This window comes from Lactuca serriola, chromosome 6, assembly GCF_051521515.1.
Source record: "Lactuca serriola cultivar US96UC23 chromosome 6, Lser_US96UC23_V15, whole genome shotgun sequence".
NCBI classification, from domain to species: Eukaryota; Viridiplantae; Streptophyta; class Magnoliopsida; order Asterales; family Asteraceae; genus Lactuca; species Lactuca serriola.
Genome location: NC_136413.1, coordinates 30184638 through 30256726, shown reverse-complemented (window position 1 = coordinate 30256726; position 72089 = coordinate 30184638). Strand labels below are relative to the sequence as shown.

Below are 72089 nucleotides of genomic sequence, written 5' to 3'. Positions count from 1 at the left end.
ACATCATAACATCATAACAGTTGTATATTATGAGAGTTTTAGTAAATCAACATCTAGAAAGAGGACCACTTCGCTTTGAATTATTAAATAATGGCCCTTTTTGTATGCAAGTTGTCATAATAGTTCGATTACAAAATCTAGCACTTTAATGCACTTTTGCTACACAAAATCCAAGTACTTGGTGGCATTGATGCATGAGGTCTTGTGGATGCAAAATTGGCACCTCATCCATGTGTTTCTCATTAAATGATGTCCCATTTCCATAACATCACATATTATTATCTAAACTATATATATATATATATATATATATATATATATATATATATATATATATATATATATATATATATATATATATATATATATATATACTATAAGGTGATAACAACTTCTTAAATGAATGTACATTTTGCTTATACGAGTCAATTTGATGCAGATAATATATTGAAAAACGGAGGATTCGAAGAAGGCCCCTATATATTCCCAAACACTACATGGGGTGTGTTAGTACCACCAAACATAGAAGATGACCACTCTCCGCTTCCGGCTTGGATGGTTGAGTCACTAAAAGCGGTCAAGTACATTGATGCTAACCATTTTTCAGTGCCACAAGGTCGACGGGCAGTCGAACTTGTAGCAGGTAAAGAGAGTGCAATAGCCCAAGTGGCTAGAACAATTGTTGGGAAGACGTATCAACTTTTCTTTACAGTGGGAGATGCTAACAATGCGTGTGAAGGGTCTATGGTTGTGGAGGCGTTTGCCAATAGAGAAACCCTGAAAGTACCCTATGAGTCAAAAGGTAAAGGAGGATTTAAACGTGCGGTGCTTAAGTTTGTGGCAACTAGCACAAGAACTAGAATCATGTTTTATAGTACTTTTTATACTATGAGAAGTGATGATTTTTCATCGCTTTGTGGACCGGTCATTGATGATGTTAAGCTTTTGAGTGTTCGGAACCCTCGTAGACTTGCTTGAATGGGTTTGAAACATATGGTTGATTTGGTTCCAAATTGAAGTGTTTGGAATACTTGGAAAATAATTAAGAGTGTTTTTTTATTTAGTAAAGAATAAACAAGTTCTTTTTTGGGTTTTTATGACTAGTATAATGCACTTAAAAGGTAAGAGTTGTAGTATATGAATGGTATATAAAGAGAATTGAAAAGTGGTGTGGTTTTTATTTATATGTAACTTTACTTTCATAAATGAAAAAGAGTATACGAGTTGTGTATTTATCCTTTTTGTATTTTGCCCCTTTTATTTAGTTTTCATGAGAACTCGGCTCCTAACATGCTCAAGAAATCGTACACACTTACAATGGTCGTGAGTTCAACTTTCATCTTATGAAGAAAAACATAAAAGATGCAAATAAGGATATCATAAATTTTGGAAACTAATAATAGCCTTGATTTCAGTTTTCATCTCTTAAAATCTTGGATACATTGCATGACTAGAAACACCACAACCACCAACAGAGCATAGGTCATTATCAAAGTCATCATTAGGGTGTGATATTCTTGAAAGATCATTTTTTAAACAATTGTCAAATGATGTTTTGATGCATTTGATACCCTTTTTGAACTTCATTGTAGAATTTGACCTTGTGAATAAATGACTTAAAACCTGCAACAACAAAGAAAAGAAGATGAATCTCCCATCAGAAACAAAAACAAAATGTGTCTAGAGCTTTGAATTGATCATAATGAACAAGATAATACTTGTGCATCAGTGAGAACATCCGGTGTTGCAATAAATATTAGATGTTTCATCAATCTAGATTAGCAAACAGTATAGAGATACACCGATTTGAAAATGATGACACTATCAACAAGTGGTTGAAAGCAAGCAACAAATAATCTTATAATCGTCATACAGACAAGAATTAGCAATATAATGATTTTACATCATCAGAACACAACTAAAAAAAGCATGATCAAATCATAATTGCAAGTAATTATGAGTGCTTGTTATTGATAGAATTTCCCCGTAACCATCTCTCATTCAATAAAACAATATATATACAAAGATTACATAAGTATAGAAAACGGGCCACAGCACACATGAGCCGGCCATAAGAATGAAGCATAAATAAACAAATAAGGCTATGTTAACAGCCCCCGCAGTTTGAACGGGGAGAAAAATCACGAACGTTCAAACTGGACCGAAAATTAAGAAACAATGGTGAGGAAGACTCTTCGTAAAAATATCCGCATACTAAGAGGAAGATGGAACATGAAGAACACGAACATGTCTGGTGGCAACTTTGTCTCGAACAAAATGCAAATCAATTTCAATATGCTTCGTATATTGATATTGAACCGAGTTGGATGACATATAAACAACGCTAACATTATCACATTAGACAATGGTAGCCTTGTCCGACACATAGTGAAGTTTAATAAGACGATTACGAAGCCAATAAGTTTCCCCCACAACATTAGCAACACCCCGATATTCAGTTTCGACACTGGACCTCAAAGTCGTGTTCTGACATTCGGATGACCAGGATAGAAGATTGTGCCCTAAAAAGACACAATAACCTGATGTAGATCGACGTGTGATAGGACACCCACCCCAATCAGCATCAGAATAGGCAGTGAGCGTATGACTGGGAGAGGTAAATAACTAAAGACCATGAGTTGTGGTACGTCTAATATAGTGCATAATGCTCTTGAGAGTAGTAAAATGATGTTCCCTCGATTCATGCATGTATAAGGTAGGATTAGCAACAGGAATACCAGTGCCATCGAGCTTAGCTGATAAGTCAGCCAGAGTAGATGCAGATTTACAGTCCGTCATGGAAGCCCTGTCAAGAATCTTAATAACATATTTTTGTTGAGATAAAAACAACCCATCCGCCGAGCGAGAAGCTGAAATGCACAAAAAATAGTGAAGATTCCCAAGGTCCGTCATAGAAAACTCAGTGCTCAATAGAGAAGTGATGTGAGATAGCAGCTGAGTCGATGAGCCTATTAGGACAATATAATCCACATATAGTAACAGATATGCCACGTGAGTACCATGTCGATAAATAAATAAAGAGGAGTGAAATCTACTGTGAACAAAACCAGTGCAAGAAATAAAGGTGGCAAACCGTTGAAAACAAGCACGAGGTTCTTGCTTGAGACCATAAAAGGGCCGTTGAAGTAGACAAACATAGTCAGGACGAGAGGGATCACGAAAACCCAGAGGCTGATACATATAGACTGTTTCCTGTAGATGGCTATGTAGGAACGCATTTTTAACATCAAGCTGGCGAATAGGCCACTGATGAGTGACATCAATACTAAGAACTGTACGAATGGTAGCAGACTTGACCACCAGACAAAAAAAGTCTCATCACAATCGATACAGGGTTGCTAACTACGACCATTAGCGACAATACACGCTTTATAGCATGATATGGAGTTATTTGTATTGAGTTTCTTCTTAAACAACCAAGTACAATTAACAATGTTAGAATCAGGTGGTCTTGGAATAAGTACCCAAGTCTGATTAGAGATAAGTGCGGTATATTCATCATTTATGGCATTAAGCCAATTTGGATCCTTAAAATCCTGTAAATAATTTTTGGGAATAGGAGAGGAGGTATCGACAAGTAAATTTAATTTACGGATGGGTTTAAAAATACCCTGCTTGTTACGAGTGAGCATTGGGTGTGAAGGTGGGGCTATAGGAGAGGGACTGTTATTGGAGATGGTAGATAACTATGAAGTGGGTTCCAAACGAGTTGTGGTAGGTGGTGTATAAGGACCAGGTGTAGGGGTTGCATGAGTAAGGTTTGAGGGCGAGAGAGGAGTGTGAAGAGTGGGCGGAGGAGTCGGTATAGGACTGGGAGTAGGACTAAGGTTCTCAAACGATGTATTATGAGGATGAGAAAGGTATGGAGTTAAAGTAGTAGATAGAAGATGAGAAGATGTAGGATCCTCTAAAAAGGTGTAAGAAGGAGCTTGTTTTGGTGTCATCGATCCAAAGAAAGAATGGTTTCATCAAAGACAACATGACAAGAGATGATGATCTTATTTGTGTCAAGGTTGAGACAATGGTATCTTCTATGATTGATATGATAACCAAGGAAGATGCATGGAGTTGATCATGGATCAAGTTTATGAGAGACATTGATATGAGGATAACAAAGACACCCAAATACATGAAGATGATCAGATGAGGGGTGTTTATTATAGAGTTTATAGAACAGAGTGACACTGTGGAGAGTAGGAGAAAGAAGGATATTAAGGAGGTGAGCAGCCATATGAAGGGCTTCAGTCCAGAATGCAGGAGGAAGCCGAGCATGAAACAAAAGGGTACGAATGGTATTATTTAAGGTGCATAGCATGTGTTCGGCTTTTTCGTTCTGTTGAGAGGTGTAAGGACATGAAAATTGAAAAGAATGTTGTTTTGAGAAAAGAGAATGTGAAATTTATGATTGTCGTACTTACTGTCATTGGCACATTGAAAAGACTTTATGTCCATTTGAAATTGGTTATGAAAAAAAAATTTAAAGTGCACGAATTTTTAAAACATATCAGATTTGGAACGAATAGGATAAACCCAAACATAATGAGAAAAATCATCCAAGAAAATAACATAATATTTAATACCACTCAAACTTTCAATGGGAGATGTCCATACATCATAATGAATTAATTCAAATGGAAACTGAGAAACAGAACTAGGAGCGCTAAATGATAATTTGACATGTTTATGTTGGATTAGGTGTCTAAGCCCATAACTATATTCAGTATGTACTTGACCCGATAGTAGCATGGTCCTTTTGGGTTGCCTTCACCAAAGCAACTTGACTAGATGAATTATGGAGAAAGAGGTTTATTATGATTTATTAATATATTATATGAATAATATATTAGAAGAGAAATCATATTGTTTAATTAATATTGGTCAAGAATTAATTTAGAATTAATTTTGTAGTCAAGAGAGATTAATTGAATCAAGGGGACTGATATTGTAATTATGTGATAATTGTTAAATGGGTTGTGGATCCCTAAGTTAAGGGATAGACGAAATTCTTGTGGAAGCCTACATAGAATTCGTCCATAAGGTATTCTAGAAGGATCTTATAGGCTGCTTAGAGCCTAAGCAACCAGATAAGGTCTTTGACTGAAACCCTAAATCTATAGCTATATAAGGGACCCCTTGGCATCATATTTTCAGCAACATGAAACCCTAAAAGGATCTTAGAGCTGAATTTTGAGCCTCCTCCTCCTCTCTCATATTATCCAACTTGTTTCTTAGGGTTTATGATCGATTAGAGGTATTACACTTCTGATACTAAAGGTCTCAAAGGTTAAAGATCAAGATACAACTTAAAGGTAACATCCTAAATTTGTTTTTAGTTATGATTTTCGATTTAATGTATGCTAGATTAGGGATTACAAGCTTTGGATGATTATTGTATGTACAATTAGAAAAACCTAGATCCAAAGCTTCAGGGTTTGCATGTGCACCATAGGATTGTTGTTATGCTTAAAACCCATCAGTGGTATCAGAGTCTAGACTGTTTTTCTATTGTATTTGATGCTATGCTTAATTATTCAAAGCAAAAGTTTTTCGATTTTTTTTGCATCTGCATAGTGACCACGATGTGGCAGCGGGTCAGGATGCAATTTTCGAGTTTTTTGCCCTAATTTGATTTGGATAACTACCATATGTTATTTTTGCCAATAAAAATTTGATTTTTTACTATGGTAATTGATATCCAAATCAAATTAGAAGATATTGTCAATTAATAAGATAATTACAAGTTTATATGACAAAATTAATTATTTGTATTTTTTATTTGAATTATATTGCCTTAAAGAAAGATTAGGTCAAATTATGTGATAAATATTAATTATATGATTATTTAATTATTTTTCAATTTTGATCTAAAAGACATTTTGAAAAGTTTCAAAATTTTCCCTCAAGTTTTTGAATTTAAATTTTAATTAAAAAGTTTTAATTTTGAAATATTTAAACTCTAAACCCTAGAGTTTTACAAGTTTAAAATTCATCCCTTATACTATTATAATGTTAAAAGATTAATAATTATATATATATATATATATATATATATATATATATATATATATATATATATAAGATGGGCCAGTCTTCACGTTAGTAGGCCTCATTCATGAAGCTGGTCTATAGGGGATGTTTAAGGAAGCGGCCTATAAAATGACCGCCATTAGGTATCCACTCTTACCCACCGCACTCTTGACTAGTGGAGGGTCGTTAGCCGAACGAGTAGGATAGGACAACTAATTTCTCATTAATAAGTATAATGATTATATAAAGTAACTAAATGTTTTATAAACTTCCCAATCTTAGTTACTTTAGGAAAAATGTGAAAATGTATGTTATTCCATGAAATTGCACTTTGCACTTTGCCAAGTTGTTAATGGAGCATGTGTGGTTAACTGACACTCTAATTTGGGACTAGAAAAGGTGGCAAAGGCTAGCTCGATGTTTATCATAGATCAATGGAGCGTGTGTGGTTAATCGACACATTGATTAGGTGATAAATGACATCAAGAGTAGCAAGCACATTTGCATGGTTATTCAAACCTTGTTTGTGATCCTTAGTATCCCCGTCACAAACTTGAAGGGCATAATCGAGATTTAAACATGCCATTGAAAAGTTCAATGAATCTCAAAAGAATCTAGGAATTTCAATTCATTTAAAACTTAAAATCCTTTTCGTTTTTCATGGTGGAAATTGCTAAATCGTCATTTACCTACCTTCAAATTATTTGCAATTAGATTACAACATCCCTCTTCTGAATTGTAAATAGTTGTGTTGGGTCCTAGCCCTAATTTTTCATTTGGGTATTAAATTGGGGATTCTTATCTAATCTAAACTTTGTCTCTTTTCTATTTCAGATGTCTGCTTTAAACAACAATGCTTCTGGCTCATTATCACTCATGAACTTGTGTGGGAGGGTGATATTTGACGGATTCAACTTTAATGATTGGATTCACAACATTTGCATGGCCACCCGTTACTAGGACAACGAGTATGTTCTCGACAAGGAGTTGAAGGAGATTGACCACAACACTACTACTCTCTAGGAAACTGATGCGTACGAAACTCATGAGAGAGATGCCACGAAGGTCCATTCGAGATGCACCATGATTTGATGGAAAGGTACCTACAAAGTGCTAGGAAAGAAAGGTACGAGATCATCTCTGTGATGATCACTACCAAATTGAAGGATGGAGAGTCTATGACGGCCCACTTGCAGAAAATACAAAGATCCGTGGACCACTTGCTGAAGTTGAATGTCAACTTCGATGAGGAGCTGGCCATATATATCATTCTACACTCGTTGCCTCCTTTTTACGACGAGTTTCGTCTGACCTATCGTATGAACAAGGAGGAGGTCACTTTGAGAAAGCTTCAAGGCCTGATAAGGACTGCTGAGATTAGTCTAAAAGGCAAATATGTTGCATCTACTCCTGCTGCCGCTGCCCCAGTCTTGGCTATAGGACAAGGAAAAGGGAAGAAGAGGAAGGCTCCTTCTAAGAATCACCAGGGAAAGTCCCACGATGTAACCTCTTCTAGTGGAACCAAAGGTGGTCCTGATGCTCCCTCTTCCAGTCTGAACGATGCAGAGTGCTTCTACTGCCACGAGAAAGGGCATTAGAAACGAAGCTGCCCGAAGTATCTGCAAGACATCAAGGATGGGAAGATAAAGCCCACCTTCGCAGGTATTTACACTATTCAATATAATAACTCATCGCATGCTATGTCTTGGGTCCACGATACAGGATGTGGATTTCATATTTGTTCTGATTTGCATGGTCTAAGAAGGAGTAGGGATGTAGAGCATGGGAAGATAAACTTGATCATGGGGAATAGGAAAGCGTCGCCTGTCACCAAAATTGGAGTTTACTCTTTAGTGCTTAGTAGTGGGTTAGGTTTAGATTTGAATAATTGTTGCTACTCGTCAGAAATGGCACGAAACATTATTTCTTTTCATGGTTTGTATAAACAAGGTTTTAGATTTTCGTTTAATAATGAAATTGGTTCTATTAATGCTTTCTTGAATGGTACTTTCTATTTTGAAGCACTGCCTTGTAATGGAATATATGAAACTGTGATAGTTGTAGACAACCTAGGAAATATTGTGTTACATATCGATTCGTCCAATGGTTTGGACAAAGCATGCATGTGACATTGTCGTCTTGGACATGTCAACAAGAAGCGCATAGCCCAACTTAAAAAGGATGGAGTCTTGGAGTCATTTGACCTTAGGTCCGATGACACATGCAAATCTTGTTTGCTTGGAAAGACGACCAAGTCACCCTTCACTGGTACTTGTGAAAGAGGTGAGGGTTTATTGGATCTCATACATACGGATGCATGTGGACCCTTTGGATCCACCACAAGGGATGCGAACCACTTCTATGTGACTTTTACCGATGATTATAGCAGATATGGGTATATCTACTTAATCAAGCACAAGTCAGAAAACCTTTCTCACCTGGTAGAAGTTTTCTTCAATCAATGATCCCCACCCATTTCTGCGATTTTGTTGTCCCCGACCATCGATTTTAGATTTGGGAGAAACCGTAGATGTTATCGTCGAGGTTCTGAAAGAGAGAATCCTCAATTTAACGTTTTTCGTCCTCTTACGTGATGAGGTCGACGCCTACTACAACGAAGGCTGGTCGGAGGGAATTATCGCCGTCGTCATACCCGGGAACTGATAGTCGATTTCGATGAAATCCCAGATGTTCAGATTTCCTCCGGAAATGCTTAGACTATCTCTACTCTTCACCAACTCAAAACTTCTTCATCTTACAACAAGTTTTCTCTAGATTCCCATTCTACTTTCACAATTTGTACACCAAATAAACTTTTTCTATTTCGTTTAAGGATGTTTACCCTTTTTCTTTATTTTTATCTTTGTTCCTGCAGGGAATTTGATCACTTGCCTCCATCATAACCCAAGAAAAAGATTCAGTTATACCCCAACCATTTCATATTGACATTTGAAATAGGGTCTTACTACGCACCCCAACTGCTCGATGAAATGCTTGAACTAGGATGCCTAGAAAAGATCAGTTTTTTTTCTTCTGGAAATATAGAAAAAAAGTAATTGCTTGCGTTTAGGACATGTATTCATTTTGTGTTAACATTTTTTTCTTGGTTTTAATTTTATCTGATTATAACATTTACTATTTAGTAATCAGTTTTCATCATCAACATTTGTATGTTGTTTTGTTTTGTTTTGTTTTTTTTTTTTTGTAAAATTGTTGGTTATACACTTATGTTTAACCATCTTTGCTCCTCCATGGGAAACAACTGATTTCTATTCAGAGAGATACAAGTTGTTCCCTCTTTACAAGGTTTTGCTTTAACTGCTTCAACTTATCATTGAAGGTTATTCCGTTATTATGTTTTTTTGTTTAATTTTAAGGATTAGATTGTGGATGCTTTAGGTCAATTTCACTTCATTACAAGTTTTAATTTTAATGCCATTTGGAAATTTATGTAGATGATGAAGCCAGGTCGACTCTTCATGGGTAGATCCAGGTATGTTTATCCATGATAAAGTTGGATGTTATTTTCTGGTATATTAGATACATTCATTCCATTGTAATGAAAGAGGAATTTGCAATTTGGTTTTATTTTTACTGTAATCAATTCATTTATAAATTGTTATCGCATCTCTTGCACTTCACAAACGGTTATATTTAAGTAGTTTTACGTATAAAATTTAATAAGTTATAACATAGGTATAAATTCAATTAGTATCCTCTCTAATGATGAATTCCAACAAAAGGTGCTGACATTTTTGGTTAGGTAGGTTCCAACCACAGGATGAAGCCCATGCTGATTTGTATTTGACTTATTAAGAGACATTGTGCTATTGTATTTTACCTTTTGATTCTTCTTAATTTTTATAATATTTTTAACAACAATAAGAATGAACCATTTAAACATTATGCAATATTCTTTTATATAATTAATGGCTTGTATACATATGTATCCTCCCCAACTTAGAACACACTTGTCATCCTACAACAGAAAGTGTTCCTTTTTCCCACAATCATCCCATAAACAAATGTTGTTCCATCATTCAAACTACCTTGAAATACATGTCTGTTCCATCATCATCTCGAAACACACAACATCCCTATTCATCATCAACATTTGGTAATCAATAGTTACCATTAATAACCTATCACCTCCCTGCCATAAAAGGATAAAAAAGATCCTCAAAAGCAATAAAGATAACATCAAATCCATTATGATCAACAAATAAATGTGTCACATAAAGTTTCTATTCCTCTTACTGAGACCGAGACTGGGTGACTGTTTGATACCACACTTAGAAGCCTCGGTCCTGGCTCCTTTGATCGTCAGATTCAAATTCACGGTTGTGTCTGTGACTCAGTCAGATCTTTGACTCAATCAGATCTGACTCACTCAGCAACTATTAAACAATCATTCTCTTTCAAAAAAAACAAAGATCTATGAAAAAAAAAAGAATCTTTAATACTTACAGTTCCTTTTGAGGATTCTTCTCACAATAAACCTGCATTGGAGTTAATATACATGCATATAACGTGGAATTGTTGATAGTTAATAAACAGGAAATGTTGACTTCTTTAAAGGGAAAGAAACACCAATAAAAATGGTAACAAGAGGACCAGAAAGGAAAGATTTTGGATAATCAAAGAGCAATCTGAAGACATTCTTGTTTTTAACAAGAACACTAAGATACAAAAACTATATCTTATCTGAAGTAGCAAATGCAAATGGATCCCGCAAAACTGTTTTCCAGCAGAATCAGAATCTTGTTTGGATCTTTGGAAGCAAAAGATGCATGCCTCCAATTTTGTAACTCTGGAAAACGTACACCATCATTATTAATTAAACATTATAAAAGAAAAAAAGAAAAAAAGAAAATAATAATATAACAAGATGGGATATTGATTTCAATTTTCATCTCATAAAATACATTGCATGACTAATTACAAAACCGAAACGGATTTGGCTAACATCTTTATATTACTTCTTACATCTTTATTGGAATTGTACAAGAAAACCCTAATCTTGATAATAAAAGAAAAAAGAAAAAGAAAATATGAGTCAATTGACTCCAGAAGAAATTAAATGCCTTAGTTCTATCAAATGTTCATCATTTGAAATATGGAGATTAATTCGAAGATTTGTCAATAATGCTTCTTTTTCCCAACTTAATGGGCCAGAAGCATATAAAGCCTCCAAAGTGGATCGATAAGCATGCAACTCTAACCTATGAATACTTACTGCCACGTCATCACTTGAAATATTCAAAGACTCCCCATCACTATTATCATCACTAGGATTAGGAACAACACTACAACTACCAACAGAGCATTGGTCACTATCAGTATCAGACTCATCATTAGGTTCTGATATTCTTTTTCTTTTTCTTTTCTCCATTTCATCATAATAACCATTTAAACTATTGTTGTTGTTATCTACCTTTTTATAAGAATCGCATGAAACATATCTTCTTTGACTCCCAGGTTTGACTTTCTTGACTTTTTGACTTGATTCATGAACAGATGAGCAAAAAGGGGAAGCTCTCTTTTGTTTCCTAGATGCATCTTCTTCTTCTTCCTCACAGATCTTTGAACCAATCTTCTTTCTTACAAACCTCCTAGATACCTTTTCCACACCACCTTCATAATCATAGTAATTCATAACCTCCATTTTGCTACCTTTTTTGAACCTCATTGTGTTTTTAATTACAATTCTTGTGAATGGAATGGATCACACAAAACCTGCAACAACAAAGAAAAGAAGAAGAATCTAACATCAGAAACAAGAACCCAAACATATATATATATATATATATATATATATATATATATATATATATATATATATATATATATGAGCAACATGTGAAAACACAGATCAATTGTTAGTTGTTAGGTATACAAGGGATAAAGATCTGGAACTTCTGTTTATCAATCAAGATTAGCAGATATTACATAAATTTACAAGTGACACACTTTATTTTAAATCAACGCAGATCTTTGTATAAACTAGATTACCGGAAAACAAAACAGAAAGATAGGAGATGAACGATTTGAAGATGATGAAACTATAAACAAGTGATTGAAAGCAAGCAACAGAGAATCTGTTAATCCTTATACAAAGAGGAATTAGCAATAAAAAGTTAAAATATGATCGGAATACATCGGAATTACCTCTACAGCAAAAAGAATGATCGAATCAAAGCGTCAACTATTTAAATTTAATAAATATGAATACTTGACTTTAATCCCCCAAAACCTAAACTCATTAAGCAAAACAATCAACAAGATATACAGCAATAACTTCAATCATCCAAAAAAAATAAAAAAAAATTAAGCAGTATAAACTACAGATAATCAAATTGAATAAATTACACAAACGATTGAAACAAAAACCACTAAATTGGGGAAAGAATCAAAACAAGAAAATTAACAAAATCACTAACCTTTTTCTTCAAATTCGGATATGAATTTGTATCGATGAGTTGTTATTAAGATGAATTGATGTTTGTTTAACTCTGGGATCACCGATTTGTGTTTTGTATCTTCTAGGGTTTGGTTGTTCTTAATTTTTATTTGAAAAAAAATATAAAGAAAATAAAATCAAATTGTGAAATATATATGAGGTGGAGGGTATTATTGTAAAATTAGCTTTGGCTTAAACCTAAAAAAGGGAAAAGGAGAGAGAGAAGGGTGCGTAATGCGCGCAGTCGTACAGAGAGGGCCTAATTCGTGTGGGAGAGAAGTTTTATCTCCATGGATACCTTCCTTCACGCGTTCTTAAGAGCGTGTAATACCATCCACTTCTTTCAAAATTTATCCACAACTAAACCTATCAAAATGTGATATGATACCTTAACCTAACATTACCGTAATATAAAATAAAATAAGGATAATAATTTAATTGGATAATATATTTTTATTGGCTGTTATATGTATTTAGTTATTAGATTTTTTTTTTTTTGCATATTTGATCATTTTACTTATTTTTTTTCTATATTCGGTGTTTATAACATATTAATTTAGATTATCCGGAAAAATTATTTAATTGGGTAGTATAACTTTCGGTTGATAAACATTTAGTTTTTAATGTGTTTGTACATATTTAGTATTTATTATTGGTTTCTTAAGATTTTATTCACGACATCATACGTGAGACAATCATTAATAAAGGGTTCACATGTATAATCTAAATCACGAATCGGTCAAATAAAGCTGATGTCTTACTTTTCTCTCAGAGTATGCATTCGGATTCAGTTTCATCTATCTCCTTGGCAAACAACACGATTGTAATGTCTAAACCTTTAAATATACATGTTCCTATGGCATGACATGAAAAATAAATAGATAATAATGTTAGTATCAAATTCTTTTAACCCATTAAATATCTTCATTAATGCGATAGGGCACGATTATAATGTCTCAACCTTAAACATTAACATGGAATATATGGATCCGAGTTAAAGTTTTGATCAACTCGTTTTAAGTAAATTTATTGTCACAACATAACAGGAAAGTTAAATGGGTAAAGTAAGGATCAACTTTTTCAAATCGAAATTGGTTTAATGTTTTAACTAAACACAAGCCTAACATGATGTGATATCTTTGTATAACCTCTTATCAGGTCCATCCAAAATTATTCAAATCTTTGTTATAAGACAAAATATTTAATTATGGATCTATTCATAAATGTAGTATATCTTGTCTTTGTATAGGAATGTTTAAAAACTAGCTAGACCTAAGAAATTACATAAAAAAGAATTATACATTGATTTTTAAGCAAGCCTATCGAATTTATGTTTTAAAATGACATCTACTCGAAATTCAATTAAAGAATCGATAACAACTTGTTAGGTTTTGGGATTTATGTTGTGTCAACTCTTGTAAGTGACTGCGTTTGCAAGTTGTTTTGTATAGATATAAAGTCTTCACTTCAGTATACGAAGTGTGTTGTTTCCATTTCCGATATTTTTTATGTTTAGGTTTGTAGCTTAGTTGTTGACTTAGACTTGTTCCTTTCTGACTATCTTTTGGGACTATACATATAGATGACTTAGTTAGAAAAGAGAGTACTTTTGACAGAATAGTTCCCTACTCTTGTATCAAACTGTTCTTTACTCTCTAATGAAAGTTTGATTTTAATTACATCATCGTGTTCATAATCTTTCTCTTGATCATGTTGTTCTCTTATTAGAATCATTTCGTTCCTAAAAATATATCAAGTGGTATCAGAGCGGGTGATTTGTGAGCTGTTTTTCAAATCAATTTGTTTGAAGATTTTTGTGTTCTTCAGATTTCTACTTTGAATTTTTGATCGTTTTTGAATTTTGCAAGTTCTTTTGCAAACTGATCTTAATTCTTTGTTCAGATCTCTTTCTTCAATTTAAATTTTGTTCTTTAACTCACATATATGATTCTAATTAAATTTATTGTAACGCCCTATATTCTGAATCGTTTCCCATTTTGGGGTGATGATCAAGGATCGGGTATTAGCAGACTTAGGACCTTTGAGGAATTGAGATATGGACTCGTTTTGAGGTGGATGATGTAATTTAGATGATTCGGGTGTTCGGTTTGTGTTTTGTAGCCAAAGGGTATTTTGGTAATTTGTCAGCTCGGGCTTTTATGGAAATTGGATTTTTGTTTGGGAAATTTTAAGGAAAGTATGAGTTGATTAAAGCGTAGAGAATCTCGTTACCTTTTCATGGATATAAGGATTGTCGAAATCGGATTTAAAATAAGGAAGTTATGGCCTTCGGAGTATATTAGGGTTTTAGGGAAACCCTAGTACGCGGGGGGTACCTAGGGAGTACGCAGGGCGTACTGGTGCGAGGTGTTGTACGCGAGGCGTACACTAGTGTACGCATAGCGTACTAGGAAGGGTTGATCGTGGATGCGAGACCTCATATGTTGGGCGAACAAGGAGTTAGTGGAAATCCTAATTTAGGGTGTTGTACCCTATATAAGCACTTTAAGTATTTAGGGTTGGCCTTTGTACCAGTCTCCAAGCCACTAAAACCCTAGAAATCTTCCCTTAGCCTCCATTGATGTGCATTTGAGCTCTTGAGGAGAATTTGGTGTTTTGCTCATTTTGTAGGAATTGAAGAAAAGTGAAGTTTCATTGCTTGGTGTGAAGTTTTAGATCCTGAATCCCCCCTCATTATGCAAGCCTCTTGAGGTATGAAGTTCATAAATTAGCTTTAGAATTCTTAGATCTCTTTATGTATTGAAGAGACTTGGAGTTTCAGATTGGGGATATGGTTCTCCTGAAGGTGTCACCTTGGAAAGGTGTCATTCGATTCAGGAAGCAGGGCAAGCTAGGCCCCAAGTATATCCGTCCTTTTAGGGTTATAGCCATGGTGGTCAGGGTAGCGTATCGATTGGACCTTCCGGAGGAGATCAGTCATATTCATGGTACTTTTCATGTCTCGCAGCTACATTTTCATGTCTCGCAGCTGCGGAAATATTTGGTTGGTGATTCCGCAGTGGTTCGATTGGAGGACATTTAGGTGGACAACCGCTTGAACTATATCGAGAGACCAGTAGCAATCCTCGACAGGAAGACAAAGACCTTGAGGAACAAGGCGTTTAAGTTGATTAAGGTGCATTGGCAGCACCGTAAGGGCTCATAATGGACGTGGGAGCTGGAGGAAGAGATGAGGGAGCATTAACCAGAGTTATTTCCGGCAGCAAACTTTGAGGACAAAGTCTAATTCAAATGGGGGAGCATTGTAGCACCCGAGTTTCCAAGTATGAGTTATTGATTCATTCTATTTAAATCTAAGTAAAAAGGTGGTAGAGGACTCATGAGTATGTTGGGCGTACATTTGGTACACACGATGTACTCCTTGCATGCGCTTCATCAGGTGATCCCCTACGTACGTTGGGCGTACCCATGCGTATGATGGGCGTAATCAAGCCAAGGGTAAACCCTAATTTTTAGGGTTTACACCTTATTTAAAGAACTTATGGCCCTCAAGTCCGTTACCATCTCAGCCTCCACTGCCCGTTTAGTGTCAATCCCGAACCCTAGCCTTCTTGAGTGCATCTTTGAGCTTAACTTGAGTATTTTGGTGTGATTTGGTGGTTTTGAAGAAAAAGGATGTTTGGGAAGAAACAAAGGAGAAGAAGAAGCTTGTAAATCCAAAGGTTGTGCACCATTTCTAGCCTATTGAAGGTATAAAGTTTGAAACTTGATCATTACAAGCCTAGATCTAGGTTTAGGGTAGAATATGGCATCTTTTGGTACCATAGCTTGGCTTCTTGGAGTATGAGTAACTCCAGGCCATTTGAGTTGTCCTTTTGGACCCATGGAACTGTTTTGAGTCATAAAAATTGGATCTTGGTGGTTAAGACTCAACCATGCAAGTGTTAGTGACCATCCAAGTGAGTTAACTGACTTAATTCATGGTTTAAGCCCCATCCATGCATGCAAAAGCATAAAGTTAGCAACTTTATGGCTTAAGACGTTATTTTGAGCTTGGATATAGGTTTTGGACGTAAAGGTTGAATGGATTAAGACATGGAAATGAGTTGGGCTGACTGGCCAGTACGCTGGGGGTACTCTAGAGTACGTTATGCGTACTAGGTGAGTGTCCGGACTCTATATGCGCATTAGCATACGCTGGGCGTACGAGCCGTGTACGCCGCACATATGCAGTCTGTGGGCTTAGATGTTTTTTGGGCTCAATTAGTGTTAGGCTTTTGGACTTCTTTAGGTTGGGCCTCAGGCCCACCTATTGTAACATGACATTTTTGGGCCTAAGACCATGTTCGGTGTTCTTGGGCCATATTGGGCCTTAAAGGCCTTGTAGTTGCGCTTGGATGCCTTTTTGGGCTTTTAATGGATTTGGGCCTTAGGGAGGAGGGAGGCCCATCAAGGCAAGGATAAAGGAGCGTTTTTTTACTTAAGTCAATAATTAGGGTTTGGACCTTTGAGTTGGAGTGTGGCCTAATTTCTAATTAGGTTTTTATGCTTGTGCGTTAGGAAGAGGTTTTCATGAGTCATCTGTCGAGTACGATTTCATATCTTCAATCTGAGGTGAGTCTTCCTTCGCAGTATCCGTGGGTCGAAGGCACCAATGCTGGCCCACTAGTTTATGATGTAGTGTGATGACTGTCTTTGTGACAATTTTCAGTTATGCTTGTATTTGCTTGATGACTCTGTGATTTTTGTTATTATATTATGTGGTAGTAGTAGGGGATGAATAGACCCGGTATCCGGTTGAAATAGACCGAAGGGGATTGCAAGCACCCATATATGCTTGATAGTATCTGGTTAAAATAGACCGAAGGGGTAGGAAAGCACCCAGATATGTTTGACAATATGTTTATTTAGTATGTAGTATTTTGGGGGAACTCACTAGGCTTTGTGCTTACAGTTTTAAGTTTTTGGGGAACCCACTTATAATATTTTGGAAGTTCTAAAATATCATAAGCTTTTAACAAAGAAAATTAGGTTCCATTTTTCTTCATGTCATCTCACAAAATCTTTTATACACCCGCACATACTTTCTGCTTAAAAAAGAAGTTATGCTTTTCATACATAAAAATATCGCATACGATCTGGAACGGAGAAAAACTACAACAACTTCGTTAGAAGAAACCATAAAAGGTTTTGATGAGCAGTTACATATACTAGAGACTATTCGTTCTTATCTATTCTCTTCAAGTACGTCAATGACAGAAGTCTTACTATACAAGTCAATCACACTTCATACCAAGCTTGTTCCGTACTTAATGGAGTTGGTCAACTTTCTTGGTGAAAGGATCAACAAGAAGATATATTTGCTTGATGAATGCATGAAAGACTTAAAGATTGACACTTGTGTTTTTTGCCTTTTTATAGCTTGTTCATATATGTTAGAGTTTAATTCGTGGTGTTTCAAAATTCTTAAGTATACATCAAAAATAACTACTTTGGTTTTTTTCAAATTAAAACATAAAATTATTTTACTTTTTTACATTATAGCGATTGATAGCAAGTAAGAAAAACTTTTGAGAACATGATTTGATTCTATCATACTGGAAATAGTCTAATAAACTAGACACCAAATATATTAAGCAACCAAATCAATTATAAGTTTGCACGCAACACCAAATATATGTCCCCAATGAACGACCTTCCCACCAGACATATTGGATTATTTTACCCTGAGACCGTCGTGCATCAAATACATTTGTATGCCTAACATGTTCTTGACATCTAAGTTGAACGTAATCAATCAACTTTTTCCATTCCAAAATGGTCATGAGGGTTTTTTTTTCTGTACATCTAGAAATAGTTTGTGTGTTATATGTACTGACTACTTTAAATCAACTACAAGTTTGCACACACCACCAAATATATGTCTCTAGTAAGCGACCTTCTCGCTGGACATACCATATTACGAATAAGTTTTATGCCTAAATATATTTATGCCTAAAGAACATACCATATTATGAATAAGTTGTATGCCTAAATATATGTTCTTGACATTTTAGTTGAACTTCATCAATCAACTTTTTCCATTTCCAGAATAATCATGAAAGTTTTTTTTCCGTACATCTAGGCTCTTTAAATAGTTTTTGTGTTATATATACTAACTACCTTAAGTTTCATTGATTTTAATGCTTACATAACTTCTAAGAAGGGCCACTAAACTTTTATTTGTATATTTGCATCTTGAAAATCAATTTTGCTTTACATTTCTTATGATTATTAAACATTTATTACCGACAGTATTATTAGATATGCAAGAGTGTTAACATTGAATTATATTCATATAAAAATTAGCTAGTTGGGTAGTTTTAGGAAGTTTTTCGTTTGTTTTTACATTAAGAATAATATTTCTTTTGCTATTTAAAAGTGGATAACAAATTCAAAATATAGCAAAAAAAATATGACAAAAGACTATTATATATATATATATATATATATATATATATATATATATATATATATATATATATATATATATATATATATATATATATATATATAACACGGGGAAAAATACATTGAGATTTCTTGACAATATCTAAACTTTATATTTGCCAGAACTTCTAAAGTAGTGATAACTTCACTATACCCTCAAGCACCATCAAAACCTTCCCCAATGATGTTTCTTGTTTATTGGCTCTCTTGATTACTTTAACAATATATAGTTGTATCATATCTCTACTTACAAAGTTAGGAGATGAGAAACAGTTGAAATTATTGCTACTTTTTGTTGGTGTACCATATTTATTATTCCCATATGTCTTGAAACATTTTCATACTTTCACCACCCATATGCACATCATATTGTATTTCTTTCTCAAGCTTGGTTCTTTTTACAAAAGGTTTAAGTTGCCATCGTTGGATATGTTAATGGGATTCTTAATAGTGTAATTTTAGAGGTAAGTGAATGCTTGTGTATGCTACTCGTAAGCTTATATAATAAAGAAATCATATATACACAATCATACATGGTTTCCAAAATATTCAGGATGGATGAGATATTTTGGTGTTTACACGCTTCAAGAGTGTAAACACATTGACGTCTATTTATGTGAATTATTTACTTAACATGACATTTGGTTTGCTTCTCTCCCCTTTTATATATATTTTTCCTACCCGTTAGAGTACTCTCTCTCTCTCTCTCTCTCGCGCGCGCGCGCGTCCATCTTTCAGCATGTCAACTAACATAAGAATAAGAAGTGAGAAAGAATACAAACATGAGACGATTTTATTTTCAGAAGCTTTTAATGAGAAATTAAAGGTCTACAACACGTTGATGATGGATAACAAATCTTTCCTTGAATCCAACAAACATGAAAAAAAATACTTGAGGCAACAGATAATGTTCTAATTGGGTCCCTAAAAGAGATTTTGGAATGCTTTGAAAAAGAGAACACTATCTAGAAGCTTTTGTTTCATTTTATAAGATAGTATAATGTTTTAATATGTATGTAAGTTTTTTGTTTGAATATAAATAAATCATATATGTTTGTTTACATATTGTTCATAATCAGTTTTAATAAGCAATGTCTACGAGACTTTCAAGTCCGTGTTCATACGGGCATATCTGCTAATTAGAGAATATGTTATCTATGAATGATATCTTCTCCTTAATCATGTACAAATACATAAATGCAAGGAAATAAGAGGATTGTATAAAATGGGCTTAAAATGACTCTAATAATACATTATCTATATACACTAACAATTTTGAGAGTACATATTACCCAGTTGTTGATTAAACATCGCATAGAGTTAGCACCTTAGTGATACGGATCATGTGAGTGTCCGCATGTGGATATTGTAGAGAGCATATTATTGTTATCCTTAGAATTCAAGTGGACAGAGTGTTTGTAAGGGAGGAGGGAGTCATTCCCTCCCAACCTACTGAACCCATTGTCACATCGATTTTTGTCTATTATTTTTCTTCATCTTTCCCAACCCACAACACACGGAAATCTTATCTTTCTCAACCTACTCAACCCACTCAATTAAAAAAATACAAAACAACTAATGTACAAGTTTTAAAACACATGGTACAAGAAAAAACGAGAGAGAGAGAGAGAGAGAGAGAGAGAGAGAGAGAGAGGATGAAGTGGGTTATTAAAACCAATTAAACAACCCGTTGAAGAAGGAGTAGTACCGACGGTAACTATATTGCTAATTGAGATTTTACCTTGATTGTTTTGTATTTTTTAATTGAATAGATTGAGTGAGTTGAAAAATATAGGATTTTCGTGTGTTGTAGGTTGGAAAAAATGAAGAAAAATGAAAAAGAAAAACTGATGTGGCAGTGGGTTCAGTGAGTTGAAAGGAAATACCTCCCTCCTTCCTAAGGTATAAAATTATAAACCCCTTATGAGGGAGCTTTTGTTTAATGTCTAGGATTTATTGTTTTATTCATTTCTTTATGTTACTTGTATGCGATTTAGTTACAACAAAAAATAAAATAAAAAATACATGTTTTCCGAATTCCTTAAAAGAGTAACTTCTAGAAAAGGAGATTTTTTTTTGAAATAACAAAATTTTATTAAAAACTAGTAAAACACTAGAAAAGACCCATTACAAAGAAATGAGATTTAAGACCGGATTTTGCAACCAAGAAACTCAAGTCTAATAAAATTATATATATAGTTTATCATGATTTGATAATGTGATATAATACGTGTTTTATTAAAAAAAATCAAATTTGTCAAAATAAAGATTATAGGCTATAGCCATCATATGTGTATTCTTTTTAATGTAAATAGATCAAGAAAAAATCTCACTCGAAAATTTTAAAAGTCGTTTTAGTTAAACAAAAAACTTCCAAGTTTATTTGAATCATATAATAAAACGTTTTACATCTATTTTATATATGAAAGAACAAAATTGTGGACCTCATGGATGTCTTGTGTGCGCCATCGATGGTGACCCAAATATGTGGTAGTGGTGCTTTCTTTAAGTTCTTATTAAATTTCTTAATTCAGTAAAGTTATTTATTTTTCATAAATAGTAAATTAAGATTTTTAATTCCAAATATTTTTTCCTTTTCTGGAAAATATTATAATAACTACGTGTGAAACCCGTGTATTACACGTGTTTATTAAAAGAAAGTTTTGGTAACCACAAAGACCATGTTCTTTGTGACCTTTTTATAAACTACATGGATTGTTTATGTAATTTGGTCTTAATTAATTTATACTAATAAAATTAATTAATATGAATTCACAAATGGAATGTACTTCTACATTAATTAATTTATTAATAGAAAGAGAAATTCAAAAATATAAAGTTATTATGTACATTAATTAATATATTTATAAAATTAATTAATATGAAGTGACATTTAATAGGTGAGATTTGAATAAAAAAACTATAAAAATAACAAGTGGATATTAAATAATTCAAAAAAATCTAGAAAATAACTAAGTGTCAAAATGAAGGAGAAGAGGACATGTGACAAAATCATTCTTATTTATTAGGGTAGATTAAACAAAATCACATAAATGTTCATTGGTGTGGTTTATCCAATGTTTTAAAAATCGGTTTGAACCGGCCGGTCGAACCGGTTGGACCGGGAACCGAAGAAGGGAATGGTTCAACTATCACCGGTTTTATGCAATGTTTTCAAAACCGGTTTTTTAGTTGAACCAGTATGATGACCGGTTTCCGGTTTAACCGGTTCGACCGTCAAATAAACCGGTTTTTATAATTTTCATATTTTTTTGTATTTTCCTACACATACATATATACATAAATTAATAATTTGATGTCTACAAGTTCAAACATTAAAAATAAACATGAAAACAAGTTGTAGATCAATCTAAATACATTAAAATAACATATAACCATAACTTTTATATCAATCCACATGCATTAAAAAGAAAATAAAGTCTTAAATGAATACAAACGCATCAAATAACTTCATAAAATTTATCAAGTGTTTTTATTCATAAAAATCTTAATAGATGTGAAAAAACCATCAAAGTTTATTATGCAAAATGTTTCAATTTCATGTGTTTTTATTCAATTTAATCGGTTCAACCGGTTTAATTTAACCAGTTCAACCGGATTTTTGTAAAAATCGGCCGGTTCGTTCCGGTTTAGAAATAGACATAAAATCGGTGATAGTTGAACCGTTCCCTTCTCTGGTTCCCGGTCCAACTGGTTCGATCGGCCGGTTCAAACCGGTTTTTAAAACATTGGTTTTATGTCTATTTCTGAACCGGAACGAACCGGCCGGTTTTCACAAAAATCCGATTGAACCGGTTAAATTAAACCGGTTGAACCGATTAAATTGAATAAAAACACATGAAATTGAAACATTTTGCATAATAAACATTGGTGGTTTTTTCACATCTATTAAGTTTTTATGAATAAAAATAAATTTTATGAAGTTCTTTGATGCGTTTGTATTCATTTAAGACTTTATTTTCTGTTTAATGCACGTGGATTGATATAAAACTTATGGTTATATGTTATTTTAATGTATTTAGATTGATCTACAACTTGTTTTCATGTTTATTTTTAATGTTTGCACTTGTAGACACCAAATTATTAATTTATGTATATATGTATGTGTTGGAAAATACAAAAAAATATGAAAATTATAAAAACCAATTTATTTGACGGTCGAAGCGGTTAAACCGGAAACCGGTCATCATATCGGTTCAACTAAAAAACTGGTTTTTAAAACATTAGGTTTATCAAATATCACAACTTTAGTCTCTATTAATTTGTGTTGATAAACATAGTCATTGTGGTTTTCTACAACTTACATAGTTGGTCCATGGGTCACATAAAATGAATTACTTGCCCTTTTTAATATCATTTATTTCTTTGAAACTAAGTTCAGTTAAAAATAAAATAAAGTAAATACACGCTGCCCGTCCTCTTATTTGAGAAAACAAGCACAAGGCTCAATTGTGATTCTCACAAGAACTCTCCAAAACGTAACTACCACAGGAGCACTCCAATTCTAGCGAAACTTCGGTAGCGCAAAACAACAATTTTCGCCGACTCTTGAACGGATACTATCTATTTACATCCCAACACACTGTGAAAAAAGGAGCCAAGACGGGTTAAAGAAGATTACCAGATGAGATCAATTCTCTCTTTAACACTTCAACATCAAACAAACACTTGTGTGATCAACTTTCAAGACATGAAGATTGCTAGATGAAATCACACAACAAATCAATTGCAATTCGAAATCAAACACAAATACAAGAAATCAATTACCAAAAATCGAATATCAAATGATTGTGTGCTGAAGACCATTTTTTTAAACCATTGTTGTAAAAATCACTCTAGGCGACTGATTAATTGTTTGACGGTCTTCATCTGCCTATGAATAATGCTAATCAGTATTATTAAGCGGGCTAGGTCAAAATCAATCAATTAAGTAGGCTAGGTGGCCATTAATCGGCCTAGACGACCGATTAATTGGTCTAGGCTGTCAACATTAGTTAAAATGTCAAATGGTCAAAATTATCAAACAAATGAAAAAGTCAAAAAAATCTATAAAAAAAATAAAAATTAAAGAATAAAATACACGAATAGTAAATTAAACGCCCTAACTACAACTTCACATCTCTTTTCCTCTCATCACACTGACGTCTATGTTTCTTCGTCTCTGATCGGTTGATACCGACATTCACAACGAACCTAGTTTCTATATATCTAAGCATAAAATAAATTAGACTTTTTATTCGGTGATATATATATATATATATATATATATATATATATATATATATATATATATATATATAGAGAGAGAGAGAGAGAGAGAGAGAGAGAAAGAGAGCTAGGTTCAAATGCTTAAAGTAATTATTGTGTTATTGTATGCATAAATATGGGTCAATCAAAATTTAAAATATAAATAAATAATTAAATAAATAAATAAGGGTAATTAGGTAATTTTATAAACAACTTCCCCAAATACTTTCCTATAATTATGCTAGTTGATTTCCAATGGATGTCGATCGATTGCAGGGTGCTTCTTTCTCGCCCCACCTTTTTTTGTCCAATGTAATTTTTCCACAAAATCACTTCCCACCAAACCGACGATCTTCCCCGTGCTTCCCTCCTTTAATCATTGATGTGTTTTCCCCTCTTCTACATCCTCTCAATCTCCTGCCTCACCGCCTGTTCGCCTCCGCCACAACTTCCGCCAACGACAACCACCTCTATAATCCATTATCACCACCTCTATGTACCACTCCTTAAGTCGTGCTCAGCCAAACCTAGGGTTCATGAGTCGACAGCCACCTTCACAATCAGCCCTAGCATCGGCGTGTCTTCAATCTCCCACCCCGATAAAGCCCTAGCATCGACGCTTTTAGCGTTTGGAAGATTCTCCTTGCACTTTCACTTCATGGGAGAGGGCACGACATATCAATCGTTCATCAATTCTCCTTACAACCGATCATCACCAATGGCAATAGTGACGAACACGATGGCAGACAAAGCCCAACACACGATTCCAACACCTCAAAATCACCAAAAAAGTTGATGAAAGCCATTGCAGGCCGATTCGAGAAGCTTTTCAGTAAACACGATGAATCCTCCATTAAATACGATTCATCTGATTTACCCACAACTTCATCCGACAACAGTGAGTCGACAGAAGAATCCGCCTTCACTACAACCTTCGAAGAATCAATAGAAACCATGGAATCAGCAGACGAAGGAAAGGAAACACCTGAAAGGTATGATTGAAGGTGGTGCTAAGCAAGGATTGAAGGAGAGTTTTGACCAATTTGCAGGATTGTTTGGTCAAAGAGTCAAACCCGTGAATCAGTTGATTGTATTAGACAAAGATCAAACGTTGGAGGCTTTGCTGAATGATCACCAATCCCATTGGGAATTGGGGGTGGGGTATTTTTGTAATTTCACTGTATTTTCTACTGTTTTCATGGTTGTTTATGCTTTTGTGCATATTTTTCTATGTGAGTCGAATCGGATTCAAGGTTTAGAGTTTAATGGGCTTGAATTGCCTGATATTTTTGGTGAATTTGTTACGTGTGGAGTTATTTTCTTCAACTTGGAGAGCGTTTATATCATGGTTTCCCGGCTTGTCCAAGCTAGACTGAGTAGAGGTAAACTTTTCCCTTTGTCACTCGTCAAAACTTTATTGATTATGCACATGTTTATGCTCTCATTGATTGTTGACAGGAAACGATCATGGTGTCAAAGCTCATGGTGAATGATGGGTGCTTACAGTAGCACTCATCGAGGGAAACAAGTTAGCTCCATTGGATTGCTCGGGTTTCTCATATCCTTTTGTAGTGTTGACATGTAATGGGAAGACAAGAACAAGTTCTGATTCATATTTCAATTTATGTTTTTTTTTCTGATTTAACACTTCATTTATATGGACAGTGCAAGATCTTGACAAGGTTGAATTCTGAAAATGTATCAAGTATGTTTATGTAGATGATTCAATGGATGATATTGGTGAGATTCCAATTCTATTGGAATGGAATCACGTATTTCAATTCTATTGGAATGGAATCACGAATTCCAATTCTGTTGGAATCACAGAAGTTGATGCTTGAAGAACGGACCACAAAATTGACACGGACGACATTATTCTTTTAGAATGTATTAGTCGTTGTTAGATTTTGATGTTTTCTTTCCTGTTTTGAAAGCTTTTTTAGTTTTATTCTTTAACAATAAATGTAATTCTTAACAATTGTTACCTGTATTCTATAAGAAATAATGTATTTTTTGTTTTTGTTCTTCAATTGATTGTTCAAGAATTTGTTATTCTATAAGAAGTTCTTAAAGTCATGAGCAAGAAATAGGTTCAAGAATATTTTAATTATTTATGGTTCAAGAATATTTTTATTTTTGAGCAAATAATTAAATAAATAAACATATTCTGTCAAAATGTCCGAATTAAAATAGTTATAATTCGTAAAATCGGATTTTTAAAACTAATAGAATCTATGATCCCTTAAAATATGCAATTTTCCTTTATTAAATCTATATTAATTGACTAGAATACCCTTGTAATTAAATTAGATGATATTTTTCAATTACATTTAATTCAATAATATATATTAATCACTTTCTTAAAATAAGTTATATTGATTGACTCACAGTTTTACATACAATAACACAACAATTACTTTGAATAGAATAACCTAGGCCTAGATATATATATATATATATATATATATATATATATATATACACACACACACACACACACACACACACAAAAACATTTTTACAATTTAAGGTCTTTGATTAATTTGCGCTTATCACAAATAATCATTTAACTCTAGTCGACCGACTAATTACCTCCTAACAATTTTTACAACCTTGGTTTAAACTAAAACACACTGAAATCGACCACTAGATGAAATCAAACCAAAAATAAGAAATCAGTTACCAAAAAATGATTATTAGATGATTGTGTGCTAAAGAACATATATTTAATCTAAAACACACCAAAAATCAATTACCAAAGATCAACATCAAGGAGTTGTTGGTGTGACGGTGTAACATCCCAAAAATTACAAATAGATTTTTTCAGTTTTAAATAGATTAAACAATCAATATTTGTTTCAAAAACCATTGAATAAAATTTGATTGATTGAAAACCATACATCATCATATTTAAGTTTACAAAACTGCGGAAACTAATATCATTAATGTGTGTGTACTGTCCCGCCGAACTATTCTCACAAACGACCTACAAAATGTTTAATCCACAACCGTAAGCATAAATTTTAGTGAGTTCCCTTGTATACCGTATATTCCACCATACATAAAATACATCCATATACGATCCTCGACTCTAGCGTCGAGCAACAAAAACTACTATCCACATGCATATATCATACATAACGGACCCAAACCAAGAGTTCACAAGCCCAACCCAACTCATATAACGAGCCCACCCAAATATATATATATATATATATATATATATATATATATATATATATATATATATATAACAGGGCTCACCCAACCATACATAACGGGCCCTGTCCAACGATACATAACGGGCACCGCCCAAGGAGTAAATAGGCCCAACCCAAAATCCATTGCCAGAAGCTACATCCTGGTCTTCTGTACTATTTCCATGGGCCAAATCTAGGTTTTCCATACAATGCCAAAGCCATACATAGTCGGAATCAGATAGACATTGGAACAGATGATCCACCCAAAAGCAATAAATCAAACAAGAACCATGCAGTCGGGCATTAGACCAAGAGTTCTCTTGCTATCCAACTTGAGTACATACAATCCCTTAGGGTAAACATTCAACAACTAGTCAATACTAACATTAACCTAACTAATCGTGACACCTAACAATATCATATAATCAACAGTCAAAACCCTACCAGTCCAACATAGCAAGATACCAAGTGTTCTAACTACACATGTATAACAAGGAGTTAACTTAGGCAAATAGCATACTCGTACTCTAGCAGTGCCTCTATCATACCATGCAAATGATATACAATGTGATATATGAAACTTGCCTGAATTGATGAAATTGAGAAGAACAACAACACTCTCACCCCTTGCACTGATCAATCCCGTGAACCGATTAACACCAAAAGAGGTGAATCCTCAAAAGGACTAAAAATGACAAAATTGGAACCTGGAAGGACTAGAGCCGAAGCTGGGAGCTTAATCGTGCTTAAAAGGAAGAAAAATCATGAAAATACATTTACCACGACGTGGCTTTAGACTTCCATGGTGTGGCTCATGGAAAGATCATGATCATATGCTTAAACTAGAAGCTCACGATGTGAGCTATTACCATTCACGTCGTGAGAATGAATATTCTAGAAGATTACTACATGGAGTACAAGTTTCCTTGTTGATTACCGATTTCTACTGATCTCACTACGTGAGCACTATAATCTCACAACATGATGAGAGTTCTAAAGAACCTATATATATCCTTTGATAGATCGATTTGAAAAGGATTGGAGACATATTCTGAGGGATTTAGTCGATTTTTGGGACAGAAAGCTGCGAAAAATAACCCTTGGGAAGAGAAGAAGATTGATGTCCAAGATTTTTGAAGATTGTTGAAAGCATTCACACATCACATTTGGTTTGATTTAGATTAATCACATCTAGCTTGAATTCTATTGCTTTTATGTTTTTACTTTCTGCAATGAGTAGCTAAATCATTAGGCTTTCGTTAAGTGTAGATGAACCCTAATACTATGTGTTAGTTTCTAGCTTTGATGGATTTTATGAAGCTGGTTTAAGCTTGTGTTTGATTATCAATACCTAGCATGCTAAAGTTTTAATCTTTGTTGCTTAGATTCAAGTTAAGTATAGTTTAATGATTAATTTAATGGCATGAACTTATTTACCTAATAGTTTATGATCATTAAATTTCTAGAGCTAGGATTAGCCAAATATTAGATTAGGTAATAAAGGTAACAAATTTAATAGTGTTAGAGAACATAATTGGATAATAATTAGTGTTTGGTAATTAGTCTTTATCATAGATAGTTATCTTAGATAAATATTACATAGCGCAATAATCTCAAATAACCTATTATGTGTTTACTTGTGTATGATCATTACATAGTAGTTCATTAATTGGTGAAAACATTAGGAGATCAGATCAAGATTCTTAATACCAATTATATTGGTAACCAATAAAATAAATACTTGTGTTGAAACTAACCATAAGAAAAAGGGGGATTCAAAACTAAACAGAATTGTCTTCATTATCTTGATAACAATCATCTTAGTTAATTGTTTGCTTTGTTTTTGAGTTATTTAAGTAGTTAAGTTAATCAGAACTTGCAAAATCATATAAAACCCCCAATTTCATTATTGTTTTTAGATTAATTTTTAGTAGTTATTTTATTAGCTAAATTATGTTCCCTATGTTCGATACCCAGTTTACTTTACTATACTATAAACTGAGTATGTACACTGCCTATAAGTGCATTAGTAGTTAAGTTAGGTTAGGTTATAAATTTAAAACTGGTAGGTATATCTTTTTCACATCAAGTTTTTGGTGTCGTTACTGGGGAACGGTGATTTCAGTTGTTAATTTAATTGCTTTAGGTTAATCAGTCATTTTTATAGTGTAAAAACCGCAAAAGGTTAAGTGTCTGTATTTAATAACTTATTCTGTTTTTACAGTTCTCACGACGTGAGTTCTGCTTTTCCAGTTTTTATTTTATTTGCTTTTTAGTTTGTTTTTACATTTTTTTTTTTGTTTTTGTTTCAGTAATATATGATTAGGGGATCACAAATTCATATCATACCACCACTCGAAGATCCAAAATCAACTTTCCACAAAAAGAAGATAAAAAGGTTGGCGAATCGAGTAGCAGTTTTCAATCAAATAAGGTTTTCGAAAGCTTCGAGAAAACTCCTAACGAGAAAGGCATTGGGCACGAACCAGAAACTGAGGATGATTCAAAGGACGACATAAAAAGCGAGGTAGAAGAGATGTCCGACATAGTGAAGATGATGATAATGGAGTACAAGACATGGATGTGAAACGACAACGGTCCTGGTCTTGTTCCACCTGAAATACCAGCTGCAACAAACTTTGAGCTTAAAGGCCACATTCTCTCAATGTTCAAAGACATACCATTTTTTGTGAAAGATTACAAAGATGCCTTCAAACACATTGACAAAGTCTTGGACATTGCAAACTATTTCAATGTTCCAAATGTTTCAAGGGATATAGTTGTGATGAGGATGCTTTCATTGACACTAACTAGAGATGAAAAAATATGGTTGAAGTCGTTAGCACCTAGAACTATAAGAACTTGGCAGAACCTTCATGAAGCATTCATAGAGCAATTTAGTCCTTCTTCAAAGATAGCTAAACTTTAAAAAATTGCTAATTTTCAACAAGAAGATGGAGAGTCCCTATATAAAGCTTGGGAAAGATACATGTGCCTTTTAAGATATTGTCCTCAACATGATTTAAATGTGCAACAAGAAGTTTCCATATTTTATAATGGGGTGAATTTGACCACAAGGCAACTCATTGATTCTCAAAGACCAATGACCAAGAAGAATCCTATTATCATCAAAGAGTTAATTGAAGAATTCGCAAAGCACTCTAAAGAATACCATAACCCACAAGAGGATGTGACAAGAGATAAAGGAAGTGGAGATGTAGGAAGTGAGAGATTGGCAGCGGTGATGGAAAAACTAGATAATATGGACCATAGGATGACAAAGATGCGTTAATCAATTCATGTCATACAAGTAGGATGTGACAATTGTAGTGGATCTCACTTAACGAAAGATTGTGATTTGGACGAAAATGGGAACTGGAAAGCACAAGTATGCTACTCTAGTGGTGACCAGTATGATGAAGATTGGAGGAAGACCAAGAAATAATGTTTTCCTTATGATAAATACAAGAAGCAATAAGAAGGAAAATATAGGCAGAATTGACGCAACTACTACCAAAAAGAACAACCACAACACGAGAATAAGCCTTACTTTGAGTCGATGCGTAATAGATTCATGGAAGCCTCTGAGAAAAGACACAATCCTACTGATGTTACAATTAGAAACCAAAAAGCTTCAATTAAAAACATCGAGACTTAACTCGGGCAATTGACTATACTCATTAACGAAGGGTTACCATCCAAAAATCTTTATCCAAAACCACAACCTCACGTCATGACACTAACCACTGGAGAAGAGCCTCATTTCAAGCTATTAATGATCTATAATGAAGCCTCGAAGCAGCCGAATCCATAGCCGAAGAAGATGGAGATCGAAGTAAAAGAGCAGCCTAGTGCCCAGTTCTCACAACGCGAACAAATAACTCTCACGTCGTGGGCCCAGTCAAATCAGAAAAAAATATTCTTTTGTCAAGTCGTATCAGCCTCTATTACCTTTCCCTTCTCGAGAAAGGGCACACCCATTAGAACTAGAGCATATGAGGTTCATCAACCAAGTTAAGGGTATTCCAATTAGTACCTCATTTATTGAACCATTAGCTAAAATGCCTAAATATGCGAAATTCCTTCAAGATCTTCTAGATACATGCCAACAATTGGAAAAGACTTCTAAGGTTGTTCTTAATGAACAATGTGCAGCGGTTATCATGGAAATAATACCAACCAAGATAGGAGATCCAGGACGCCTTCCACTACCATGTGAGTTTGGAACTGCCACAAAGACATTTGCTTTAGCGGATTTTGGAGCTAACATTAATTTAGTGTCATATTCTTTTTACCAAAAGCTTAACCTTCCAGAATTAAAGTCAACAAGGATGACAATCCATATGGCGAATTGTTCGATGACTTATCCGAGAGGCATGGTAGAATACTTATTGGTTAAAATTGGAAACTTCGTTTTTCCAATTGATTTTGTGGTAATAGATATGAAAGAGGATGAGGATGTACCCATTATTCTTGGATGCCCACTACTTAATACGGCAAGAGCCTTGGTAGATATTCGAGAGTCTAAGCTCGCATTACAAGTAGTAAAATAAGAAATGACATTCGGGGGTGATGAAGGATTCAAGAATTCTAAGTCATAAGATGAAGCATTCTTTCTAGATGAGGACAATGACATAGAAGAGTTTGAAAATTTAATGGAAGAAAAAGTCCAAACAAGGGAAAAGCCCAAGTTAAAAGAGGAAGTCAATCTTACCAAGCCAAGAGGATCGATTCCCATGATTTTTTATTTTTTGCATTTTCCACATCGAAAGCCCAAGTTGAGGAGGAATAAAATAATGATGATTTTTATTCAGGTGATGAAGAGAAGTATCAAGAAAGTAAGGAGACCAAGCTTAACAATATGGAAGTGAGCAAGAAGGAACTCGATGAAGATAAGGAGAAAGGCACAAATGTTAAAAAATTTCAAGGAGTCAAAAGAAAACACGATGCAGGCGACAATACAAGGAAAACGGAAAATTCAAAGAATGCATATATATATATATATATATATATATATATATATATATATATATATATATATATATATATAAGGCAAGTTCAGACTTACAAAAGAGGATGGAAGGAACAGAAGGAGAAAAGGGAGATTCTGCTCCCAACCGACACAATGTTGAGCGGGAAGGAGTCCGGATCACGACTCCATCAAAAGCAACATCTTTCGGGAGGCAACATGATGTTTGAAGAATTTTTATCCTTTTAATTTTTATTTTAGTTTTCTTTGTTTCATTTTTATTTTTGTAAATGAATGACCGTGTTGTTTTATTATTTCACTTTTAGCATTTCCGCGGTTTGTTTGTTTTCATAGAATCATTAAAATATCGAGAGAGAGAGAGAGAGAGGGAGGGAGATAGAGAGCAGAAGAAGAAGCCGTGAGAGAGTTAGAGTTTAAAAAATTGAAGACCATAATTTTTGATAAGGATGGAGTGAAATTCATGTAGGAAGCAGAGAGAAGAGCAAAGTTATAGAAAAAATAGAAGTTTTTTATGGGTCTTAAGTAGTTAAGAGTTGAATTAAAGTTTGCAACAAAAAGCATTTTTAAAGAATTGCTTTCTCTGACCACTAGTATTCACGACATGACCATCTATATGTCACATCGTGAAGAGTTTTTACATCGTAATTTCGAACCAATTATGCTAAATTCACGGCGTAACAATTATCCCTTCACATCGTGAGGCCACCAAAATCGCTATTTTTTGCTCATTCATTTGACTTTATGATGTTATGTATGCTTTCCCACATTATTACTGAAGTTCCATACATTATTTTGAAGTTTCTTGCACCACAATTTTCCAAGTAGCAGCAAAAGTCTAGTTCCAGCAAAATATTCAAGATTTCAAGCTTCCCCACCAACAATCAAATTCGATCTCGCCACAACTACCCCATGGGAGCCTGTTCCTTCTTCTCCCTTTTATTTGCTTTTATTGCACTAATTATTTTAAGCATACAATGAGGGCATTGTATAAAATAAGTGTGGGGTAGGGGTCAAAAAAAGGATAATCAAGCATAAAAGTAGTTAAGTAAAAAATGCTAGAAATTTTTAAAAATTAATAGGCTTGCAAAAATAGTCTAATAAATCTAGTCATTTTAAAATTTTAATATTATTGCATTTGGGCTAGTTTGCAAGTATTATGTGGGATGATTCGATGCGAACCCTAAGATTTAGTTGAGCCAATGTGTTATAGTGTATTTGTGGCTTCCCAGTCTTAGTGAAATCATGAGACAAAAACGCGACCTTGTGTAGTTTAAGGGACATAAAATGTTTAGCAACATGTACCAGAAATGTATCTAGGATAACTTATGTAGTCATTGTGCTTTAGAATAACACCTCTAACTAATAAAGGTTGAAGTTAAGTTCCTTTGCTGAAGCATATGTTTTTCTTTTTAGGATTTATAGTTTGAGTGAAAAAAGTGAGTAAGAAAAAAAATTACAAAAGTTTAAGTGAATAAGAGTCTACAAAGTTATGAAGATCAAGAAATGTTAAGAAGAAAAGTTCCAATTATTGAAGACTCAAGTTGAATAAATTCAAGAATAAGGCAAAATTGCCAAGTTATTATTATTGTAAGTTTTATTTATAGGTTATTTTTTTCATTTTCATGCTTGGAAGCTAAACCAAAAATACCTTGAGATTAAGAAAGATTTATGAGGATGGATTCAAAGGGATGCATAAAATGAATGTTGTTCAAAATATATGAGAAGCATTTATGAGGATCATAAGTATTTACGCCTGGTAGGTAATTAGGATTTAGACCCAAACACATGCATTGATGTGACACATAATTAGTGGGTTTAATTCGGATTGTTTTGTGTGATTTAGTTGGCATGGTTCTATGCATGTCATATATTAAAAGAATTTTTTTTTCTTGAGGGCAAGTAAAAGGCACGTGTGCGGTATTTTGATATTGTCATATTAATACATATATTTAGGCATTATTTTAATACATTTTAAGCTATAATTTGGTTAATTTCATAGATATTTGGTACTTACTAAGTTAAATTATATTTTGCAGCAAAAAATGATACTCTTAAAGAAAAAGGACTGAAAATGACAAAATCAAGAACCTAGAAGGACTGTAGTTGAAGCTGGGAGCTTAATGGAGCTTAAAAGGAATAAAAATCATGAAAATACACTTCCCACGTCGTGTCTTTAGAGTTCCACGACATGGCTCATGGAAAGATCGTGATCATATGCAAAAACTAGAAGCTCACAACGTGACCTATTACCATTCATGTAACATCCCGAAAAGGGGTATACTTCACTGACCTTAATCTTTCGTGCATTTATCAAGACTAGTGCTTATTTGAGAAAAGGGTGACAATTGAGTACGTAGGGCGTACGAATGTGTACGCGCGTCGTACTCATGCACTTTGCATGATCATGGAGGCCACCTAGTATGTTGGGTGTACCAGAGGGTACACTATGTGTACTAGGCTCAGAGTAAAACCATAATGCCCTTGTGTGCCCCTATTTAAGGAACATGGTGGCCTCATTTCCAGCCACCATTTCTAGCCTCCAACCTCCCTCAAACCCTAATTTCATATCCCTAGCTTGTATGAGTGTTTGTGGCTCATTTGAGTGTTCATGTGAAGCTTTTGGTGAAGAAGGAGCCTTGAAGGAAGAATAGCTTGTTCTTCTAGCTCTTGTATGTGAGTTCTACATTTGTTTGTGCATCTTCCTGAGGTATCAAGTTTGAAACTTGCTCATTGTTGTGTTAGTTCATGTTTTGGCTCCATTATTAGGGTTTTATGTCCTAAGTTTGGAGCTTTGTGAGTTTGGTGAACTTTAGAGCATATATCCTGTCCTTTTTAGTGTATTTGGTTGTCTAGATTCATAAAAATGGGAACTTGATAGTCTAAACCTCTCCATACATGAGTTATGTGGACTTTTGTTTTGAGAAGATTAGAGTTTGTGAGTTTGGGAGTTGTTCAGCCATGCTAAGGCTTAAAGCCCAAAACTATATGAAGTATTAGGCCTTATTCAGCTCCGATCTATAGTTATAGCATTTGTCTTAACGGATTAAGACCAAGTGAAGTGAGGAGTGGAAATCTGAGACGTATGTCGTACGTACTCCCAACTATGTGCAACATAGTGTTGAGATCCCCCGATGCATGCATTGTTAGTTGTATACCCAGCGTACTCGCTGGGTGTTGACTTTCGTTGACTTTTGAGCTCTTGGCCATTTTGTTGACTTTTGGTCAAGGAGGGGGAAAAAATGGTCTTTTCACGCTCCTGGGATTTTGTAGAGAGACTCGGCCTAGCATTTTGGGGTTATTAGTATTATTTATTAATTAGAGATGAATGTGATATAATTAGGCGGAGTCTAGACCGGCAATTCGGGTGTGAGATTGATTGCTTTCCAGTGAGAGGTGAGTTTTCTCACTATACTTACTTGTGTGGTAACTTTGATATGACCGGGGGGGGGGGGGGTCTTATTCATGTTATGGACCGGAGGGTCTTAATTACATTACTGACCGGAGGGTCTTGTCTGTTTATGTATTATTATGTATTTTGTCTTTGTAACTTATGATATTATGTTATTCTGTGTATCTATTGAGCCACGATCAGAGGGTCCATACCGGGACGTGAGACCGGAAGGTCTTCAATGAGACACACGATCGGAGGGTCCTTATTGAGATCCATCCACGCGAGGCTAAATATTTGTGTATATGGTATTTTGGGGAACTCACTAAGATTTGTGCTTATAGTGTTGATTAAATGTGCTTCAGGTACATCACAGGATCACGGGAAGGCACTGGGATGATTATACACACCAGCTTGATGTTTAGAGTTTATGTGGATTCTGGGATATTTAACCTGTTTCGAGATATTTTTTACTTGAAACTTATATTTTGGCATGGGTTAATGCTAAGAACTATGTTTTGAGAATTTAAAAATGAAAAAAAAAATTGTTTGAAAATTTGAGTTGTTACAAGTTGGTATCAGAGCCTTGGTTTGAGGGATTGATAAAAAAATTCAAAGAGAAATGAACTTATTTTTTAGATTTTAAAAGAGTAAAGAACTTTAAGAGATAAGCAAGACGAAGTAGTGGGTACAATCAGCCATAGCCCAAGCGGTGGTTTCCCAAAATAACCTTAGTCAGTTATATTAAGAGTACGAGTTATTCTTGAGCTGTTAGAACTGCATGCTAGAGATTAGGCTAGGTATCTTCATGAGTATGAGCTAGAGTTGCATGTGTTTGTGATGCCTAAGCCTATGAGGTCATTTCTTTAATTGAACATATCCTTGCTAATTGCTCTAGGTATGTTGCTTAGTTGTACATGGTTAAGATTTTATAGCCTTAGAATGCATGATTTAGCCTTTCTTCTTGTCCTTGTTTGGTTGTGGACTTGAGGAAGAATCATTTATCTAACTGACTATCGAGCCCTATATCATGTAAAATTAGTGTGCATGGAGCGGATGGCGAGGGTGGTGAAGATCCTTGCGAGGTGATCTGCGTCAAGGAATAGTCTAGGCTGAGTGTCTAGATATCTAGTTGAGGAGCTCGTTATGGGATTAGTTAGATATCCATGTGGGATAGAGTACTTGTGACTTAGAGTCTTAAGAGGACGACTTGGAACAAATACAGGTTGGTGTGGAAGGTAGTATTGGGCCCGTACTACTGCAAGCACCGGATCCGTACACGACTCAAGAAGGAATCTTAGGATGATAAGGAGCTTGCAAGGAAATATGTGTATTGTGTGTGCCTTCGCCTATCCCTGATGCTTTCCGTGTTTATTGTTTTAGAAAATATGGTGGTTACCCAAGGTTCAGGCTCCAGCAACCCCGAGAGGACGAGTACCAGTGACAATGAGATCCGCATGATCATTTCTAACGAGTTGGTCATAGAAATAAGGGAGGCCATCCCAGAGACGTTCGGGTCTATTAACACCATGTTGATAGAGACTTTTGATGAGCGTTATGCTTCCGTCACCGAGGTTGTCGCTGTCGCAGCCACCATAGCTCTAGCAGCTACGAGACCTCATGGAGGTCATTCTTTGATGTTCCGCGAGATCAGCAACATGAAGCTATGAGAGTTTGATGGGACCCATGACCCGATTACTGTGATGAGATGGATCTCTGATGTTGAGGGATGTTTCTATACCTGTTCATGCCCTGAGAACCTGAAGGTTCGATTTGTGTTGAACCAACTTCGCTTGGGAGCGCAGGACTAGTGGAAGTTTGTGACGACTAATTATTCTCCTGCAGAGCATTGATATTGCCATATTTATACTTATTTTTAGGCAATATTTAAGTACATTTTTATTAATAAATTGATAATATGTTTAGAATAATGATACTTATAATTTTAAATTGTTATTTTCAGTCAATATAAAGGATTCTCGAAGAGAGGGACCAAAAGTGCCAAAATGTGGAACATGGGAGGCTTGAAAGACAAGAAAATAATAAATTCACAATAAACACTTAATTCACGACGTGGCGATGAAGCCCACGACGTGGCACGGGTGTTCCAGAAGATAGACATCGTGACGCGGAGGATTTCCTTGGAGGATACGGATTGCTTGAAGCCCACGACGTGGCGCGGGTTTTTGAAGATTATATAAGTGTTCCTGATTATTACGAAGAAAAAAAGCTTTTGGTAGAAGAAAAGAGTTCCAGGAGACGATTCAGAGCGAAAGAAAGGTTCTGGAAGAGGGTTTTCAACACCAAAAGGAGTAAAGGTTTATATTTCAGTTAAATAAGAACATGTCTTTCATTATTTTTAGCTGTGTTGGTCTAGTTGCTATGATGAGCAGCTGAATCTAGCTACTCTTGTTTAGCTAGATGAAGCATTAAACTTATGAATAGTTATATGCTTATGGATTAAGTTTAGTTGGTAAAAATTGCTTGTGTTTGATTTGAATAACCTAGCATGCTATTATTTGTTTATCTAATTGCTTGATTGCATGTTCTATGTAGCTTAGTGACCATTAAACTGCATGAACCTGTTTACCTAATGATTTAGTGAACATTGAATTGTTAGAGCTAGGATTGACCAATCTTAGTTAGTAATTAGAATAAATAAAGCTTAGCTGTGCTAAAGAACGTGTATTGTGATCATAATTGCATTTATACAACAAATCTTACATAGCATATTTACATTCATAATTAGTTCTATGTTTAATTATGTCTGAACATACATGGTTTGACATGAATTAGTTAATTATTGGTAAGTTAGAACTAAATTACTAATACAACTAAAAACCAACTTAATAATCTGTAATCATTAGCTAGCCATTAGGGAGAAGTGGATTCAAACTAAACAAGAGTGTGTTTTTATTTATTGAATTTGATTTAAGTTCATCTGATCTTGTAAAACCAGATAAAACCCCTTTTAAACTTGTTAATAAATTAGGTTAATTTAATAGTAAGTAAATTAATTAGAACACCGTTCCCTGTGATCGACACCCGACTTACCCAAGCTATACTCTAATCTGACTAGGTACACTGCCTATAAGTGCATAGTTAGTTAAGTTTGTTAGGTTATAAATATTAAAATTAGTGAGTACTTTTGTGCACATCAAGTTTTTGGCGCCGTTGCCGGGGAACGACTTAGTTTTTAGCTTATTTATTTGCATTAAATTGATCGATCCTTTTTTGTGGAATAAAAACCACAAAAAGTTAATTTTTCAGCAAAATAAAAATTTTCTGTCAGACACAGAGTCCACGACGTGGCGTAATACCTGCCACGACGTGGACAGATAGAAAACTAAATTTTTAGTTTTTAGTTAGTTTTTCTTATTTTAGTTCAGTTTTATGTTTTTAGTTTAGCAAGTTGCAGGAGTTCATAACCACAAGCTCAAACACACACTTGGTGCCACCACTTGAAGACCCCGAGTCTGCACTTCACAAGAAAAAGACGCCCTTGCAAGAATTGAAGTCAGCTTTTTCTAGGAAGTCGGGAAAGAAGACAGGAGAGTCAAGTTCATCAGGGAGGCACAAGCGAAATCTTGAGCATTTGGATCATACACCCGTCTAAACCGAGTCCGAAAGCGATACCGAGCAAGAATTTGAAGAACACACAAGCAAACCCGAGAACGAGCCAAGGAACGAGATGGCAGCGATTGAAGAAATGTCCATGGGAGCTTACAAGAAGCGGATCCGAGAAGATGTGGGTCCCGGTTTAGTCCAACCTGCAATACCTGCCACTCCCACATTCGAGCTGAAGGGACACATATTGACCGCACTGAAGGACATCCCATTTTTCGGGAAAGATCATGAGGATGCTTTTAAGCATCTAGATGAAGTCAACGACATTGCGGATTACTTCAATGTCCCAAATGTCAACAGAAACACAGTCTTGCTTAGGATGCTTCCCATCACTTTCAAAGGAGCTGCCAAGGAGTGGTTGAAAGCACTCCCACCGGGTACAATCACCACTTGGACTCAAATGCGTGAGCAATTCTTGGACTAGTTTTGCCCGCCATCCAAGATAGCCAAACTCAAGAAGGCAATAGCCAACTTTGAGCAACAGGCGGGGGAGTCACTATACGAAGCATGGGAGCGGTACAAGGGCTTGCTCAGAAATTGCCCTCAACATGACCTAAATGTGCAGCAAGAGATGTCAATCTTTTATGATGGGGTCAATGTGATGACAAGACAACTCCTTGATTCTCAAGAACCGTTGACAAAGAAAAATACAAGGGAGGTCAAGGAGCTAATTGAAGAATTCGCGAAGCACTCTCGCGAATACCACAACCCAAGGCAAGATGGAATCAAAGGCGGTGGAGGGGCCCAAACTGAAGAAATTGCAGCTGTCATGGCCATGCTGAATAACATGGATCGCAGGATAACACAAATGGACCAGTCGATACATGCCATAAGAGTGGGGTGCAAGAGATGCAGTGGTCCACACTTGACCAAGGACTACAATGTAGATGAGTTTGGGAACAGAAAAGCTCAAGTGTGCTACTCTAGTGGGGATAAGTTTGATGAGGACTGGAGGAAACCGAAGAAGGAGTGGCTGCCATATGAAGAGTATAAGAAGCAAAAAGAAGAGAAATATAGGCAGACAGGTCGAGGCCTTTATCAAAAGGAGCAGCCGCCGGCCGAGAAGAAACCGACCTAGAGACCATTTTGATGAAGTTTATGGAGGCTTCGGAAAAGAGACACGATGCCACTGATTCCGCCATTTTGGAACAACAAACTTTGATAAAGAACCAGCAAGCCTCCATCCATAACCTTGTAGTACAATTTGGTCAACTAGCCACTCTAGTTCATGAAAAATTGTCCCCGAAGAATCCCGAAGTAAAGACCCAATCTCACGTAATGGCCATCGATACTTAAGAAGATGCAATATCTGAGTTCCTGGAGGCATTGGAAGAAGAACCACAGCAACCCAAGAAATCAAGGATCGAAAGTGGAAAAATTGCTGAACCAGGCTCGCCACGACGTGGCACTCCTCCGGCCACGACGTGGCGCATGTCTGATCAAAAATACTTTGAGCCTGTTCCAGCTTATCATCCACCTTTGCCATTTCCCACCCGAGCTACACTCAGTCAACTGGAGAAGGAGCATTTAGAGTTTGTAAAGCACGTGAAGGGGATCCCAATTAATACCCCATTTGTCGAGTCCTTATCCAAAACCCCCGAGAACCAGCAATTACTACAAGATTTGATAGACACTCGAAGGCAATTAAAGAAGCTGTCTACAGTGATTCTAAGTGAACGAACTTCAAAAGCTGTGTTGGGAGAAACACTAGAAAAGATGGGGGATCCTGGACGCCTCACTCTTCCATGTGAGTTTGGGAATAAAATGAAGGTTAATGCTTTAGCCGATTCTGGGGCTAGCATTAATCTGATGCCTTTTTCATTTTATCAAAAATTGGAGATTCAGAAGATGAAGGCTACAAAAATGAAGATTCACATGGCGAATCGTTCGGTGACACAACCCCGTGGCATCGTGGAGGATATTTTGGTGAAAATTGGAAAATTTGTTTTTCCAATAGACTTTGTAGTCTTGGACATGAAAGAAGATCCGGATGTTCCAATAATCCTTGGTCGGCCATTGCTTAACACTGTTGGAGCCCTTGTTGATATCCGCGAGTCTAAGCTCACTTTGAGGGTTAGAGATGAACAAGAAGTCTTTGGGATAAAAGATGACTTTCAAGAAGATAAAGAAGAGGTGTTCACAATTAATGAAGAGAATGAACTGAAGGAACTGGAAAAGCTTATGGAAAAAGAGATAAAGGCAATTCATCAACTCAAAAGGACAAAACCGAGGGCATCTGTTCCGTATTTGATTGAAGTCATAGCTTACAAGAGTCCGCCTTCTTGGGTGAGCAAAGAGGATGAGGAAATGACAAGTGATGAAGAGGATGTCACGTCAAGAGTAACAAGGCCGGTGGTGAAAGAAGAGGAGGATGCTATGGAGTGCAAGGAGCAAACTAAGGGCACAAAACGCAATCTTGAAGAAGAGGGCAAGGAAAAAAAGGAGAATTCAAAGAAGGCATATAAAAGACGAGTTCAAGCTTACAAGCGGCGGTTCAAGGAACAAAAGATCTTAATGGTGGACTCTTCCGAAGATTCAACGTAGAAGGCACGAAGTCCAGCTCAAGACTCCAAGAAAAAGAAGCGCTTCTCGGGAGGCAACCCGAGTTTGGTTTGCATTTTCTTTTCTTTTCTTTTAATTTTTTTTGAAACTAGGAAAGACATCAATTCATCATCTAATAACTGAAAATTAGTAAAGAATTAGCTGTAGGGAACTTTAAATAATGAATGACATGCAAAGTAATTAGTTAATATGTTAGACTTTATTAAAATTTTGCATTTGCGCAGTTTCCACGACGTGGGCATAGCCAGCCACGTCGTGGGTCGAAATGGAAACACGGGACCATAAAGCAGATTTAAGGTCCACGACGTGGGCATAGCCAGCCACGTCGTGGCCTTTAAAAATTCAGGGGGGGACCATTTCCTTAAAACCCTTTGACCAATAAGCCCCAATCACACTTGAAGACTGCCGCATGAACGGGAACAACATAAACCCACATCCAATTTCTTAATCTACTTCCAATTTCCTTGCAAGATCTTCCCAATTAATCTACTTGGTATGTGTTTTACTAATTATTTTGTAGTTAGTTCTTCCAATTTCAAGTTTTCATGGTTAGGGTTTGTATGATTCACGAAATTGGTTGAATCTAGTGGTTGATTTTAGATTGAATATCCCTTAAATGTCCATAGGAACAAACCCCAAGCACTAATTTTGGTAGATACGGCATGCACATGGACCGATCCGAAAACTGTGACCGATCGCGGCCCACGACGTGGCGTAGTCTGGCCACGTCGTGACTTCAGTGAAACAAGTTTATATTGTTTTAATGTGTTGGTTGTTTGCTGCTTTGGTTTGCTTTTGTATGCAGAAATGAGACCACGACGAGCTGTTCCACAGGAGGAAAACCCGATAGATGTAGCAAGCATACATCCCTTATACCAGTTTCCTCAAAACATTCCCCGACCGTTGCTAACTACTTACGAGAATCGGCTTGGATGGCTGTATAATAGGGAGTTTGCAATAGCCCCAATTATCGATTAGGGATGGCTTGGTGGAGTGGGAATGGTAGCTGAGTTGGGACGTTATTGGTCAAAGACTTATGTTGGAGATCAGTTTTCTTTCACTTGTCACGGGTGGAGGAATTTATTTGCCATTCAAGAACCCGTGTACCGGGAATTGTCGGTAGAGTTTTTCTCTACCGTATGCTTCGAGGAACGCACTATTGATTTTACCTACAACCGGGCACTTGTGTTTCGTTTGGGTGGTGTGTATCGAGAGTGTAGTCTTCGGGAATTCGCTTGGCGTATGGGGCTTTATACAGAAGTGGAGACGCAATCTCTGTTTTTCATTCCGTTCTTGCTTGGATGTGTTTGGGATTTTGCTCCCGGTATTATGGATGTGCAGTTCTGGTGGGGCATTTCTAACCATGAGTACAACACTCGTGACTCGAGTGAGTCACAAATTCGGAATCCTGTTTTCCGATTTTTGCACCGCCTTATCACTTTTTCAATAAATCACAAGCATCATGGTGATAAAGTCCCCATTCAGAATCTGTTTTATTTATGGACTCTTATTACCCTGGGAGTTTGCTGTGATTTACCTTATATGTTGGCGAGGTTCATGGGGAAGAAAGCGGCCAATTCTAGGCCCGGGAGCCCGATTACTGGGGGGGCATTTGGTTACTCGCCTGGCTAGGTCATATCATATTTTGACCCATGACTTTGTGAGGAATCTTACTCGATTCCCAGACACAGACTTGACCATTCAAGTCTTGGGTGTTATGCGGGCGGTGGTGAATATCGGGGGTCGTTTTGTTATACCGCCGATAGATGACGAGCAAGAGGAGGTGCAGCCGGGACAGCAACCACCAGCCAGACCGCAGCGTCGGAATGTGCGGGCTAGAGGTGAAGTCGAGAGGGAATGTGCTGCTTCGCAGTATGTGCAGGGAGTGCCCACTGACCCTTTTCAGAGTCGGGTGGGAACGTATTTGGATAATCTACAGACGCATGCCATTTACCATACCCAACTTACTGAGGGTATTTATTCGCATTTAGGTGTGACCCGACCACCTTCTATGCCACCACAGTATCCCTATTTTCCGACATGGGAGGAGCTATGGCGTCCGCAGAATGACGGGGCAGGGCCAAGTGGAGCACAAGATCAAGATGATGATTGATTTTATTTCTTTTTCTTTTGTTTTGTTTTTGAGTAGTTTTTTTTATGTTTGAAATTGGTGTGTAATGTAAAACATTCTTAAACAATGATGTTACTTTTTATTTCTTTTGGGTTGTTCCATTTTTCAGATTAGCATTGGAATTCTAAGGAGCATAAAAGGTTAACTTTCGAGTCGTGTTTGTCTAGTCAAGGAAGCTTAGAGTCGTGAGTTGGAACCCACAATTCAAGATAAGTGTGGGGTATATTAGTAGGAGAGAGGTTACAGTTGGGAAATATATTTGTATAGAAGAGTCTGAAACCAGTCAACCATTGGTCAAAGTTGCTAGAGTAAATAAAATAAATAAGCCATTTTCTGCTGATGCCCAGTTTCCACGACGTGGAATCCTTACGCCACGTCGTGGCGTTCTTGCAGTTTGAAGAAATTCAGCATTTTTGTGTTCGCGCTTTCATCCCATATCACGACATGACCAGTTACCTGCCACGACGTGTCCCATTTTATCATTGCCCACATTTCTCTTTACAAATACCCACTTTGAAGAATTGAAGTTTCAAGTAATGTTCGTGGTTTGTTTACGTATTCAACCAGTTCTACACCGAGTTTCTATTTTTGGAAGTCCATATCCAAATGCACGTTTTCCACACTTTTGGAGATGCTCACGCCACTATCCCAGGGGAGTCTGTTCCTTTTTCTCCCTTTTCTTTAATTTTGATTTATTTTTATGCATACAATGAGGGCATTGTATGAAATAAGTGTGGGGTAGGGGTAGAAAAAGTAAATTGATAGAAAATCATAGAATTTGATAGTAAAAATTGAAAATTTTGAAAATTTTGAATTTTTAATAATTGAATCTAGTAATAATAATTTGAGCTATAATTGCCAGTATTATGTGGGATGATCCGATGAAAGTTCAAATGTTTAGTTGAGCCAATATACGTTATAGTGCATTTGTGGCCTCCCTTATTTTAGTGAAATCATGGAACAAAAACATAACCCCGCTTAGTTTGAGGGATGCAATATGTTTAGCAGCCTAAACCTGAAATGTATCCAGGAAAATTATTATCATTAACCAATAAAGGTTGAGATTGAGCGTCTCTGCTTAAGCATGTAGGTTTTGAGTGAAAAAGTGAGGTACATGTTAAAAAAAAATAATAATAATTACGAGAAAAGTGTGAAGAATTTTGGAGCAAATAAAGTGAAGATCAAAAGATCAAAATTCCAAGAAATTCAAAAGTTGAAGATACCATAAATCAAATCAAATAAGGTGGTGAATTCAAAGAAATCAAAGATCAAATGTCAAAGAAATGAAGAATTCCAAAAGAGCTCCATAGTGGTATCAATGATTGTAATTCTAGATTATGTATGTTTAGGTTGCTCAACTAAAAATACCTTGAGGATAAGGAGGTTTTCTGAGGATGGATTCGGAGGGTTGCATAAAATGAGCATTGTTCGGAAAAAGTGGGCGAGTGTTTATGAAGATTATGAGTATTTAAAGTATGGGGGTACTTTAGGAATATTTTAGACACAAAAGCATGCGTTGAGGTCTTGGCATAATGGCTGAACTAGAGGCAGATTGTTCTGTGTGGTGTTAGTAATTAAGAGTTAAGTTTAAATTTGCTTGAAGGCAAGCAAAGCATAAGTGTGGGGTATTTTGATATTGCCATATTTATACTTATTTTTAGGCAATATTTAAGTACATTTTTATTAATAAATTGATAATATGTTTAGAATAATGATACTTATAATTTTAAATTGTTATTTTCAGTCAATATAAAGGATTCTCGAAGAGAGGGACCAAAAGTGCCAAAATGTGGAACATGGGAGGCTTGAAAGACAAGAAAATAATAAATTCACAATAAACACTTAATTCACGACGTGGCGATGAAGCCCACGACGTGGCACGGGTTTTCCAGAAGATAGACATCGCGACGCGGAGGATTTCCTTGGAGGATACAGATTGCTTGAAGCCCACGACGTGGCACATCTGGCCACGACGTGGCGCGGGCTTTTGAAGATTATATAAGTGTTCCTGATTATTACGAAGAAAAAAAGCTTTTGGTAGAAGAAAAGAGTTCCAGGAGACGATTCAGAGCGAAAGAAAGGTTCTGGAAGAGGGTTTTCAACACCAAAAGGAGTAAAGGTTTATATTTCAGTTAAATAAGAACCTGTCTTTCATTATTTTTAGTTGTGTTGGTCTAGTTGCTATGATGAGCAGCTGAATCTAGCTACTCTTGTTTAGCTAGATGAAGCATTAAACTTATGAATAGTTATATGCTTATGGATTAAGTTTAGTTGGTAAAAATTGCTTGTGTTTGATTTGAATAACCTAGCATGCTATTATTTGTTTATCTAATTGCTTGATTGCATGTTCTATGTAGCTTAGTGACCATTAAACTGCATGAACCTGTTTACCTAATGATTTAGTGAACATTGAATTGTTAGAGCTAGGATTGACCAATCTTAGTTAGTAATTAGAATAAATAAAGCTTAGCTGTGCTAGAGAACGTGTATTGTGATCATAATTGCATTTATACAACAAATCTTACATAGCATATTTACATTCATAATTAGTTCTATGTTTAATTATGTCTGAACATACATGGTTTGACATGAATTAGTTAATTATTGGTAAGTTAGAACTAAATTACTAATACAACTAAAAACCAACTTAATAATCTGTAATCATTAGCTAGCCATTAGGGAGAAGTGGATTCAAACTAAACAAGAGTGTGTTTTTATTTATTGAATTTGATTTAAGTTCATCTGATCTTGTAAAACCAGATAAAACCCCTTTTAAACTTGTTAATAAATTAGGTTAATTTAATAGTAAGTAAATTAATTAGAACACCGTTCCCTGTGATCGACACCCGACTTACCCAAGCTATACTCTAATCTGACTAGGTACACTGCCTATAAGTGCATAGTTAGTTAAGTTTGTTAGGTTATAAATATTAAAATTAGTGAGTACTTTTGTGCACATCAAGTTTTTGGCGCCGTTGCCGGGGAACGACTTAGTTTTTAGCTTATTTATTTGCATTAAATTGATCGATCCTTTTTTGTGGAATAAAAACCACAAAAAGTTAATTTTTCAGCAAAATAAAAATTTTCTGTCAGACACAGAGTCCACGACGTGGCGTAATACCTGCCACGACGTGGACAGATAGAAAACTAAATTTTTAGTTTTTAGTTAGTTTTTCTTATTTTAGTTCAGTTTTATGTTTTTAGTTTAGCAAGTTGCAGGAGTTCATAACCACAAGCTCAAACACACACTTGGTGCCACCACTTGAAGACCCCGAGTTTGCACTTCACAAGAAAAAGACGCCCTTGCAAGAATTGAAGTCAGCTTTTTCTAGGAAGTCGGGAAAGAAGACAGGAGAGTCAAGTTCATCAGCGAGGCACAAGAGAAATCTTGAGCATTTGGATCATACACCCGTCTAAACCGAGTCTGAAAGCGATACCGAGCCAGAATTTGAAGAACACACAAGCGAACCCGAGAACGAGCCAAGGAACGAGATGGCAGCGATTGAAGAAATGTCCATGGGAGCTTACAAGAAGCGGATCCGAGAAGATGTGGGTCCTGGTTTAGTCCAACCTGCAATACCTGCCACTGCCACATTCGAGCTGAAGGGACACATATTGACCACACTGAAGGACATCCCATTTTTCGGGAAAGATCATGAGGATGCTTTTAAGCATCTAGATGAAGTCAACGACATTGCGGATTACTTCAATGTCCCAAATGTCAACAGAAACACAGTCTTGTTTAGGATGCTTCCCATCACTTTCAAAGGAGCTGCCAAGGAGTGGTTGAAAGCACTCCCACCGGGTACAATCACCACTTGGACTCAAATGCGTGAGCAATTCTTGGACTAGTTTTGCCCGCCATCCAAGATAGCCAAACTCAAGAAGGCAATAGCCAACTTTGAGCAACAGGCGGGGGAGTCACTATACGAAGCATGGGAGCGGTACAAGGGCTTGCTCAGAAATTGCCCTCAACATGACCTAAATGTGCAGCAAGAGATGTCAATCTTTTATGATGGGGTCAATGTGATGACAAGACAACTCCTTGATTCTCAAGAACCGTTGACAAAGAAAAATACAAGGGAGGTCAAGGAGCTAATTGAAGAATTCGCGAAGCACTCTCGCGAATACCACAACCCAAGGCAAGATGGAATCAAAGGCGGTGGAGGGGCCCAAACTGAAGAAATTGCAGCTGTCATGGCCATGCTGAATAACATGGATCGCAGGATAACACAAATGGACCAGTCGATACATGCCATAAGAGTGGGGTGCAAGAGATGCAGTGGTCCACACTTGACCAAGGACTACAATGTAGATGAGTTTGGGAACAGAAAAGCTCAAGTGTGCTACTCTAGTGGGGATAAGTTTGATGAGGACTGGAGGAAACCAAAGAAGGAGTGGCTGCCATATGAAGAGTATAAGAAGCAAAAAGAAGAGAAATATAGGCAGACAGGTCGAGGCCTTTATCAAAAGGAGCAGCCGCCGGCCGAGAAGAAACCCGACCTAGAGACCATTTTGATGAAGTTTATGGAGGCTTCGGAAAAGAGACACGATGCCACTGATTCCGCCATTTTGGAACAACAAACTTTGATAAAGAACCAGCAAGCCTCCATCCATAACCTTGTAGTACAATTTGGTCAACTAGCCACTCTAGTTCATGAAAAATTGTCCCCGAAGAATCCCGAAGTAAAGACCCAATCTCACGTAATGGCCATCGATACTGAAGAAGATGCAATATCTGAGTTCCTGGAGGCATTGGAAGAAGAACCACAGCAACCCAAGAAATCAAGGATCGAAAGTGGAAAAATTGTTGAACCAGGCTCGCCACGACGTGGCACTCCTCCGGCCACGACGTAGCGCATGTCTGATCAAAAATACTTTGAGCCTGTTCCAGCTTATCATCCACCTTTGCCATTTCCCACCCGAGCTACACTCAGTCAACTGGAGGAGGAGCATTTAGAGTTTGTAAAGCACGTGAAGGGGATCCCAATTAATACCCCATTTGTCGAGTCCTTATCCAAAACCCCCGAGAACCAGCAATTACTGCAAGACTTGATAGACACTCGAAGGCAATTAAAGAAGCTGTCTACAGTGATTCTAAGTGAACGAACTTCAAAAGCTGTGTTGGGAGAAACACTAGAAAAGATGGGGGATCCTAGACGCCTCACTCTTCCATGTGAGTTTGGGAATAAAATGAAGGTTAATGCTTTAGTCGATTCTGGGGCTAGCATTAATCTGATGCCTTTTTCATTTTATCAAAAATTGGAGATTCAGAAGATGAAGGCTACAAAAATGAAGATTCACATGGCGAATCGTTCGGTGACACAACCCCGTGGCATCGTGGAGGATATTTTGGTGAAAATTGGAAAATTTGTTTTTCCAATAGACTTTGTAGTCTTGGACATGAAAGAAGATCCGGATGTTCCAATAATCCTTGGTCGGCCATTGCTTAACACTGTTGGAGCCCTTGTTGATATCCGCGAGTCTAAGCTCACTTTGAGGGTTGGAGATGAACAAGAAGTCTTTGGGATAAAAGATGACTTTCAAGAAGATAAAGAAGAGGTGTTCACAATTAATGAAGAGAATGAACTGAAGGAACTGGAAAAGCTTATGGAAAAAGAGATAAAGGCAATTCATCAACTCAAAAGGACAAAACCGAGGGCATCTGTTCCGTATTTGATTGAAGTCATAGCTTACAAGAGTCCGCTTTCTTGGGTGAGCAAAGAGGATGAGGAAATGACAAGTGATGAAGAGGATGTCACGTCAAGAGTAACAAGGCCGGTGGTGAAAGAAGAGGAGGATGCTATGGAGTGCAAGGAGCAAACTAAGGGCACAAAACGCAATCTTGAAGAAGAGGGCAAGGAAAAAAAGGAGAATTCAAAGAAGGCATATAAAAGACGAGTTCAAGCTTACAAGCGGCGGTTCAAGGAACAAAAGATCTTAATGGTGGACTCTTCCGAAGATTCAACGTAGAAGGCACGGAGTCCAGCTCAAGACTCCAAGAAAAAGAAGCGCTTCTCGGGAGGCAACCCGAGTTTGGTTTGCATTTTCTTTTCTTTTCTTTTAATTTTTTTTGAAACTAGGAAAGACATCAATTCATCATCTAATAACTGAAAATTAGTAAAGAATTAGCTGTAGGGAACTTTAAATAATGAATGACATGCAAAGTAATTAGTTAATATGTTAGACTTTATTAAAATTTTGCATTTGCGCAGTTTTCACGACGTGGGCATAGCCAGCCACGTCGTGGGTCGAAATGGAAACACGGGACCATAAAGCAGATTTAAGGTCCACGACGTGGGCATAGCCAGCCACGTCGTGGCCTTTAAAAATTCAGGGGGGGACCATTTCCTTAAAACCCTTTGACCAATAAGCCCCAATCACACTTGAAGACTGCCGCATGAACGGGAACAACATAAACCCACATCCAATTTCTTAATCTACTTCCAATTTCCTTGCAAGATCTTCCCAATTAATCTACTTGGTATGTGTTTTACTAATTATTTTGTAGTTAGTTCTTCCAATTTCAAGTTTTCATGGTTAGGGTTTGTATGATTCACGAAATTGGTTGAATCTAGTGGTTGATTTTAGATTGAATATCCCTTAAATGTCCATAGGAACAAACCCCAAGCACTAATTTTGGTAGATACGGCATGCACATGGACCGATCCGAAAACTGTGACCGATCGCGGCCCACGACGTGGCGTAGTCTGGCCACGTCGTGACTTCAGTGAAACAAGTTTATATTGTTTTAATGTGTTGGTTGTTTGCTGCTTTGGTTTGCTTTTGTATGCAGAAATGAGACCACGACGAGCTGTTCCACAGGAGGAAAACCCGATAGATGTAGCAAGCATACATCCCTTATACCAGTTTCCTCAAAACATTCCCCGACCGTTGCTAACTACTTATGAGAATCGGCTTGGATGGCTGTATAATAGGGAGTTTGCAATAGCCCCAATTATCGATTAGGGATGGCTTGGTGGAGTGGGAATGGTAGCTGAGTTGGGACGTTATTGGTCAAAGACTTATGTTGGAGATCAGTTTTCTTTCACTTGTCACGGGTGGAGGAATTTATTTGCCATTCAAGAACCCGTGTACCGGGAATTGTCGGTAGAGTTTTTCTCTACCGTATGCTTCGAGGAACGCACTATTGATTTTACCTACAACCGGGCACTTGTGTTTCGTTTGGGTGGTGTGTATCGAGAGTGTAGTCTTCGGGAATTCGCTTGGCGTATGGGGCTTTATACAGAAGTGGAGACGCAATCTCTGTTTTTCATTCCGTTCTTGCTTGGATGTGTTTGGGATTTTGCTCCCGGTATTATGGATGTGCAGTTCTGGTGGGGCATTTCTAACCATGAGTACAACACTCGTGACTCGAGTGAGTCACAAATTCGGAATCCTGTTTTCCGATTTTTGCACCGCCTTATCACTTTTTCAATAAATCACAAGCATCATGGTGATAAAGTCCCCATTCAGAATCTGTTTTATTTATGGACTCTTATTACCCTGGGAGTTTGTTGTGATTTACCTTATATGTTGGCGAGGTTCATGGGGAAGAAAGCGGCCAATTCTAGGCCCGGGAGCCCGATTACTGGGGGGGCATTTGGTTACTCGCCTGGCTAGGTCATATCATATTTTGACCCATGACTTTGTGAGGAATCTTACTCGATTCCCAGACACAGACTTGACCATTCAAGTCTTGGGTGTTATGCGGGCGGTGGTGAATATCGGGGGTCGTTTTGTTATACCGCCGATAGATGACGAGCAAGAGGAGGTGCAGCCGGGACAGCAACCACCAGCCAGACCGCAGCGTCGGAATGTGCGGGCTAGAGGTGAAGTCGAGAGGGAATGTGCTGCTTCGCAGTATGTGCAGGGAGTGCCCACTGACCCTTTTCAGAGTCGGGTGGGAACGTATTTGGATAATCTACAGGGGCATGCCATTTACCATACCCAACTTACTGAGGGTATTTATTCACATTTAGGTGTGACCCGACCACCTTCTATGCCACCACAGTATCCCTATTTTCCGACATGGGAGGAGCTATGGCGTCCGCAGAATGACGGGGCAGGGCCAAGTGGAGCACAAGATCAAGATGATGATTGATTTTATTTCTTTTTCTTTTGTTTTGTTTTTGAGTAGTTTTTTTTATGTTTGAAATTGGTGTGTAATGTAAAACATTCTTAAACTATGATGTTACTTTTTATTTCTTTTGGGTTGTTCCATTTTTCAGATTAGCATTGGAATTCTAAGGAGCATAAAAGGTTAACTTTCGAGTCGTGTTTGTCTAGTCAAGGAAGCTTAGAGTCGTGAGTTGGAACCCACAATTCAAGATAAGTGTGGGGTATATTAGTAGGAGAGAGGTTATAGTTGGGAAATATATTTGTATAGAAGAGTCTGAAACCAGTCAACCATTGGTCAAAGTTGCTAGAGTAAATAAAATAAATAAGCCATTTTCTGCTGATGCCCAGTTTCCACGACGTGGAATCCTTACGCCACGTCGTGGCGTTCTTGCAGTTTGAAGAAATTCAGCATTTTTGTGTTCGCGCTTTCATCCCATATCACGACATGACCAGTTACCTGCCACGACGTGTCCCATTTTATCATTGCCCACATTTCTCTTTACAAATACCCACTTTGAAGAATTGAAGTTTCAAGTAATGTTCGTGGTTTGTTTACGTATTCAACCAGTTCTACACCGAGTTTCTATTTTTGGAAGTCCATATCCAAATGCACGTTTTCCACACTTTTGGAGATGCTCACGCCACTATCCCAGGGGAGTCTGTTCCTTTTTCTCCCTTTTCTTTAATTTTGATTTATTTTTATGCATACAATGAGGGCATTGTATGAAATAAGTGTGGGGTAGGGGTAGAAAAAGTAAATTGATAGAAAATCATAGAATTTGATAGTAAAAATTGAAAATTTTGAAAATTTTGAATTTTTAATAATTGAATCTAGTAATAATAATTTGAGCTATAATTGCCAGTATTATGTGGGATGATCCGATGAAAGTTCAAATGTTTAGTTGAGCCAATATACGTTATAGTGCATTTGTGGCCTCCCTTATTTTAGTGAAATCATGGAACAAAAACATAACCCCGCTTAGTTTGAGGGATGCAATATGTTTAGCAGCCTAAACCTGAAATGTATCCAGGAAAATTATTATCATTAACCAATAAAGGTTGAGGTTGAGCGTCTCTGCTTAAGCATGTAGGTTTTGAGTGAAAAAGTGAGGTACATGTTAAAAAAAAATAATAATAATTACGAGAAAAGTGTGAAGAATTTTGGAGCAAATAAAGTGAAGATCAAAAGATCAAAATTCCAAGAAATTCAAAAGTTGAAGATACCATAAATCAAATCAAATAAGGTGGTGAATTCAAAGAAATCAAAGATCAAATGTCAAAGAAATGAAGAATTCCAAAAGAGCTCCATAGTGGTATCAATGATTGTAATTCTAGATTATGTATGTTTAGGTTGCTCAACTAAAAATACCTTGAGGATAAGGAGGTTTTCTGAGGATGGATTCGGAGGGTTGCATAAAATGAGCATTGTTCGGAAAAAGTGGGCGAGTGTTTATGAAGATTATGAGTATTTAAAGTATGGGGGTACTTTAGGAATATTTTAGACACAAAAGCATGCGTTGAGGTCTTGGCATAATGGCTGAACTAGAGGCAGATTGTTCTGTGTGGTGTTAGTAATTAAGAGTTAAGTTTAAATTTGCTTGAAGGCAAGCAAAGCATAAGTGTGGGGTATTTTGATATTGCCATATTTATACTTATTTTTAGGCAATATTTAAGTACATTTTTATTAATAAATTGATAATATGTTTAGAATAATGATACTTATAATTTTAAATTGTTATTTTCAGTCAATATAAAGGATTCTCGAAGAGAGGGACCAAAAGTGCCAAAATGTGGAACATGGGAGGCTTGAAAGACAAGAAAATAATAAATTCACAATAAACACTTAATTCACGACGTGGCGATGAAGCCCACGACGTGGCACGGGTTTTCCAGAAGATAGACATCGCGACGCGGAGGATTTCCTTGGAGGATACAGATTGCTTGAAGCCCACGACGTGGCACATCTGGCCACGACGTGGCGCGGGCTTTTGAAGATTATATAAGTGTTCCTGATTATTACGAAGAAAAAAAGCTTTTGGTAGAAGAAAAGAGTTCCAGGAGACGATTCAGAGCGAAAGAAAGGTTCTGGAAGAGGGTTTTCAACACCAAAAGGAGTAAAGGTTTATATTTCAGTTAAATAAGAACCTGTCTTTCATTATTTTTAGTTGTGTTGGTCTAGTTGCTATGATGAGCAGCTGAATCTAGCTACTCTTGTTTAGCTAGATGAAGCATTAAACTTATGAATAGTTATATGCTTATGGATTAAGTTTAGTTGGTAAAAATTGCTTGTGTTTGATTTGAATAACCTAGCATGCTATTATTTGTTTATCTAATTGCTTGATTGCATGTTCTATGTAGCTTAGTGACCATTAAACTGCATGAACCTGTTTACCTAATGATTTAGTGAACATTGAATTGTTAGAGCTAGGATTGACCAATCTTAGTTAGTAATTAGAATAAATAAAGCTTAGCTGTGCTAGAGAACGTGTATTGTGATCATAATTGCATTTATACAACAAATCTTACATAGCATATTTACATTCATAATTAGTTCTATGTTTAATTATGTCTGAACATACATGGTTTGACATGAATTAGTTAATTATTGGTAAGTTAGAACTAAATTACTAATACAACTAAAAACCAACTTAATAATATGTAATCATTAGCTAGCCATTAGGGAGAAGTGGATTCAAACTAAACAAGAGTGTGTTTTTATTTATTGAATTTGATTTAAGTTCATCTGATCTTGTAAAACCAGATAAAACCCCTTTTAAACTTGTTAATAAATTAGGTTAATTTAATAGTAAGTAAATTAATTAGAACACCGTTCCCTGTGATCGACACCCGACTTACCCAAGCTATACTCTAATCTGACTAGGTACACTGCCTATAAGTGCATAGTTAGTTAAGTTTGTTAGGTTATAAATATTAAAATTAGTGAGTACTTTTGTGCACATCAAGTTTTTGGCGCCGTTGCCGGGGAACGACTTAGTTTTTAGCTTATTTATTTGCATTAAATTGATCGATCCTTTTTTGTGGAATAAAAACCACAAAAAGTTAATTTTTCAGCAAAATAAAAATTTTCTGTCAGACACAGAGTCCACGACGTGGCGTAATACCTGCCACAACGTGGACAGATAGAAAACTAAATTTTTAGTTTTTAGTTAGTTTTTCTTATTTTAGTTCAGTTTTATGTTTTTAGTTTAGCAAGTTGCAGGAGTTCATAACCACAAGCTCAAACACACACTTGGTGCCACCACTTGAAGACCCCGAGTTTGCACTTCACAAGAAAAAGACGCCCTTGCAAGAATTGAAGTCAGCTTTTTCTAGGAAGTCGGGAAAGAAGACAGGAGAGTCAAGTTCATCAGCGAGGCACAAGAGAAATCTTGAGCATTTGGATCATACACCCGTCTAAACCGAGTCCGAAAGCGATACCGAGCCAGAATTTGAAGAACACACAAGCGAACCCGAGAACGAGCCAAGGAACGAGATGGCAGCGATTGAAGAAATGTCCATGGGATCTTACAAGAAGCGGATCCGAGAAGATGTGGGTCCCGGTTTAGTCCAACCTGCAATACCTGCCACTGCCACATTCGAGCTGAAGGGACACATATTGACCACACTGAAGGACATCCCATTTTTCGGGAAAGATCATGAGGATGCTTTTAAGCATCTAGATGAAGTCAACGACATTGCGGATTACTTCAATGTCCCAAATGTCAACAGAAACACAGTCTTGTTTAGGATGCTTCCCATCACTTTCAAAGGAGCTGCCAAGGAGTGGTTGAAAGCACTCCCACCGGGTACAATCACCACTTGGACTCAAATGCGTGAGCAATTCTTGGACTAGTTTTGCCCGCCATCCAAGATAGCCAAACTCAAGAAGGCAATAGCCAACTTTGAGCAACAGGCGGGGGAGTCACTATACGAAGCATGGGAGCGGTACAAGGGCTTGCTCAGAAATTGCCCTCAACATGACCTAAATGTGCAGCAAGAGATGTCAATCTTTTATGATGGGGTCAATGTGATGACAAGACAACTCCTTGATTCTCAAGAACCGTTGACAAAGAAAAATACAAGGGAGGTCAAGGAGCTAATTAAAGAATTCGCGAAGCACTCTCGCGAATACCACAACCCAAGGCAAGATGGAATCAAAGGCGGTGGAGGGGCCCAAACTGAAGAAATTGCAGCTGTCATGGCCATGCTGAATAACATGGATCGCAGGATAACACAAATGGACCAGTCGATACATGCCATAAGAGTGGGGTGCAAGAGATGCAGTGGTCCACACTTGACCAAGGACTACAATGTAGATGAGTTTGGGAACAGAAAAGCTCAAGTGTGCTACTCTAGTGGGGATAAGTTTGATGAGGACTGGAGGAAACCGAAGAAGGAGTGGCTGCCATATGAAGAGTATAAGAAGCAAAAAGAAGAGAAATATAGGCAGACAGGTCGAGGCCTTTATCAAAAGGAGCAGCCGCCGGCCGAGAAGAAACCGACCTAGAGACCATTTTGATGAAGTTTATGGAGGCTTCGGAAAAGAGACACGATGCCACTGATTCCGCCATTTTGGAACAACAAACTTTGATAAAGAACCAGCAAGCCTCCATCCATAACCTTGTAGTACAATTTGGTCAACTAGCCACTCTAGTTCATGAAAAATTGTCCCCGAAGAATCCCGAAGTAAAGACCCAATCTCACGTAATGGCCATCGATACTGAAGAAGATGCAATATCTGAGTTCCTGGAGGCATTGGAAGAAGAACCACAGCAACCCAAGAAATCAAGGATCGAAAGTGGAAAAATTGCTGAACCAGGCTCGCCACGACGTGGCACTCCTCCGGCCACGACGTGGCGCATGTCTGATCAAGAATACTTTGAGCCTATTCCAGCTTATCATCCACCTTTGCCATTTCCCACCCGAGCTACACTCAGTCAACTGGAGAAGGAGCATTTAGAGTTTGTAAAGCACGTGAAGGGGATCCCAATTAATACCCCATTTGTCGAGTCCTTATCCAAAACCCCCGAGAACCAGCAATTACTGCAAGACTTGATAGACACTCGAAGGCAATTAAAGAAGCTGTCTACAGTGATTCTAAGTGAACGAACTTCAAAAGCTGTGTTGGGAGAAACACTAGAAAAGATGGGGGATCCTGGACGCCTCACTCTTCCATGTGAGTTTGGGAATAAAATGAAGGTTAATGCTTTAGCCGATTCTGGGGCTAGCATTAATCTGATGCCTTTTTCATTTTATCAAAAATTGGAGATTCAGAAGATGAAGGCTACAAAAATGAAGATTCACATGGCGAATCGTTCGGTGACACAACCCCGTGGCATCGTGGAGGATATTTTGGTGAAAATTGGAAAATTTGTTTTTCCAATAGACTTTGTAGTCTTGGACATGAAAGAAGATCCGGATGTTCCAATAATCCTTGGTCGGCCATTGCTTAACACTGTTGGAGCCCTTGTTGATATCCGCGAGTCTAAGCTCACTTTGAGGGTTGGAGATGAACAAGAAGTCTTTGGGATAAAAGATGACTTTCAAGAAGATAAAGAAGAGGTGTTCACAATTAATGAAGAGAATGAACTGAAGGAACTGGAAAAGCTTATGGAAAAAGAGATAAAGGCAATTCATCAACTCAAAAGGACAAAACCGAGGGCATCTGTTCCGTATTTGATTGAAGTCATAGCTTACAAGAGTCCGCCTTCTTGGGTGAGCAAAGAGGATGAGGAAATGACAAGTGATGAAGAGGATGTCACGTCAAGAGTAACAAGGCCGGTGGTGAAAGAAGAGGAGGATGCTATGGAGTGCAAGGAGCAAACTAAGGGCACAAAACGCAATCTTGAAGAAGAGGGCAAGGAAAAAAAGGAGAATTCAAAGAAGGCATATAAAAGACGAGTTCAAGCTTACAAGCGGCGGTTCAAGGAACAAAAGATCTTAATGGTGGACTCTTCCGAAGATTCAACGTAGAAGGCACGAAGTCCAGCTCAAGACTCCAAGAAAAAGAAGCGCTTCTCGGGAGGCAACCCGAGTTTGGTTTGCATTTTCTTTTCTTTTCTTTTAATTTTTTTTGAAACTAGGAAAGACATCAATTCATCATCTAATAACTGAAAATTAGTAAAGAATTAGCTGTAGGGAACTTTAAATAATGAATGACATGCAAAGTAATTAGTTAATATGTTAGACTTTATTAAAATTTTGCATTTGCGCAGTTTCCACGACGTGGGCATAGCCAGCCACGTCGTGGGTCGAAATGGAAACACGGGACCATAAAGCAGATTTAAGGTCCACGACGTGGGCATAGCCAGCCACGTCGTGGCCTTTAAAAATTCAGGGGGGGACCATTTCCTTAAAACCCTTTGACCAATAAGCCCCAATCACACTTGAAGACTGCCGCATGAACGGGAACAACATAAACCCACATCCAATTTCTTAATCTACTTCCAATTTCCTTGCAAGATCTTCCCAATTAATCTACTTGGTATGTGTTTTACTAATTATTTTGTAGTTAGTTCTTCCAATTTCAAGTTTTCATGGTTAGGGTTTGTATGATTCACGAAATTGGTTGAATCTAGTGGTTGATTTTAGATTGAATATCCCTTAAATGTCCATAGGAACAAACCCCAAGCACTAATTTTGGTAGATACGGCATGCACATGGACCGATCCGAAAACTGTGACCGATCGCGGCCCACGACGTGGCGTAGTCTGGCCACGTCGTGACTTCAGTGAAACAAGTTTATATTGTTTTAATGTGTTGGTTGTTTGCTGCTTTGGTTTGCTTTTGTATGCAGAAATGAGACCACGACGAGCTGTTCCACAGGAGGAAAACCCGATAGATGTAGCAAGCATACATCCCTTATACCAGTTTCCTCAAAACATTCCCCGACCGTTGCTAACTACTTACGAGAATCGGCTTGGATGGTTGTATAATAGGGAGTTTGCAATAGCCCCAATTATCGATTAGGGATGGCTTGGTGGAGTGGGAATGGTAGCTGAGTTGGGACGTTATTGGTCAAAGACTTATGTTGGAGATCAGTTTTCTTTCACTTGTCACGGGTGGAGGAATTTATTTGCCATTCAAGAACCCGTGTACCGGGAATTGTCGGTAGAGTTTTTCTCTACCGTATGCTTCGAGGAACGCACTATTGATTTTACCTACAACCGGGCACTTGTGTTTCGTTTGGGTGGTGTGTATCGAGAGTGTAGTCTTCGGGAATTCGCTTGGCGTATGGGGCTTTATACAGAAGTGGAGACGCAATCTCTGTTTTTCATTCCGTTCTTGCTTGGATGTGTTTGGGATTTTGCTCCCGGTATTATGGATGTGCAGTTCTGGTGGGGCATTTCTAACCATGAGTACAACACTTGTGACTCGAGTAAGTCACAAATTCGGAATCCTGTTTTCCGATTTTTGCACCGCCTTATCACTTTTTCAATAAATCACAAGCATCATGGTGATAAAGTCCCCATTCAGAATCTGTTTTATTTATGGACTCTTATTACCCTGGGAGTTTGCTGTGATTTACCTTATATGTTGGCGAGGTTCATGGGGAAGAAAGCGGCCAATTCTAGGCCCGGGAGCCCGATTACTGGGGGGGCATTTGGTTACTCGCCTGGCTAGGTCATATCATATTTTGACCCATGACTTTGTGAGGAATCTTACTCGATTCCCAGACACAGACTTGACCATTCAAGTCTTGGGTGTTATGCGGGCGGTGGTGAATATCGGGGGTCGTTTTGTTATACCGCCGATAGATGACGAGCAAGAGGAGGTGCAGCCGGGACAGCAACCACCAGCCAGACCGCAGCGTCGGAATGTGCGGGCTAGAGGTGAAGTCGAGAGGGAATGTGCTGCTTCGCAGTATGTGCAGGGAGTGCCCACTGACCCTTTTCAGAGTCGGGTGGGAACGTATTTGGATAATCTACAGGGGCATGCCATTTACCATACCCAACTTACTGAGGGTATTTATTCGCATTTAGGTGTGACCCGACCACCTTCTATGCCACCACAGTATCCCTATTTTCCGACATGGGAGGAGCTATGGCGTCCGCAGAATGACGGGGCAGGGCCAAGTGGAGCACAAGATCAAGATGATGATTGATTTTATTTCTTTTTCTTTTGTTTTGTTTTTGAGTAGTTTTTTTTATGTTTGAAATTGGTGTGTAATGTAAAACATTCTTAAACTATGATGTTACTTTTTATTTCTTTTGGGTTGTTCCATTTTTCAGATTAGCATTGGAATTCTAAGGAGCATAAAAGGTTAACTTTCGAGTCGTGTTTGTCTAGTCAAGGAAGCTTAGAGTCGTGAGTTGGAACCCACAATTCAAGATAAGTGTGGGGTATATTAGTAGGAGAGAGGTTACAGTTGGGAAATATATTTGTATAGAAGAGTCTGAAACCAGTCAACCATTGGTCAAAGTTGCTAGAGTAAATAAAATAAATAAGCCATTTTCTGCTGATGCCCAGTTTCCACGACGTGGAATCCTTACGCCACGTCGTGGCGTTCTTGCAGTTTGAAGAAATTCAGCATTTTTGTGTTCGCGCTTTCATCCCATATCACGACATGACCAGTTACCTGCCACGACGTGTCCCATTTTATCATTGCCCACATTTCTCTTTACAAATACCCACTTTGAAGAATTGAAGTTTCAAGTAATGTTCGTGGTTTGTTTACGTATTCAACCAGTTCTACACCGAGTTTCTATTTTTGGAAGTCCATATCCAAATGCACTTTTTCCACACTTTTGGAGATGCTCACGCCACTATCCCAGGGGAGTCTGTTCCTTTTTCTCCCTTTTCTTTAATTTTGATTTATTTTTATGCATACAATGAGGGCATTGTATGAAATAAGTGTGGGGTAGGGGTAGAAAAAGTAAATTGATAGAAAATCATAGAATTTGATAGTAAAAATTGAAAATTTTGAAAATTTTGAATTTTTAATAATTGAATCTAGTAATAATAATTTGAGCTATAATTGCCAGTATTATGTGGGATGATCCGATGAAAGTTCAAATGTTTAGTTGAGCCAATATACGTTATAGTGCATTTGTGGCCTCCCTTATTTTAGTGAAATCATGGAACAAAAACATAACCCCGCTTAGTTTGAGGGATGCAATATGTTTAGCAGCCTAAACCTGAAATGTATCCAGGAAAATTATTATCATTAACCAATAAAGGTTGAGGTTGAGCGTCTCTGCTTAAGCATGTAGGTTTTGAGTGAAAAAGTGAGGTACATGTTAAAAAAAAAATAATAATAATTACGAGAAAAGTGTGAAGAATTTTGGAGCAAATAAAGTGAAGATCAAAAGATCAAAATTCCAAGAAATTCAAAAGTTGAAGATACCATAAATCAAATCAAATAAGGTGGTGAATTCAAAGAAATCAAAGATCAAATGTCAAAGAAATGAAGAATTCCAAAAGAGCTCCATAGTGGTATCAATGATTGTAATTCTAGATTATGTATGTTTAGGTTGCTCAACTAAAAATACCTTGAGGATAAGGAGGTTTTCTGAGGATGGATTCGGAGGGTTGCATAAAATGAGCATTGTTCGGAAAAAGTGGGCGAGTGTTTATGAAGATTATGAGTATTTAAAGTATGGGGGTACTTTAGGAATATTTTAGACACAAAAGCATGCGTTGAGGTCTTGGCATAATGGCTGAACTAGAGGCAGATTGTTCTGTGTGGTGTTAGTAATTAAGAGTTAAGTTTAAATTTGCTTGAAGGCAAGCAAAGCATAAGTGTGGGGTATTTTGATATTGCCATATTTATACTTATTTTTAGGCAATATTTAAGTACATTTTTATTAATAAATTGATAATATGTTTAGAATAATGATACTTATAATTTTAAATTGTTATTTTCAGTCAATATAAAGGATTCTCGAAGAGAGGGACCAAAAGTGCCAAAATGTGGAACATGGGAGGCTTGAAAGACAAGAAAATAATAAATTCACAATAAACACTTAATTCACGACGTGGCGATGAAGCCCACGACGTGGCACGGGTTTTCCAGAAGATAGACATCGCGACGCGGAGGATTTCCTTGGAGGATACAGATTGCTTGAAGCCCACGACGTGGCACATCTGGCCACGACGTGGCGCGGGCTTTTGAAGATTATATAAGTGTTCCTGATTATTACGAAGAAAAAAAGCTTTTGGTAGAAGAAAAGAGTTCCAGGAGACGATTCAGAGCGAAAGAAAGGTTTTGGAAGAGGGTTTTCAACACCAAAAGGAGTAAAGGTTTATATTTCAGTTAAATAAGAACCTGTCTTTCATTATTTTTAGTTGTGTTGGTCTAGTTGCTATGATGAGCAGCTGAATCTAGCTACTCTTGTTTAGCTAGATGAAGCATTAAACTTATGAATAGTTATATGCTTATGGATTAAGTTTAGTTGGTAAAAATTGCTTGTGTTTGATTTGAATAACCTAGCATGCTATTATTTGTTTATCTAATTGCTTGATTGCATGTTCTATGTAGCTTAGTGACCATTAAACTGCATGAACCTGTTTACCTAATGATTTAGTGAACATTGAATTGTTAGAGCTAGGATTGACCAATCTTAGTTAGTAATTAGAATAAATAAAGCTTAGCTGTGCTAGAGAACGTGTATTGTGATCATAATTGCATTTATACAACAAATCTTACATAGCATATTTACATTCATAATTAGTTCTATGTTTAATTATGTCTGAACATACATGGTTTGACATGAATTAGTTAATTATTGGTAAGTTAGAACTAAATTACTAATACAACTAAAAACCAACTTAATAATATGTAATCATTAGCTAGCCATTAGGGAGAAGTGGATTCAAACTAAACAAGAGTGTGTTTTTATTTATTGAATTTGATTTAAGTTCATCTGATCTTGTAAAACCAGATAAAACCCCTTTTAAACTTGTTAATAAATTAGGTTAATTTAATAGTAAGTAAATTAATTAGAACACCGTTCCCTGTGATCGACACCCGACTTACCCAAGCTATACTCTAATCTGACTAGGTACACTGCCTATAAGTGCATAGTTAGTTAAGTTTGTTAGGTTATAAATATTAAAATTAGTGAGTACTTTTGTGCACATCAAGTTTTTGGCGCCGTTGCCGGGGAACGACTTAGTTTTTAGCTTATTTATTTGCATTAAATTGATCGATCCTTTTTTGTGGAATAAAAACCACAAAAAGTTAATTTTTCAGCAAAATAAAAATTTTCTGTCAGACACAGAGTCCACGACGTGGCGTAATACCTGCCACGACGTGGACAGATAGAAAACTAAATTTTTAGTTTTTAGTTAGTTTTTCTTATTTTAGTTCAGTTTTATGTTTTTAGTTTAGCAAGTTGCAGGAGTTCATAACCACAAGCTCAAACACACACTTGGTGCCACCACTTGAAGACCCCGAGTCTGCACTTCACAAGAAAAAGACGCCCTTGCAAGAATTGAAGTCAGCTTTTTCTAGGAAGTCGGGAAAGAAGACAGGAGAGTCAAGTTCATCAGCGAGGCACAAGAGAAATCTTGAGCATTTGGATCATACACCCGTCTAAACCGAGTCCGAAAGCGATACCGAGCCAGAATTTGAAGAACACACAAGCGAACCCGAGAACGAGCCAAGGAACGAGATGGCAGCGATTGAAGAAATGTCCATGGGATCTTACAAGAAGCGGATCCGAGAAGATGTGGGTCCCGGTTTAGTCCAACCTGCAATACCTGCCACTGCCACATTCGAGCTGAAGGGACACATATTGACCAAGGACTACAATGTAGATGAGTTTGGGAACAGAAAAGCTCAAGTGTGCTACTCTAGTGGGGATAAGTTTGATGAGGACTGGAGGAAACCGAAGAAGGAGTGGCTGCCATATGAAGAGTATAAGAAGCAAAAAGAAGAGAAATATAGGCAGACAGGTCGAGGCCTTTATCAAAAGGAGCAGCCGCCGGCCGAGAAGAAACCCGACCTAGAGACCATTTTGATGAAGTTTATGGAGGCTTCGGAAAAGAGACACGATGCCACTGATTCCGCCATTTTGGAACAACAAACTTTGATAAAGAACCAGCAAGCCTCCATCCATAACCTTGTAGTACAATTTGGTCAACTAGCCACTCTAGTTCATGAAAAATTGTCCCCGAAGAATCCCAAAGTAAAGACCCAATCTCACGTAATGGACATCGATACTGAAGAAGATGCAATATCTGAGTTCCTGGAGGCATTGGAAGAAGAACCACAGCAACCCAAGAAATCAAGGATCGAAAGTGGAAAAATTGCTGAACCAGGCTCGCCACGACGTGGCACTCCTCCGGCCACGACGTAGCGCATGTCTGATCAAAAATACTTTGAGCCTGTTCCAGCTTATCATCCACCTTTGCCATTTCCCACCCGAGCTACACTCAGTCAACTGGAGAAGGAGCATTTAGAGTTTGTAAAGCACGTGAAGGGGATCCCAATTAATACCCCATTTGTCGAGTCCTTATCCAAAACCCCCGAGAACCAGCAATTACTGCAAGACTTGATAGACACTCGAAGGCAATTAAAGAAGCTGTCTACAGTGATTCTAAGTGAACGAACTTCAAAAGCTGTGTTGGGAGAAACACTAGAAAAGATGGGGGATCCTGGACGCCTCACTCTTCCATGTGAGTTTGGGAATAAAATGAAGGTTAATGCTTTAGCCGATTCTGGGGCTAGCATTAATCTGATGCCTTTTTCATTTTATCAAAAATTGGAGATTCAGAAGATGAAGGCTACAAAAATGAAGATTCACATGGCGAATCGTTCGGTGACACAACCCCGTGGCATCGTGGAGGATATTTTGGTGAAAATTGGAAAATTTGTTTTTCCAATAGACTTTGTAGTCTTGGACATGAAAGAAGATCCGGATGTTCCAATAATCCTTGGTCGGCCATTGCTTAACACTGTTGGAGCCCTTGTTGATATCCGCGAGTCTAAGCTCACTTTGAGGGTTGGAGATGAACAAGAAGTCTTTGGGATAAAAGATGACTTTCAAGAAGATAAAGAAGAGGTGTTCACAATTAATGAAGAGAATGAACTGAAGGAACTGGAAAAGCTTATGGAAAAAGAGATAAAGGCAATTCATCAACTCAAAAGGACAAAACCGAGGGCATCTGTTCCGTATTTGATTGAAGTCATAGCTTACAAGAGTCCGCCTTCTTGGGTGAGCAAAGAGGATGAGGAAATGACAAGTGATGAAGAGGATGTCACGTCAAGAGTAACAAGGCCGGTGGTGAAAGAAGAGGAGGATGCTATGGAGTGCAAGGAGCAAACTAAGGGCACAAAACGCAATCTTGAAGAAGAGGGCAAGGAAAAAAAGGAGAATTCAAAGAAGGCATATAAAAGACGAGTTCAAGCTTACAAGCGGCGGTTCAAGGAACAAAAGATCTTAATGGTGGACTCTTCCGAAGATTCAACGTAGAAGGCACGGAGTCCAGCTCAAGACTCCAAGAAAAAGAAGCGCTTCTCGGGAGGCAACCCGAGTTTGGTTTGCATTTTCTTTTCTTTTCTTTTAAATTTTAACTCTTACTCCCGGATCTAATCCATATTCTCGAGTCCATGATTGTGTCATTCCATACTCCCGGATAAGGGACAATTGGTCTATGTCTAAATCCATACTCCCGGACTAATGACAGATTCTATGTCCTTTCCATACTCCCGGACTAAGGACAACTAACTATGTCTTAATCCATACGCCCGGATCAATGACAACTGACTAAGTCTTAATCCATACTCCCGGATTGATGACAATTAACTAAGTCCAATCCATACTCTCGGACTAGGGACGAATAACCATGTCTAATCCATGCTTCCGGATCAATGACACATTTCAAAGTTCTATTCTCCGTATATATCTCGTTCGTACTCATAAAGAGATACTACCCCATAACCATTATAACAAACCTTAAGTTTACTCTTTAACTTGATATTATCATAAACAATCAGGTATGTTCTTTAACACATAATTCAGACATCATCAAATAACTCACACAAAATGTATATTTAATACATTCAAACAATACTTGTATTAAAACCACGTTCATGTAAGGGACTATGCACTCACTTGATAATACGATGATCGGACAGCATTACGGCTCTAAATGTAGTATTCTTCGATGAAACCGGGATGCTTCCTTGAAAACCGGGCCTCTCGCGGGCAGAGTTTCGGCTCAGAAACTTTTACTTCTTGGGATCTTTGGGGTTTCGAGACTTGCTTCGGGTGTCGGGATTGATATCGAGGCTTCGGGGGTACAACTTGCCAAGAAAAAGGAAGAATAAGGGAGTGAAAGGAAAGAAATGAGCATCCAATTCGACTGGACTCGCATCCTATTTATAGGAGGGGTCTGGCCTCCAAACGCAATGCGTTCCCTGAATGAATGCAGCGTGTTCCTTGGACAAACGCAGTGCATTCCTCCGTGCGTCATGGCTTACGAACTTCGGACTTGACATGCGACGGGACAGGCTCTGGGCTCCGAACGCGAGGTGTTCCCCCTTTGGTAAGCCTGCCTCGAACTTCATAAATTCATATCTTTCACATACGAGCTCCGTTTTCGAAGTTCTTTATATCCACGTGAAGGTGAGATTATGCACTACAACTCTCGTTTAGACTCCGTCGGCTAATTTTGACTTTATTTTTATTATATTATTTTTAGTAGGCCGGGACAGGAAAACTCCGTTAGAAATTCATAACTTTTTCATCTGAACTCCGTTTTCATTTTTCTGTCTTCCGTTGCACTACTATCGATGAGATCTTTGATTCTCTTTTAGATTGTTTCGGCTAGAAACCACTCGATCTCATATTCGAACTTTGGGTTGCATACTACTAAGCTAAAACTTAGAAAAATCATAACTTCCTCATACGAAGTCAGATTTGGACGTTCTTTTTATGCACACTCTCGGTTTAACGTATTCTACGACTTTCGTTTAGATCGCTAAGGCCAAATATCGCTCTATCATAAATTCACTATGTACGTCGCGTTGTGTCGTGCCGGTTTTGTCGCGAAATTTCGACAGGTCATAACTTCTTCGTTATAACTCGGATTTCAGTGTTTTTTATATGCACGGAAACCTTGTGAAATATACTACAAGTTTGTTAAGATTGTTTATTCTAAACACTCTTCTATCAAAAAGTCATTTTTGACACTTATCGTCTCTAAATTAACTAGCCCGGATCTATCGGCGTTACACCAACTCACTCATGGATCAGCTCAGGCTCCTGCTCCTGCTACCTTGTGTATAATTGATGGTCGGCCAGGGAAGGCTGAGGCTCCGAGGGCTCATGGGAGAGCTTTTCAGCTGACTGCAAAGGAGGTTCGCACAACACCTAATTTCGTTGCTGGTATGTATCTCTTATTAATATTGTTGATCTGAATTGTTTATGCTTATGATTGTGTTTCTTGTTAGGTACATTTCTTGTGAATTATGTGCCTGCTTTAGTGTTATTCGACTCGGGCGTGATTCGATCCTTTGGGTCCTTATCCTTTAGTCGTTGTTTTAGCACAAGGCACAAGGCCTTGAGTCGGCAATTAAGGGTTTAGCTGATGAGCAAGCGGTTTTTGCTACCGATGTATTTTGTGGTTGTATTTTGTAGATTTTTGGCGTTGAGTTTCCGATTGATCTGGTGCCGATAGCGATGGGGGATGTATGTGTTATAGTGGGTATTGACTGACTGAGCCGATTTGGGGTTTTGATTGATTGCGAGCGGCAGTTAGTGACGGTTCGGGACTCAAGTGGGAGAGTGTTTACTATTTATAGCAAGGGTACCAGATCGGGATTAGTTTTCTGTTCTGCCGCTAGAGCAAGACAGAGTCTGCAGAATTGATGTATGGGTTTCCTTGCTTATGTGGTGGATACTCGGGTTGTAAAAGAGGGGTCAATTTATGTTTCTGATGTTCCAATGGTATGTGATTTTCCTGATGTTTTCCCCTAGGAGTTACCGGGTGTGCCTCCTGAGAGGCAGGTGGAGTTCCGCATCGATCTGGTTCTGTGGAAAGCGCCTATCGCCAAGGCACCATATCGTCTTGCACCGCCCTAGATGCAAGAGTTATCCTCGCAGCTTCAGGAGCTGTTGGGGAAGGGATTCATTCAGCCGATTAGTTCGCCGTGGGGAGCGCCGATCCTTTTTGTCAAGAAGAAGGATGGTTTACACCAGATGTGCATCAATTACCGGGAGTTGAACAAGTTGATGGTTAAGAACCGCTATTCGTTATCGAGGATCAATGACCTATTAGACCAGTTGCAGGGGGCGTCTTGGTTTTCCAAGATCGACTTGAGATCTGGATATCATCAGATGAGGGTCCGTGAGGAGGATATTCAGAAGACGGCCTTTCGGACTCGTTATGGGCATTATGAGTTCATGGTGATGCCTTTCGGGCTCACCAACACATTGGCAACGTTCATAGACCTCATAAACCGGGTGTGTAGGCCCATGTTGGACCGATCGATGATTGTTTTCATCAACGATATTTTGGTATATTCAAAGTCTAGGGAACAACATGAGGAGCATCTTCGAGAGATTCTTAGGGTGTTGAGGATGGAGAGGCTTTATGCCAAATACTCCAAGTGTGATTTCTGGTTACGAGAGGTCCAGTTCTTAGGGCACCTCGTCAATCGAAATGGTATTTTGGTTGATCCAGCCAAAATTAAGGCAGTTATGCGATGGGAGGTGCCGAGATCTTTATCCGAGATACGGAGCTTCCTTGGTTTGGCAGGTTATTATCAGAGATTTATAAGAGATTTTTCCAAGATTGTTGGTACTCTCACCAATTTGACCAGGAAGGATGTTGCTTTTATTTGGGGGCCTGAGCAGTAGACATCATTCGAGACCCTTCGCCAGAGGTTGTGCGAGGCTCCTGTGCTAGTCCTCCCGGAGGGAGTGGAGGACTTCGTAGTTTATTGTGACGCATCCATAACTGGGTTGGGTGTTGTGTTGATGCATAAAGGGCATGTGATAGCATATGCGTCGAGGTAGTTGAAGCCCCACGAGACGAGATATCCCACCCATGATTTGGAGTTGGGGGCGGTGGTATTCGCCCTCAAGATTTGGCATCATTATCTCTATGGTGTCCGGTGTATCATATACACGGACTATAAGAGCCTGAGGTACCTTATGGATTAGCCTGACCTGAATATGAGGCAAGTGAGGTGGTTGGATGCAGTCAAGGACTATGATTGTGAGATTTTGTATCTTCCAAGCAAAACTAATGTGGTACTGATGCCTAGAGTCTTAGAGCAGCGAGTTCCCCGATTCGAGATGTATGTATGAGGACAATAATGACTCTAGTCTTATATGTCATCAGGGAGGCCCAAGTGGTGGCCATGAGACCAAAAAACTGCAGGAGGGAGCGGGTGATCAGGCAGATTTCGGCTTTTAAGACAGATAATAGAGGGCTTATGACTCTCCATGGGTGGATATAGGTGTCGTATGCGGGTGGAGCCTGACAAATTTTGATGGAGGAGGCCCATAATTCGAGGTTTTCTAACCGGGATATGCGTTTTACTTCCAGATTCTGGAAGAAATTTCATAAGGAGTTGGATACCCGACTGCATTTTAGCACCGCGTACCATCCGTAAACGGATGGGCAAAGCGAGTGGACGATTCAGACGCTCGAGGATATGCTTCACGCTTGCGTTATGGATTTTGGTGGGAGTTGGGATTGACTCCTACTTTCCTTTGGCTGAGTTTTCTTACAACAAAAACCATCACTCCAGCATCGGGATGCCTCCCTTTGAGTTTCTATATGGGAGAAGGTGTCGGACTCCTATCTGTTGGGGGAGGTCGGACAGAGAGTTATGGGGAGCACCAAGATAATGCTCAAGATGACAGAGCATATCTAGCAGGTCAGACAGAGATTGATGACGGCCCAAAGTCGTTAGAAACGTTACGCAGATCGACGACGTTCCGAGCTAGAATTCTAGGTAGATGACCCTGTTCTCCTGAAGGTATCTCCATGGAAAGGGGTGATCCGATTCAGGAAGTGGGGCAATTTAGGACCTAGATTCATTGGTCATTTTAGGGTGATTGCTCGAGTGGTTAAGGTAGCTTATCGGTTAGAGATACATGAGGAGCTGAGTTAGATTCATGACACCTTCCATGTATCCCAGTCGAAGAAGTGTGTAGCCGATGAAACGACAGTGGTTCCTTTAGAGGACATTCAAGTTGATGATCGCCTGAATTATATCGAGAGGCGAGTGGATATCTTAGAGAAGAAAGTAAAGACCTTGACGAACAATGCATGACACTCGGTTAAAGTCCAGTGACAACATCGTAGAGGCTCAGAGTGGACTTGGGAGCTGGAGTCTGAGATGCGCGAGCAGTACCCAGAGCTGTTTCCAGAGGATGACTTCGAGGGAGAACTCTGATCCTAGTGGAAGAGAATTGTAACATCTCTAAAAGAGGTATATTTCGTTGACCTTAATATTTTATGCATTTTTCAAGACTAGTCCTTATTTGAGAAAATGGTGGCAACTAAGTATGCGAGGCGTACGCATGTGTACGTGCAACGTACTCATGCGCTTTGCATGATCGCGGAGGCCACCTAGTACGCTGGGTGTACCAGAGGGTACGTTGGGTGTAGTAAGATCAGAGTAAAAACCTAATGCCCTTGTGTGCCCCTATTTAAGGAACATGATGGCCTCATTTCCAGCCTCCAACCTCCCTCAACCCCGAATTTCGTATTCCTAGCTTGTATGAGTGTTTGTGGCTCATTTGAGTGTTCTTGTGAAGCTTATGGTGAATAAAGAGCCTTGAAGGATTGATAACTTGTGCTTATAGCTCTCGGATCTGAGTTCTACTCTTGTTGGTGCATCTTCCTGAGGTATCAAGTTTGAAACTTGCTCATTGTTATGTTAGTTCATGTTTCGGGTCAATTTTTATGGTTTTATGTCCCAATTTTGGAGCTTTGTGAGTTTGGTGAACTCCAGAGCATATCTCTTGTCCTTTTTAGTGTATTTGGTTTTCTAGATTCTTAAAAATGGGAACTTGATCGTCTAAACATCTCCATGCATGAGCTATGTGGACTTTTGTGTTGAGAAGATTAGAGTTTGTGAGTTTGGGACTTGTTCAGCCATGCTAAGGCTTAAAGTCCACGACTTTATGAAGTATTAGGCCTTATTCAGCTCCGATCTATAGTTATAGCATTTGTCTTAACGGATTAAGACCAAGTGAAGTGAGGAGTGGAAATCTGAGACGTATGTCGTACGTACTCCCAACTATGCGCAACGTAGTGTTGAGATCCCCCGATGCATGCATTGTTGGTTGTATACCCAGCGTACTCACTGGGTGTTGACTTTCGTTGACTTTTGAGCTTTTGTCCATTTTGTTGACTTTTGGTCAAGGAGGGGCAAAATGGTCTTTTCACCCTCCTGGTATTTTGTAGAGAGACTCGGCCTAGCATTTTAGGGTTATTGGTATTATTTATTAATTATAGATGAATGTGATATAATTAGGCGGAGTCTAGACCGGCAGTTTGGGTGCGAGATGGATTGCTTTCCAGCGAGAGGTGACTTTTCTCACTATACTTACATGTGTGGTAACTTTGGTGTGACCGGAGGGTCTTATTCATGTTATGGACCGGAGAGTCTTAATTGCATTACTGACCGAAGGGTCTTATCTGTTTTATGTATTATTATGCATTCAGTCTTTGTAACTTATGATATTATGTTATTCTGTGTATCCATTGAGCCGTGACCGGAGGATCCATACCGAGACGTGAGACTGGAGGGTCTTCACTGAGACACACGACTGGAGGGTCCTTATCGAGATTCAGCCACGAGAGGCTAAATATTTGTGTATATGGTATTTTGGGAACTTATTTAGCTTTGTACTTACAGTGTTGATTAAATGTGT

At 37.6% G+C, this 72089-nt stretch overlaps 3 protein-coding genes and 4 non-coding genes across 9 annotated transcripts in view; 2 read left to right on the top strand and 5 right to left on the bottom strand.

Annotated features, from left to right (window-relative positions):
• Positions 1-1235, top strand: part of LOC145057410 (BIIDXI-like protein At5g11420) — a 4380-nt gene extending 3145 nt beyond the window's left edge. The window contains exon 3 of the mRNA XM_079005242.1: positions 440-1235. Within this exon, the coding sequence (XP_078861368.1) occupies positions 440-978 (539 nt within the window). The 3' untranslated portion in view covers positions 979-1235. The remainder of the gene's footprint in view (positions 1-439) is intronic.
• Positions 1236-9878: 8643 nt separating this feature from the next.
• On the bottom strand, positions 9879-12716 carry LOC145059218 (uncharacterized). Of its 3 annotated transcripts, XR_013686709.1 has the most exons (4): positions 12489-12711; positions 11483-11784; positions 10516-10858; positions 9893-10201 (listed from the first exon to the last, which is right to left on the bottom strand). XR_013686709.1 is itself a non-coding variant. In XM_079007068.1 (2 exons), the coding sequence occupies exon 2, from the start codon at positions 11735-11737 to the stop codon at positions 11105-11107; it is 633 nt and encodes a 210-aa protein (XP_078863194.1). In that variant the 5' UTR covers positions 11738-11784; positions 12489-12716; the 3' UTR covers positions 10918-11104. The 3 variants fall into 3 exon arrangements, 1 of the variants encoding a protein (XP_078863194.1); XR_013686708.1 differs by having other exon boundaries at positions 9879-10858; positions 12489-12700; XM_079007068.1 differs by lacking the exons at positions 9893-10201; positions 10516-10858 and having other exon boundaries at positions 10918-11784; positions 12489-12716.
• Positions 12717-30347: 17631 nt separating this feature from the next.
• Positions 30348-30450, bottom strand: LOC145060856 (small nucleolar RNA R71). The gene has a single exon (XR_013687038.1). It is a non-coding gene; the product is annotated as a small nucleolar RNA R71 (small nucleolar RNA).
• A 1037-nt stretch (positions 30451-31487) lies between these two features.
• LOC145059628 (uncharacterized) lies at positions 31488-31979 on the top strand. Its single transcript, XM_079007445.1, has one exon. It carries the CDS (start codon positions 31488-31490, stop codon positions 31977-31979), a length of 492 nt encoding a protein of 163 aa, XP_078863571.1.
• Positions 31980-39879: 7900 nt separating this feature from the next.
• Positions 39880-39986, bottom strand: LOC145060781 (small nucleolar RNA R71). The gene has a single exon (XR_013686965.1). It is a non-coding gene; the product is annotated as a small nucleolar RNA R71 (small nucleolar RNA).
• Positions 39987-48000: 8014 nt separating this feature from the next.
• Positions 48001-48107, bottom strand: LOC145060780 (small nucleolar RNA R71). Its single transcript, XR_013686964.1, has one exon. It is a non-coding gene; the product is annotated as a small nucleolar RNA R71 (small nucleolar RNA).
• Positions 48108-56122: 8015 nt separating this feature from the next.
• LOC145060779 (small nucleolar RNA R71) lies at positions 56123-56229 on the bottom strand. The gene has a single exon (XR_013686963.1). It is a non-coding gene; the product is annotated as a small nucleolar RNA R71 (small nucleolar RNA).
• Between the last annotated feature and the right edge of the window lie 15860 nt (positions 56230-72089).

What these genes read in the sequence shown, in the direction of transcription:
- LOC145059628 (XM_079007445.1), top strand. Translation starts at nt 31,488, where the DNA reads ATGCCTAAATATGCGAAATTCCTTCAAGATCTTCTAGATACATGCCAA.
- LOC145059218 (XM_079007068.1), bottom strand. Translation starts at nt 11,737, where the DNA reads ATGAGGTTCAAAAAAGGTAGCAAAATGGAGGTTATGAATTACTATGAT.